The sequence below is a fragment of the Ruditapes philippinarum genome, unplaced genomic scaffold (genome assembly GCF_026571515.1).
Source record: "Ruditapes philippinarum isolate M1 unplaced genomic scaffold, ASM2657151v2 ctg6545_1_1_1_1, whole genome shotgun sequence".
Taxonomy (NCBI): domain Eukaryota; kingdom Metazoa; phylum Mollusca; class Bivalvia; order Venerida; family Veneridae; genus Ruditapes; species Ruditapes philippinarum.
In genome coordinates this window covers 1-72,089 of record NW_026861667.1, presented here as the reverse complement: position 1 = coordinate 72,089, position 72,089 = coordinate 1, and the positions used below count along the sequence as shown (strand labels likewise).

At 31.1% G+C, this 72,089-nt stretch overlaps 1 protein-coding gene and 1 long non-coding RNA gene across 2 annotated transcripts; both read right to left on the bottom strand.

Annotated features, from left to right (window-relative positions):
• Positions 1–27,908: 27,908 nt before the first annotated feature.
• LOC132716466 (uncharacterized) lies at positions 27,909–70,440 on the bottom strand. The gene is made up of 3 exons (XR_009623809.1): positions 70,389–70,440; positions 68,072–68,137; positions 27,909–28,000 (listed from the first exon to the last, which is right to left on the bottom strand). It is a non-coding gene; the product is annotated as an uncharacterized LOC132716466 (long non-coding RNA).
• Positions 66,692–67,482, bottom strand: LOC132716465 (uncharacterized). Its single transcript, XM_060699749.1, has 2 exons — positions 67,088–67,482; positions 66,692–66,819 (listed from the first exon to the last, which is right to left on the bottom strand). The coding sequence occupies exons 1-2, from the start codon at positions 67,425–67,427 to the stop codon at positions 66,698–66,700; spliced, it is 462 nt and encodes a 153-aa protein (XP_060555732.1). The 5' UTR covers positions 67,428–67,482; the 3' UTR covers positions 66,692–66,697.
• Positions 70,441–72,089: the final 1,649 nt, after the last annotated feature.

The window sequence follows — 72,089 nt, the reverse complement described above, 5'->3', positions numbered from 1 at the left end:
ACACGCGCACACACACACCATCACGCACACACACACGCACATGCGCACACACACACAAGCAAATATATATATAATATAGAGTTATATTTACTTCATCCAAAATTGAAACTAATAATTACTTGCAATCAGATTAATTAACATTCAGTTAAATGCTAAGGAAATTGAAAATGTTGCACTGGCTTAAACAGAATTCAACATTTAAACATGAAAATTCTGATATTTTGAATTAAGAAACATCCGTAGATGTGTTCATACGGCGGTTATTACCTTCAAAATCTCGCTTGAATGAATGTATTGGGCGACTTTTAATGGCCTCCACATGGCACAAACAACGCTGATGTGGCGATAAATAGAGAAAATAGATGTTCCTACAAATCTTGGGGTATTTATATTCCTTTCAAAGGCAAAACGGTCTGCGTGTTCAGTAATGAAAGATTCAGTCACAATCAAAATCAATTTGTGTTTTATATATACATTCAAATTCAAAAGGGTTATCATTTTACCTTACACTAAAATATATATTATTGAACTAACTGTACGAAATATATTTTCTCCCCGTGTATCTTAAATGTGTTTATATTTTAATCGTTTCTATATTTATTAAAGTCACCAGATCTTTATTCTTCAAGTAAAAGGTTTGTGAACGTCGACATTCAAATGCTTATGAAATGTCTTTATCTGTTTCGTCTGTTTGCTTTTGCCACCAAGGAAATAAACCACATGTTTTAAACATTTGTCATATCTAGCTAAAATTTAAATTTAATTAATCAAATCTTATGATGGTGTAATTGAATATATCAGAGAGGAGATGTGTGAAAACATTTTCATCTCAAAATATTTCATTTTCTGACTATGTTAAGACGTCTATTAATTCAATAAAATTCAAAGTTTATTGTAGTTTTCTTTCCGGCAAACCATTGCCTTTGGCAACATCTACAAAACATACATAAATCACTTGAAATATCACACGCACGCACACACACACGCGCGCACACACACACACACACACACACGAGCGCGAGCGCACGCACGCACTCACACGCGCACGTACACACATATTTAATGTATTCGAATGCATGAGATTATTAATTGAAAAGCTAGACGTTTGTTATGAATCATTTTACTTTAATGAAAACATTATTATCAAAATCAAATTATTACATGTGTGCAATTTATTTGAAATCATTTTATTTGTAAATAGATAAAATTAAAAATTTCATGATTCCTTATTGATGAAGAATATTTCTTGCTAAAATAAATTGAAAGAAAACATTTCTACTCACTTACCGTGTTGCTCAATGAATGAAGTGCAAGAACAACAAAAACAACAACATTTTATTTCGTAAATAAAGGTCCCCGGCCCAAAATACACAATATAACCCAAACAGATATACATATTTATCTGTGTCTAAAATAAACATTGTTATATATAACATGCTTTCCTATTGATATTAATTATCAACAATTTTTACAATTTCAGGAACAAAATAAAGCAATATTCTTTATTTCTTCTTCATTTTAGTTTTAATCAAATTACAAAAATTACGGAGTGTGTAATCATGACTGTTCTATGGAGATATATGACGTTGTCTTTGTTGGAAAAATCTGTTACAAATAAAAATTATATGATCTATTCATCTTCGATTAACGAATTGTTTTAATTTTGCAAACAGTGTTGGCAAATTCGCTCATACCTTGGTATACCAAAATGTCGTCCAGTTTCTATATATAATCTATGACTAGAACATCTAAATCTCGATAATGATCTTTTTACATAAAATGGCATATCAATAGATAAATACTTTTCTGATTTAACATAGATTTGAAACAATTTATAGGTGTCACATCGGGGTGAATTCTGAATTTCTTCCATCCAATTTTGTGTTTTACAATCAATAATCCTTTGTTTGAATTGACAAATAAATAGATTTATATCCCAAATTTTTTGACTTAGCCATACAAGGCGACCAATAAGTACACAATAAGTTTTTTACTGAAGTAGCCCAATTTTTCTTTCTAACATTATCTTGTCTAGTTAACATCAAATAACAATGTATAGGATATCTATGTTCTGGCATACAAAGAAGTTTACACCAATATTTGATAACTTATACATGATGATCAATACATAAAGGCATCCTTCCACATTCTCCCAGTGCAATATTATCATTAACAGAATAATTTACACCTAGAAAATCTTTACAATATTGTGTTTGAACTTGTTCAAGAATTTCGGAGATTTCGCTTCCATAAATTGCGGCACCATAGGTAAGTTAAGGTTTTACCATAGAGTCAAATGATTTAAAATAATCAGAGTGTAAAAACTTTCCAAATTTTTTTTGATATGATTTAATAGCATAAATAGATTTCCTAGCTTGTGCAGCAAGCTTAGTTTTTGCTTTTGTCAAAAAAAATTAAGGTGTAAATAAAAGACCCATATATTTGTACTTTGAGGTGACATTTACTGAACTGTCGTTGTATACCCATTTTTCATATGATCTGAGCGGTCCCCCATTTCTAAATACAATAATTTCAGTTTTATTCTCATTTATAGACATACCGGTATTATTACAAAATTCTGAAATTGAATTTAATTGAGACTGAAGTTCGATCGCAGTATCGGCGCAATTTGCAACATCATCAGCGAAAATAATGCATAATTATAATATCGGGAATTCGATCCGTAATGAATATACCGCGATGTCCCTTATTACGCAGAAAGGGAGATAACGCATTTATATACAGGTTAAACATAATCGTACTTGTTACGTCCCCTTGTCTTGTACCGATATTACAAAATGTACATTTAAATTTTGGTAGTACTAACTTGTAAACATCCACGCAGTTTAAAAGAATACGAATTAAATTCCCCCTAACGCCACATCTGTTTATGGTATTGAATAAATTAAAATGTTTAAGTCCATCAAATGCTTTTTTAAAATCTACATAAAGAGCATAAAATTGTCCGCCCGCTTTACTAATATATTTCTGTACCATAATTTGTAATATAAAATTATTATCAATTGTAGAGTACCCGGCTCGAAATCCGGGTTAGGATTCATCTATTTTATCAAATTTCTCAGCCCAATGATATAACCTATCAAATATAATATTAGAAAATATCTTATACATAACATTGATTAAGGAAATTCCTCTATAATAAGAAGGGTCATCCTGAGGCCCAGACTTGTACACAGGTACTATAATACTATCCCTCCAAATGTCTGGGAAAAACCCAGTACTAAATATCTTATTAAATAATTAACAAAGGACAGGTGCGATTAATGACGTAGTATTTTTTTATAGAATTCTGCTCCGAACGTATAACTTCCCTGTGATTTTCCACATTTCAATTTATTTATACTTTTGATGACTTCATCAGAGGAAATTTCAGAATTTAAATACAGATTTTCCTCATCAGTATTAACTCTTAATTCCCATTTATTTTCATATATATTAGATTGGTTACTTTTTTAATAATAACTCATGAAAATAATCAAACTAAGCTCCCGTATCCATAAATGAAAAGTGTTCATTTATATTACTATTTCTAGATTTAAACAGTTTCCAAAAGGCTTTGGAATTTGATCGTTACGTAATTAGTTGATCGCGCTTAGACTATTGGTAAAGGTACTTTTTTATATAGCTGATGAAGATGCATATGGATATGGAGTATGAAGTCGACACAAAGAAAAATGAGATTGTTTTATCTATCAAAAACAGCGTAACACTTTGATGTCACTATGAAATTTACACGGTAAACAAAGGATTATAGATAACCTTGTGAAAAAGGAGACCGTTACAATCGAGTTTTCCTATCTCTATTTCTTTTTGCTTAATGATATTATTCTTTTTCAAAAGAATGTATGCACTTTTCAGATGAATGATGACGTTTGGCCTACTTATCTTCTGCTTGAAACTGATGTTTCGTCAGTTTAGTAGATAGTATTTTACGATAAATAAAACATGCGAACATATTTGAATTGAAATTGTTTTGAATTCCACAATTTCCATTTATAGACGGAACGTAAATTGTAATTTATTATAAACAGGCAAATAAAGAATATGTTAATAATTGTTAGAAACTGTACTAAACTGACGAGATATTTTTGAAAGTATTCTTTATTCTTTTTAACAGATCTCAATTCTTATATATCTTTTCATTGCTCATTGTCCTTATTTGAGATAAATTACAGATTAAAGTCAATGCATAAACATTTATCAATACAAATAAAAACGATTTTAAATTCACTCCAATCTCTTGCAACAACAACAGATGATACATTTGGACGGATGCTCTGGAACCGTTTAATCTTATTAGACACCATAATAATTGTGTGGAAATCAACAGATTAAAATAAAGACTATTGCTTTAAATAAAGATCTGTTGCTCATGAGGTAAGTGCATCCATTTTGACTTTTTTTGTTCAGCCATATGTATTTTTAGTTCAAAAATCTGACGTCAGATAAATTCTTCTTACAGACATAAATTTTGATTAATCAGAGTACTTTTATTTGTCAATATTACATGTAATAGATATAATCATCTAAATGTATATTCTGAAATAGTTCTATAGATCTGCGTCGACCGATATTGTTAAATATAAAACGGCGGTAACGATAAAAAGAATGTATGCATGTTTAAGATGAATGATGATGTTTAGTGTTTGAAACTGATAGTTGCTTCGTCAGTTTGATAGTTATAATTGTACGATAAATTAACACATTTGAATTTGTATTGAATTCCACAATTTCAATTTATTGCTGCAGTGATTTATTATAAACAGGCATTTAAAATGTCTTTAAGTTGTCTTATTAATTGTTATTCAGTTTTAAATAAGATAATTTGAGATTCACTGCTAGGTAGACTGGTCGGATGGCGGTTCATATTGAAATACCTGTATAATATTAAGTACAGAAACTGCTTTAATCTATCATAGGAAAATCTTGACAGTAGAGTACAATGAGTTCCTGAAAGCGTACATTTACTCTTGTGGCAAATACAATAATCATGACTGTATAAACTTCGTTAAAATGGCGATTTATATTTTTCAAGAAGCTTTAACATCTTTCCTTTAAACCTTGCTTTGGGCCAATTAACTAATGAAAGGTATCACCAGAACCCACGGGCGCAATTCCATTAAATTTACACTTATCAGCCGTCAATAGAATCGGCTTAAAAAGTTTCGCAATTCTTGAAAAGCAATGACATAATGTCCTACTCAATGATGTCAAGTGTAAAGAAGAAAAAAAAACAGCTAAATTCTAAGTATTTTGAAAATGGCAATGACAATACTTATACAGTTTGTTAAACACGTTTAAGCTACATACAAGGTCCCTAGTAACATACGTGTTTGTTCTCTCTATTAAAGAAAACAAAAAAGTATGTCCTGTTAAAATATTTTATTGTCTCTACGTCGATACCGTTAAAATAGCATGAGTTTCTCTAATGAAGACTGTTATTTTCAATTTAAGGACGAACACGATTGTAACAGTAATATGATTTCATCGTATCAATTTTTTGTGACAAAATAATTTCCAAGGACTGCAAATGAAGTGGACGTAACAGGCGTCCCTTGGTTACAAAGGATGATTAGAATATACTTCTTTTAATGTTACTTTTCTTTCCTGCATTACTTTTTAGTTGAAATATATTTTTTAAGGTGACAACGGAGTCAGTTATCACTAAAAATACCCAAAATGAGATTTTTAGCACAATATATGTATTTACCTTTTCGGATCACATTCGTGATTTAATTTTTGAAGGAATTAGTCCAGAAACTATGTTTTTAAACGAGTTTAAATGGTACCTATACAAATTTCATCTGCTATGAAGGTAACCTGTCAATTCTCGATAACGTTCCGCCCCCTGTTGAGGCATCAATAAGGGAAATCGGTAGGTCCATATATCTGTGAATTACGCGTTTTTTTTGCTTTTAGTCGGTACTACTCGTAATAAAAGTATCATATAGAAAACTGTACATCTTTTATGAATATTTTAACACTATATTGTCTACCTTTTATTAAGCATTTTTTATAAAGAAATTTTATAAAAAATTGTTTGCCAAGATGTTACATAAATACTTAAGCATAGCGGCAAATCGTACGACCACGGGAATGGTGTAAAATGTAGTTGCTAAAATATCAATAATGTGTGAAATAATTATTTGTTTGTCCCGTAATCTGAAAGACGTTACATTGAGTTTATGGAGTTGTGTACGGATTCAAGTTGTTTTGCATTCAATCTCGTTTTCTAATGTTCAATGTAAAAAACAGACAACATTTTTTATGTGAACGCTTATATGACTGATGGTAATTAAGGTGTCCCTGACACATTTCTTAACTATTTTAACGATTGTCTAAGGATGATTATCTATGAATCAATAAAAAGATATGAAAATATATTATCAGTGAATGCTTTGAATAAATTGTTTGCCAGTTAATCGGACACAGTACGACAAAGTATGAAATTTATAGTGTATCTCAGTAGAAACTGGATCTCTATGCCGTGCATAGAAGAATATTAATCATAATAGAAGTCAAGACGGTCAGATCATAATGATCGAGTAATACTTTTTATTTCTAAAAAAATATGTGAAGCATTTATATGAATTTGGTGGGAAATCATAAAATCAAATCATACCGCGTCTACAATTTTCATGTTATTTTGTTAGAAATGCTTCAAAGGGATCACACTTTGTCCAAATATTACGACTTCACAACAGCAGGTGTCAAGTGCTGTATTGAAACTGTTAAAATGATGTCGTACTTCTTTCAGTCTTGTAATACATGCATTTGTCTAGTATTTTCAGTTTTGAAAATTGAGTACCGCTTCACCCGGTGCTAGGTTCTTTCGGGCGTTGCTTTTTTTATTTTGCTTTTTTCCAGATTTAATCTGAGTCTGCAATGTTCATGTAATTTGGTTGTAATTAATGCTTACGAGGGGTCACACTTCGTCAAGAGTTTTACATTTAACAACAGCAGATGTAAAGTGATGTGTGGCAGCTGTAAAAGCGGTCTAGATATTTACTTATGTCGGTAACTTTTTATAGACTTTTCTCAACGGTGATTGTAACAGTACGTGTGGCTTTTGTCTTGTTGTCAAGGGGCGTCAGCCATTCTTGAAGAAAGGAAACAAACAAAAATAAGAGTATGACCGGAATTAATCAAGATTGCAGTTTTTTATTTACTTTGTCAGTATTAAAAGTGCATAGTGAATTATAAGTTTTCAAAAAAAAAAATAATTAAATGATTTTTATATACTTGTTTAATAATGACCGATTAATAAATATATTTAAGATAAGTTTGCAAGAGGCGAGGGATGATTGAGAATACCCGAAATTCGTTTTTAAGTCTGATTATATTTCATGATGTCTTATTTGAAAAAAACTATAGCGATAATCCAACAGCTTAAGCAATATCAAAAATCGTATACCTGCCATCACTTTCAATTTCACTTTTACAGTCATGCGTCTGTCGGATTTAAAATCATATTTGACGGACACTGTGCAAATCAGTATTTTAAATTATATATTAGTGTTCAGTTTTCATTTTTTGAATATTCTCTCAAGGCTCGTGTGTATTTCATTCGAAAATTATTGAATAAATCTTTTCAAGGGTAAAATTTCACGACATTGTGCAAAGGGTTATCGGGATGTAGTTTAATAGACATTACATATCGAACAAGGTTTGTAATATAGTGTTTGTTAAATTATATTTGTTCATACAGTTTAAAATAATACGTTATTTCAAGAATTTTTGGATCATCTGTAGTAAATTTGAGTATCTGTATTCCAAGGTTTCGTACCGGTATACTTTTAGAAGATAGTATGCAAAAAACAACATATTTGTATGTTCATAGAATACATAATATTCTTATGTTAATAAACATTTTTAGCTACACGTAAGCTACTTCTTCTGCTTTACATTCTACAACTTTCGAAATTTCCAACTATATATACTAACCGCAGCTTCTTCTATTATTTAATTATATCAATCCATAGTTTAAATGGTAATATACCGGAAGTGGAGACAAAACTCTATTCACACTTTTAATACGACAGGAAAAGATGAAACTGTTAACTTGTGCCGGACGTTAACCTTTATTTACATGATTTAGCCTATTCTAAAGAGAAAAAGCAGACATTTAAAAATATCTAAAAAAGAGAAATGACAAATATGTGCTTAAGCGATCGCATGTTATCAGTCTCCAAAAGATAGTTTAAAGATTTAATACAGCTTATCATTACTTTGTCCCTTCAAAATGCAGACTGTTTAAAAAGCGTTTAAAACTTATCTCATTTAGTAGATAACCTTGTGTAAATGGAGTGGCTACGGCGAAGTCTTTTATCTGTATTTCGTCTGAATGGAAAATAAATATATATAAATTTCTATCACTTAGATCGGTACCCTGAAATAGTTATATCGTCTAGTATATAGAGTTAGGAAAATCTCACTTCTAACTGTAATTAATAAACTTAAATTATTGGGTGCATGTAGCTTTTCAACAGAAATTGTTCAAAATGAAACGAAGAAATCAACTTATTTTTGAAAAATGATTCAATTTTATTATCCATTAAGTTTGACAAGAAGTTATTTTTGTTAAAAAGCAGATTCTTACCGATACTTCAAACACTGATTATCAACAAAATAACACTATATATTTTTGATGTCCCAAAATAATTTAAAGTGAAATATGCATGCAAACAACTACTTTAAAATGTGTTCAAATACCATTTGATGGACAGAAATAGAAATATATCGACCAGTCAAGTCGCGTTTTGCATTCTCAAAATTATTATAACATGCTTAATCTGAAACGTATTATTCACGTCTTGATTGAATGTCATCATCTTTTTTATTTCAAGATATGGCCTAATCGAATATTCTGGTCCTTTTACAAATTTAAATGAAACATATTATAGAATGAAAAATATGCAATGTAAGTTACTAATTTTGTCATCAATAAAGAAATATTCGAGTTATTCATTTGCCGAAAGGTTTCCAATTTTCAATAAACAACGATATGTCAAGTTCGGGCACTCAACAGGAGGACATGATAATTATTAGAGTTAAGTGGTCAATCGGGGAAATCTATATCATTAGCTCCACAAATTGTAAATGATTTTGTCAGTTGCGGCTCCGGTACAGAATTAGATTATGTTTTAATTGACGAAACAGCACAGGATATTAAGATAGTAAACCTTTATACCTCCGCTTTCAAGAATATTCAAATAGGCAAGACTTACTGTAAAGTGCATTGAAACTGAGGGGCATGGGTTCAAACCCCAGAAATGCAACTTTTTTTTCTTCTTTTATTTCTTTTTAACATTATTTATGTATCTCTAAGATCCCTTATGAAAGAAGAAAATGTTTGATTTTAACTATATAATAATTGTAGATATTTATTGACTAAAAATGCTATTTAATTGCAAATATAGTACCAGATATTTTCAAAGCCCAATAAAATAAAAATGACAAGGTGAAAGTATATTTTTTGATTTGCAAAATCAACCGATATACTTTTAAAAAAGGCAAACTTTGAAACAATCCCTCATTGTATTAGATTCAAGGGATATTTTGAATAAGGCTTTTAAATAAAGAAATAGTTAAATATGTGTTTAAAGTGGTAGGGTAACATTTTCAAATATATCAAAAACAATTTGTGCAGAAAAAATAACTGTTCGTGTGATTTATTACCACAATTCTATTGTTTGTTTCTTAACAATTGTCAAAAGGAATCATTTCTGGAAAAGAGCCTTATGTTGTCAATTTAACAGTTCCTATTAGTGCCCGTAAGGGGTGTGGTAAATCGGGGACTTCAATTTATGAAAGAATAAAAATTGTAAATAATTTAATCAGTTAGCTCCGTTACAAAAAAAAGACTATTTTCTAATTATTATTTAGTTAAGGTTAATCATTATTCATATCAGTACAGATATACATGAACTAATTGCATTACAATTGAAAGACGTGATTTAAAAAGAAGAGTTTTGTATTCCCATCCTGTTTTCAATTTCTTATGTCAACTCTTGATTCCTTAATTTAAAGGAAGTGTAACTTTATTGTTTCATTCATTTCAAAAATCTATTTCAACTGTTCTTTCGATGTCTTTGAAATTTGTTCTTTGTGTTCTTCGTGCATGTTGTAAGTCTATTATTTAGACTTTATACATGTTATACCTCTAATTCAGTTTAGGTCTTTAAAAGGTAACGAATCAAAGCGAATTATGTGTAGTTCCTGTTTTGCTTGTGAAACAAGAAAGGATATCAAACATCTACAACCGTTTTTAAATATATTAATGTCAAACAAAATCATTAAAACGAGAACATTTTAAGTAAGATGTGGCTTTAACGTACACAAACAAGGGCAATATTGTCGCAAAGTACGCCCGTCACAAAAGCTTTTGACAGAGGTGTGGGTATTTTAGATATGCATATAGTAGATATGCTTTGGGCAATATCTTGACAATATCGGAATATTTAATCATCGCTAGTGACCTTGACCATACAAATAACAAACTAAAATTACATATGTCACACTTGTAGTAATAATAATTATCATTTGTGTTACAAACCCTCAATAAATGATGACTAAATGGTCCCTGTATACAGCTTCTGTTTTATGGAAACTTTGACCTATGTGACATTGACATTGGTAGCATTATGCGTGCAATACTTAGCCTCACAATGGTGAACATTTATGCCAAGTTACATTAAAATCCCCCGATGAGTGTAGAAGTTTTGCTCCGAGCAAGCATTTTTCAATGATCTCTAAGTCAGACCTTAACCTTTAACCTAGACACTTGGTTCATGCACATACCACTGCTTCTCATAGTGGTAAACATTTCTATAACAGTTTAATTAAAATTCCTATATTCTATCATCTTAAGTGACCCTGACTGAAAATGACAAGTTATGTTTCAATCTCTCAATAAATGATGGCTTAATGGTCAGAATACACATTTTGATATAATATTTTATTTGAACTTTGAACCCTATGTGTGACATTGACTTTGGCCACAGGGACCTCAATATTGCATACAACACTTTGCCTTACAATGTTGGTCATTTTTGCCAAGTTATATTGAAATCCCTTTACGCATGTAGAAGTTTTGCTTCTGACAAGCGTTTTTCAATGACCTCTAAGTGTGAACAGGTTTTCATAGTGGTGAACATTTCTATGAAGTTTCAGTACATGTATGAGATATGCTCCGGACAGAATTGGACGCTGCCCGATTGTCCGCCCGTCAGAAGGGATTTTAAACGGGCGTATAAGATAATCTGGAGAACGCGTAACCCCTCGAAAGCATAAATCACAACAAAATTACATGACATTACATACCGGTTTGATTGAGTGTGTCCAAAAGGGATAATGATAAACTGCAACATCCCTCACGCCCCCTAGCACCGGCTTGAGAGGTACTCAATTTCCAACTAACTGTAAGCTTTAATTTATATCGCAATTAATTGGTTTAAACTACAGCTTTTGATGTTATCTAAGATTAAACTACGTAAAAAGGCGTAAAGTGAGTTTTGCATAAACATATAAGTGTGTCTTATAGGACTAGTTGTATTAAGAACATCCAAAAAATGAACTGTCTGCATAATACTCTTTGGGCAAGTCAATATCTTGTATTTTAATAAAGGATCAAGATATACCCTTTGAAAAGGCCGGTTCTATGAATATACAGCAATGTGACAAAAATGGAAACACTTTATAGCATTTAGACATGAATTCATTGTTTATTTAACAGCATATTTATCATGTTCAAGAAGTGAAAAATGTTACCTTGTAAGAACGTCCAAAACAACAAAATTGAAAATGTTGTAGGCTAAGTCTGATTGAGCCAGTTCGGAAACGGCACTGGAAAATACAAGCAAACGTCCACGATAACTTATTTCGACTTTAAGCAGACAAACATCCACGTATCTATATCTTAAAAATATACTTATCATAACTTTGAATTTTAAAATATTCAAAGTGCTTTCTAATGTACTTCACGAGTAATAAAACAAAAACAATGAGGACTTTTAGGAGATTTGATAACGAATGTCATTAACTTTAATTCAACCGGCACCCGAAATCAATTAGAAAAAGTAAGTCTAAAATTGAAAATAACACAAAATTTACCTTTGAATTTACTAGACGAGAGTTTCCAGTTAAATCAGCACAACCCTTTTGCCGATCGACACATACTTATCAGAGCATAACTTAAAATATATAGATGTATGTGTGCAATATTTGTAACTGGCTCCAGTTTTACTTTTCATATTTTTTCTACGTGAAAAATAATCAATTTATTAAACGTATTTCCTAAATCACAATCATTTTATATATAACTTGTACTTCTCTATCTTCCTGATAAATAAGATCTTACTTCTTCCCCTACACTTCCCACTTGTATCTCAACTTTATATTATATTACCTGTTTGAATTAAATGAGGTGTACTTTAAAGTAATCATCACGATATCAAGTCATAATAAAGAAATTACTTTTATACAAAATTGCATCTAAAATTGCAAACTTCTATCTCCGCTTTAATTTTTTTTTTGGCAAATTTGAGAACACCTAATAAATTGTGAGACGGGTTTGTATACAACCGTCAATAAACTTTAAGATTCGTAAGATGATACGGATGTTTACCAACCTTCAACAACGTTTTTGCAATATATATTTATACATCCATGATAACATTGATACTGTATATTAGTAATAAATCCTTGAAATATAGACTTCATTTAGTGATTTAAAAGGACGAGAAAATAAATATATTGTTGGACCGTAAACGAATTTTGCCATGTTAATTTCCTCACCCAGTACTGTTTGCGAGGAACGCTTTTTGGAAAAATAAATATAACTGCAATGCATTGTAAAAATATGATTTTTCACTATTCAAAAGGTTTTTTTTTTTCAACATATTTTACACTCGATTTTAACGCATTAAAACCTTTTTAGTTTGATTACAGTAGCACAGAATAACCAATAATATGTGATTTAAATGTATTAATATTACTTCTGCCAGAAAGTAAATTGTCTGAATAATAATGATAATAATAACATTATAAACTCATCTTTAAGTAATCACTATCCTAGCGCTTGAGTTAGGTTACATGTACTTACCTCGATTTGAGTTTGATACGTTTGGATACCTAAACAAATCTGAGAAATATTATAAAATGTACAAGTCAAAATGTTTTTTGTTTTTAATTTCTTTATTCTATTCTAATCTATACATATGAATACAACACAACATAGATACAAAGACCATACCACACAATATATAGATTTATTTTTACATTTTCGAGATGAGATGTATTTTTAGGTTTAAAATATTAGTATATTCTGTAAGTAAAGCCTATACAAACATGTACATTATCTACTTTTTTTCAATATTGAAATAAAAAACGTAAATCCTACTGTCTAACATCAAAACTGCGCACACGGGTACATGAATACATTAAGGAAGAAGAATGCATACATAAAGCGAATTTTATAACGCGTTGACTATGATCCATTAGCCAGCAGTCAATTGCTTCTCTATCATGTATTATGACATTTAAATTATTTTAATGTTTGAAATACATGTAGTTAAAAAATATTGTTTGCTTGCATTAGATCAAATATAGATAAAGATAAGTGTCCATATAACTAAACCACTTTTGACCAATACATGTTTGTAAATGCTTTCCACCGAACTCTTTGAATTATTCTTTTTTATTGTTTCCCGTACTATGCCTCTTATGATCGATACTGTTATCCTTAGGTTGCAGAGTTTCTTAGGTAGAACCGAACCAACCGAAACCCAACCTGACCTTTATTTGGTTCGCATAAAAATGTGGTGTTTTTGTAAGATGAGATGGGGAAGAAATAATTACATTTTGAATACATTACAAAACTTAATATGTTAATACTCTTGGTTTGTTAACTTCACCGTCCAGACAAACCGAGTCATGTAACCAGTAGTAGGAAATCATACCCTCTGTTTCGAATCAAATATAATCTTGCTAAAATGTCTGAACAGGTGTTTTTCAAACAATTAGTTTCCAATGCATGAATTCCTTATAGAACGTTTACTACAAAAAGTTATTTTTTTATTTTACTTAAAATTGGAATAAATAGTAGTATATTTTATACACATCAGTAACAGAGTAATTGCTATACCAACTAAACAACAACATAACATTTCTTTTTAATTGGATATCCTGTTAAAGTTAAATACCAAACATTTTTACAAATAAATAAGACAATTTTTTTATTTTGAAAAAAAAATTATAACCTCCTTCGAAAATATTAGCAATAGTATTAAAATTTATTCAGAATCATTCCTATTGATAAATATGAATGGCTTCAAAGTAAACAAGAAACCTGCTATCTGCCATACCTATCATAATTTTACTGGACAACAAGGGTGTCATCATAAAAGTGATTTGCTTGTCACAGCTTTGTCAGAGAAAGGCGATAAATCTCATGCCGAGACTCAAGTGGTGAACAGCTCTACTCATAACAGAAACATATCTTACCTTTATCTCAAACTAATTCTGAAGTACGTTTAAATTAGTTTTTTCAAATTATAACATCTGTTTGGTGTTTTTAATTAGCATTCAAAAACACGACAATAAAACAAAATTGAGTTTACCAGAACAAAGTTAGCCACAACATTCGTCAAGCAGTTGACTATTACTAGTACTAATAACTTCTGTATGTGTCTGAACCCAACGCAGAGCTACAAGGCGATTGGCTGTGGAACGAGTTTCATGATCGATCCCTGCATCGTCTTCAAATCAAACAAGTGTAGGAAGGAATACACGATGGTTCCTCTAAAGGTGATTATTAATTAATTTCAGTTTTTTTTCATAATGACAAAGGGGCTATACGAATGAAAAGGGGATGGTTTAGTTTGCTACAATTCATGCGAAGTAAGACATGAAAATAATGTGCTATTCGTGATCCGGAGTAAAAGATAAATAGACTTACAGTCGCAGTCTGGCTTATTTCTACTCATAAAAGCTTCTAAATTAGGTGTATTTCTTACGTCGTCTGTTGATAAGTTTTAAATCACGATCTGTCACGGGTAAGAAAGAGTTGTAGTATTTGTTTGGTCGAGAATGCACGGGTCGAAATGGACTGAATTTCGAATATTGTACGAAAATTTTGATTCAATAATTTTGGAAAACGAGACATATATTAATGTATTCTTGTGCAAGACCATTTATAAACATTTTCAGCCTGTGAATGTGTCGTTTCTCTTCTACAGATGGCAAACTCACCTCCTGTTGCAGATTATGGAGAAAGACCAGCTTGGTTGGTCCTGAGCACATTCGTTCCGAGTATTGCCTAGCATGTCCTTTTCAGATAAAATGAAATTAATCCAAATTGTATCATAGTTTGGGGACCTCTCTGCTGAAAATGTGTGAAAGTAAAATCGTATACATATACAAGCACAGTGCATTAACTAGAGTGCAGGTATTATTGACCCGCAGGTATCATTTACTGTTTTATAGTAAATATTATCAAACCAAAAATCATTTGAATTAGTGATACCTAGATGTTTTGACGTTCTTCTTCCGTCATATTTTGACCATGCATATTTTGATATGGATGGATTTGCTGGTTAGCAATAGGCATTCGGACCACCAACTAAATAGAAAAAATAAGAATCCCTAAAGAAAGTCCAAAACAACAAAATTGAAAATATTGCAGGCTCGGTTTGATTGAGTCTGTTCAGTGACAGTTATGTCAAGTAGTTTACCTTGCACGTCTTTAGCACCGGCTTGTGTAGAATGCAATATTTAAACATTTTGAATTTAGAAACATCCGCAGATGTGTTCATACGGCGGTAGTCATGAAAAGCCTTTAAGGCGACACTTGAGTGGCATTCAATGAAAATCGGCAAATGTTTAAAGGAGATCAGATGTTTTGGTACCCGAATTTAATTATTGTAAATGAGTTTTAAGAATCGATCATTTGACGAATATTAGCTTTTTATTTGAATGATTGATTGCATTTGCGCACGTCTATGTATTGTAAATGCGACTGGCTTCTCGAGGAGAATAATTGAATTGTTAAAGTTACAAATAAAATCAAGATTGAGACTTCGATAAACTTAACTAGATATTTTGTTTCTGCACATCGAGATATTTCTGATACAACTGTTTTGCTCTTATCAGAAAACTAACAGAGCGATCCATATTCATTCAAAGGTAGCGCAGTATGAGGTTTAAATTTTTACATGCTTGATAACTTGACGGTAGAAAATTTACTCATTTCTATCAAACAAAAAGTATGCATTGATAAGTTCAAAATTTTAACTTTTACATCATTCAGGCTTATAAAACATTTGACTTTAAAATAGAATATCATTTTTCTCTTTTTAAAACGTGACCTCATTACGGTTATATGTATCATGTTATTTTGATCTAAAATCATATTAGTTGTAATCTAGCATTGTTCGAGGTTGATCATATGGCATTTCAACTTAACATTGGTAATGTAATGATTTATTTCAATTATCCTAACATATGCTTTCCAAAATGCTCAATTTCATATTGAAATTTATCTTTTTTAAACTGAAAGATGTCCTTATTAAAAACAATCATTTAATTAAAGCTCAGAGAAAAACCCTCACGAATTGATACAAAAGATAGTTGTTCTTTGTACACAATTTCATTTATCCTGAGTTTTTGCAAGGTTTTACTATCTTTATCAAATGTTATAAAACGAAAAAAAAACAAAAAAAAAAAAAAACAATGAGAGATATCTGTTTTTCTAAATATACGTCGAGTTATCAATAAAACGAAATAGTTATTGAAATATTGAAACGTTATAGAGATAACACAATTTAAATCGAAAACTTAACAATATATTATGTATGTTCAAATTTGATATTTAGAAATACTGACGCGAAATGTAATAATTTTCTTTCAAATGTAGAATAGACATCTTTTAAGTACACACAGGGAAGATTCTCTTCAGATTTTAGGTAAACACAGTGTAAGCACATAGTGTCATCAAGAGAAACTGACAAGTGTTTTAAGAAAGATCAAGTTATTTAAACCAGCACTAGAGAATGCAATTTCCTAAACCAAAAATTGTGCATTCATTATAGTATTCAGATTGGACATATTTAGTCAGAATTCCAAGATTTCAATTAAAAGAATTTCTGAAATAACCAAGCATGAGAATACTATTATATTTTTAAGTAATACCAAAATATTATTAAGTATTTAATCAAAATTGCCGTATTTACGTTTGAAGGGAGAACAAAATAGGTCAAAGTAGTAATTTGTAACAAATTTTATGCAATATGGCTAAAAGAGTTATCCGCCTAAACAGTGTGTATACACTTATCGCTTATAGTATATTTATTATAACTACCATCAACAAAAACTGTGTGGATGGTTTAAATTTTCTCATAAATCCGAAATAAAAGAATATATTGAAACGATTTAACAAGAAATTAAATATAATAAACTTGTATATTATTAAACTAAAAATAAATTTTGACAACAAAAATGAATATAGAACATTTTGGAGATAAACCTGAAACATTAGTCCATGTTAGAATTTGGAAATCTAATTTGGAAAACAGATATTAAAAAACTAGAAATGAGAAACAACTGCACGTACAAGTTTTTCGTAATACTGTGTCTTTTTTAAATTAACTTTTACGATGTTTGATATTTAAAGTGACATTTTTGATGCAAGCAATTTACAAGTTTCTTTCAGTAACATATTTGTTATATTTACATGCATTTTTTAGAAATATATAAACAACTACTTATGCCGCGCTTCTCAATACACATGATCTGTCCCACTGGGAGTTTCTATCCGGTTTCTTTTTCATAATTTGATGGTTTTCTTAAAGTCTTGTTGAAATCAATCTAGAAGTTGCAAATGAATAGAATATATTTCTTGAAATACAGACGGCAGTTGTTGATAAATAGCACGGAAACGATTATTGCTCTATATGCATACTGCATTGGAATTCAACAAAGATCTCACAGGTTACTGAAGTTCTTTACTAAAATAAAGTTTTAATGTAGAATACTTGCTTGAATCACGAACGAATGCTATCTTCTATATTCTTGAAAAAGTAAAGAAGCATTCCTTAACATTTTATACCTTCTTGTCGGGTTGGACAGGTGTTGGAAGTCAGCTGTTACTAGATACATATCTCATGGTTTATTGAAGTATCTGAATCACAAATGACAATCCAGATTTATTTAAGCCTCTACTTTACTTACGTATTCAGAAAATAATAGGTTGTTCCCGGCCATTTGGCAATGTGACAAGTCTTACAATTAGAGAACTATATCAATTAAAACCAGTTACGGACTCCTGGATCTTTTTTTCAGAAGGACACTTCGCCACAAATTACCTGTCTAGTTCTATATCTTGTAGTATAACGATATTGTATAAAGAAAATATTCCAATGGTTTGAAAACCTGTTTTAGAAACTAAACGTATGATCGCATTCTTTACTTCGAAACATACTTTGTTTCCCTTGTGTTTGACATCTGCAAAAACAAAACACAATGAAAGAATCTGTGCTGCATTTTGACAAAAAATGAAGTGTTTGGGTTACAAGTATTTGAAATTTTGGAAAACCAACTTGGAATTGAAACTTTTGAGAACCAGTTTTGACCATATATCGTAGAAGTTGAATATTTGTAATGAAAACGAACTATGAAATAAAATATTAAGTTACAATGACTTGCTTGAAATAATTTAAATCTCTGTGAATATGAATAGTATTGTAACTGAATAAAACTTAACTCGGAACATGACAGCATAGAAGTATTTTATTAATAAGTACTTAAATGTTTCAATTTCATCAAAGCATATCAGTAGGCGTGAGTAATTGAAGCTATGTGTATAAGCTCACTCTGTATAGTGCTACACATTTAAAGTTAGTTATAAAGCTCTCACTGATTTTTCTGGGATAGAGAGGAAATAATATACACATAACAAAAGAAATAAGAAATTGAAAATGTTTACAAGATTTTCAAATAAGTATTTTATTCACTGAAACTAATTTTTCAATAGCTTTCAATTTATTAAATTAAATATGTAAAATAACAGATAGCACATGTCAAATTTGAAACGTCACTTGGAAAGGAAACGAATCAGTTATTAGAAATATATAATGATATGTTTGTTTGAAGAACATGGCCTTGAGTATCAGTGCTTTTTGTTTATCGTAATTAAAACGTTTTGCACAACTTAAAGTAGACCATGGATAATGGGAAGCGGATCAATTTTAAGAGTGCATAATAAAATCACAAAATAGTGAGTAGCTAAGACGCTCGGCATGGTTAAAAATGCAAGTATAAGTTGCTACTTTACAGCGAAAAGCAGAATTCTCAGTAACAAAACATTTACTTAAATTTTTCCCATGCAGACGTCAAAACGCACGTGCACCACATGATTGCAGAGTCTAGTGTCATTACGTTTAACTCTACCTTTGCTTCACGATCAGTCGTATACAAATCTGAATTCTTTAAGAAAAAAACGTTTAAAAACGTTGTTTTCGGATGTCGCCCTGGCATGACGTTGAACAATAGGCTTATAGCCATCGATATGCTCAACGATGACTCAACCATTAACCATGTCACACACCATTTTCAAGTGCATGAGTGGAAAATTTACGTCTCCAGTCCAAGTACAGACAAAACACAGTGTTAAAGAACCGCGTTCTGGAATACCAAAGAAAACAACGCAACGTTAATACAGGTACCTGGTGACGTCTTCGCGACGCTATAGTTTTTTGACGAGCACTGAACTGTTAAGCCGCTTACATACTTCAACAGGAGTTTCGTTCGGCACCGTTAGTAGCCGTCTCATAGATGAAATATTACGGCCCATACGTCGGTTGGTTTGGGTGCCGTTTACGCAACGTCATCACCGTGCGTGTTTGAACTGAGCCGACATACATTGCTTGGACAAAACAGCAATAGGCAAGGGTGGTGTTCATTGTGCTAGTGGTTTTTGCCACTCACATCAACGTCCTGCAGCATAATAACGTCATGCCATACACTGCTCAGGTTACATGGGACTTCCTGAGGTAGAATAAAGACCGGGTGTTCGACTGGCTGGCAAAGATCCCCGGACTTATCTCCAATAGAGCACCTCTGGGACCATCTTGGCTACAAGGTACGTCAACATAATGATTTCAACAATCTGAGGTATCTGGAAAGATCGTAACATGTCATGAGGAATGATTTAAAATTCAACTCCAAGTCATTAAACGGCTGACGAACAGCATGGGGAGGCGCTGTTGGGCAGTCATATACAAAGCAGGAGAACATACCTACTACCGACACTTTTCAGAATTTCACTTTTCACCCTAGATGACAATAATTACTTTTATCTTCTAACAATTGATTTAGTTTTGTTGTAATATGGATAGAATTAAAGGAGAGAAAGAATCGTAAATGAAATGCGAAGTGTAAATGTTAAATATAAACCATTTTTTGAATTAACCTTTACGTCTTATATTGAAAATTATCATATAATGATAGACAAAACTATATCATTTTTACTTTATGTATATTATTATTGAATAACTATAATTCTACATATCATTTACATTGTTAAATATAATTTTCGAAATACGTTAAGTCAAAAACATGAATTTTGTTTTTATTTTTAAATTACAACCGATTAGTCATTGATCGATTGCTATTTATGTGCCTGTTTCAAAATGAACATTCCATAACAATGAAATAATCGCAATTTAGAACTACATACTAGTCAATTCAATATATAACATCAATTAAGTAGAAATGTTCAAATATTTAATCATCGCAAATATATTATAACTGTTGCATAACAAAACATTAAATGATTAAAAAAGCAATGTTAACTTATTATACCTTTTTCAATATTTTGTCGGATCTTGTAAAGAAAATATTATAAATATTTGCAATCCGCTTTAACTCATTTCTCAAAGTATCTTACTGGCCTTCTTACGTACAAAAGTTGATATACATGTATGGTTCGAAATGTCTTGCTCACTAGGGATCGTAAAGTTATGTAAAAAAGGGTCTATGAGTTAAGGGGTCTAGAACTCATCTTGATACCATAAGGGGTCGAAAAGTCAAGGGGTCAAAGTGCCTTGCGTATTATTTCATAATGATTTACCTTATTAGTAAATACCTTGTAAAATTATATTCTCAGTTATATTTTAAAAACCCATTTTATAGAATGCAGATTAAATTAATATTCATCTGGTATCATGACTTTTTTCTTTCCAACCGGGTGTCATGAATTATAATTTATCCGTTGTAGTATATAAAAAAATGTATTTTTACATCAGGCTATGAAATACAAATATAAGTAACATCTCAAGCATTAGTTTGCCTAGGAAAAGGAAATTCTCTTTTACTCCAGATAAATAAAGGACTGATAAACTGAACGCAAATTTTCAACAAATATGCGCTAAAACGTGTCGCAGTGTACTACCCATTCTGTTGCAATACCTAATCTTCAAATATTTTTTACCGTGGCGGAACTTTGTCAATAGCTGTTGATTAAAAAATATTGATACAAATTTGATTATATGTTTCGTGTATGCCTCGACATCCGCAAAATGATGTATATTTGATAGAATAAGTGTAACAAAAAAATTATGTATCTAGGAAAAAAATTTAATAAGAATTAAATTTGAATGCCTCAAAACAGATAAAGTTACAATACAAATTTTGAGCGACGTTAATGAAATTGAACCTCACTACATATCATATCAACGTCACGCTTTTTACGGAATGCTGATGTTCTCAGTGCCTTCAGTTTTGGTTTGCTTTCTTAGCGAAAGTTGTCACCTATTCAAACGATTATAAGCACAATGTCCATTTAAATGTTTTACTTGCCTGAAAATTAGATAAACCTTAAATATACAGCAATTTGAAGTAGGAGGAGGGTCTGGTTATCATTAATTAAAGCAAAATTTTATTAGAAAAAAATGCTACCTTCGACATTTTTATCCCAAAAGTACGGTACAACTTCTTAAATAGGTGTTTAAATAAATTATGGATATTGAGTCAGTCAATGGGCCCAATATAAATCTGTTTTTGGATATTTAATTTTTTAGCGATTGAATTGTATATTATTTTAATACAAAAGAAAGAATAACAAATTAGCTTTCATGAGTTATTTAAGGTTCGGCCAAATTTTGCCAAAGGCTAGTGAAAAAGAAATAGCGATATGAATTTAAATATATATATTTCATTTTATGTTTGCCCCAAGACTGGCCACATAATATTATGATAAAATATGCCAAAAGGTTCAGAATGAAGCAAACCGGAGAGAATGATCCTTCCACCAAAAAAGTGTTCTATCATTATATCCTACCATGGACAAGTTTCCACCGTCTGTCGAATATCCGTTTATCACCGTAGTTAACATATAGATATGTCTAAATAATTTAAGATAAAGAGTAAACTATTTAATTGGTTTTTCCGGCCGAATGATACAGATAACTTGATTGAATCAATAGTATTACACGTAACTATCTCAGATTATGAATTAAGTAGAATTTAATATCGATACAAAGTCAAACCAATTAAGCATAGTCAAGCCCTAGGCCCTACATATTGAAATCCACTTGTATTCCGAAATGTTTTAAATCCATTACATCAGTATTTAGATATCTAAATGCTTAATATCAAAGCTAGATTGTGGTCCCAAATTTTCACATTCTGTTTTACAAAACATGCCTTTTTGTTAAGTTACAAAACAACAAAAACACAAAAGTTAAAGGAAAGAAGGGACCTATCCTGCTCAGCGCCATATTACGCCCTGGTTCGTTTAAAATGAACATTTATTAACAATGTGTATGTTTATCAAAGCATCGGCCTCAGATAATGTCATCTGAAATCATTCGTTATATTGGAATATGTAACGGCGCCGATTCTTTCTATAATGCAACTTCTTATTCTTATTCTGGACCTTTCAATAAGCGCATGCCAAATTATTGGCATTTTCCCTACAGAAAAGAGTCTCCGAAAGTGATGACTGTAAATAACAAAAATGCCTTTGTTTCCTGGGTTATCTAAACTATGGTTTTAGTCATGTATAACTGTCTCCAATGTTTTATTAGCATATTTTGAGAAGGGTCACTCATAGTGGATGAACCAATGACCTGAAACATCATTGATAAGTAAATGATTGAAAATGAAATTGTTACAAGCGAAGTGGCGGGACTGTTCCAATTGTGGCAAAATATGAGAAAATTAAGGGTAATACTAGTAATACTAGTAGTAGCAGGCTACACTGCAGTTAAGTATTTGTTCTGTTTTGTTCGTTGTCAATTTAAGATTTTTCGTTATTTTGAGCTTAACTCTTACCTGTGCATCGACCCAATACCGTGCTCTATACGATAACTCTATGTAAATAAGAGCAAACATCGAATCGCCGGACCATACTTGGCAATGGCAAATCGGTATTTTTAAATTCAAAACTAAAGGTTATTTAGAAGTTGCTATTCTGTTTTGTTGGTTACTACTTTAAGATTGATCACTATACTAACCAACCCTTTTCATTGAAAGACGAGCTAAAATTGAGGGTAAACCTTACGCCTACCATCGCATCGCACCCGTTTTAGGGCTTTACAAAAACCTAATGTGAGCTGATACCCGATTCATAGTTGATAATGGTAAATCTTTAACATCTTTAAAAGAATAAAATGATAATTCCGATACATGTATAGTATTGTATGTGTTACATATGCATTCTCATAAACACAAAAAGTAACCATTGACAATCAATCAATTCATGGTTATGTACAATGTTGAACAGTGCTATGAACTAGCACAATGCATGTTCTAAAAGACTTCAAAATTTTATTAAAATCTTTAGATAGACAATAGCATGAGCAAGAAAATAATCGTATTACATTAAAATTTCCTTGATTTACGGTGAAATAAATCAGTATTTAAAAGAACATTATACATTAGATTCTTTTTTAGAACAGTCATATGTAGGTTTCAAAATAATAATTTGAATCATAATTTTTGTTTCTGATTGCACATTGTCAAGTAAAGCGAATATAAATATTTCAGATTTAATACTAGGAATTTTATTTAATTTCAAATCAACATATAATTTCTTCACTTTTCAGGAAAGCATTTAATCAACATTACATAAAAATTGCAGACAGAATCGGTTCATCCTTTACCCACTGAGAAGTATTGAAATAGTCAAATAAGACTTTGTTTAATCATGCAGTCTTTAACGATGAATGTTTCTGTTGTATAGTTTTCCGTTGATAAATTGTAATAAAGTTTTGTTTTTCTTATGAGCAATAAATGATCAATTATTCATTTTTTTCCTTAAAACTGTTTCTAAGATATGACAAAATGTAAACGCTCAATTAGCAATTTGTCGGAATGTTAGTTACAATGGCTATATGTTGGATAAATCAATCATCAGTTCATTCGTAAGTCTTTTAAACAAGATTGACTTGTTGTTCATGTTGTTAAATAGTCTCGATTTGGATTTAAAAGAAAGTTTCAAACGTGTAACTATTAAACCTTTATTACGAAAAATTTATGTAATATATAAATGTAATTACAAAAACATTCAAGATAAATAAGCGCGACGTCATAATATTAAGCAATGACTCGACGAAGAAATAAGCAAACATACACACTTATAAATTTAAATAAACAAAAGTAGATGAGCCATGCATTTTTCATTTTGTTCTTGGTTTACCAAAACAATTTTGTTAACTAACTTGGTAAAAATTCGCATTTGTAAACATGTATCTTGTCTTCAACTCCGCCAACAATAAGTCTACATCTTTCTCTGTCGAAACACATAGAATGCACAACTAAAATATTTAATAGCATGTTATGTACAGTCCGATTCTTTTCTCCATTAAAATCCAGCTGATGAAGGTTGTTTGTTTCATCTAATACAAGAACAATACCTTCACCAGCAATACATATATCACGTATGTTACAATCATCAAATTGTGAACTGATATGATTTCCCTTGGCATCTATTGCCGTTAGCCCTCTATTTGTACTGAAGTAGATTCGCTCACCATTGTCACTTATAGCAATAGGATTTATGTTAAACTTGGTCCGAGTTTCACAAAAATAATAGATAACTTGCTTTTGTGTACAGTTTTTGTCATATTTGTAAATTGCGTCGCAACTGCTAACATAGAGTGTGTCACCGTGACAAGCTAGTTCGAAACATTCATGATCTAGCTTCATTAATTTTGTGAGGTTTATATCAACTGACATATTAACGTACTGCATGGAATTGCCTCTTAAACTAGCAACAGCTGTATTGTTGCCTATATAACATACAGAAAAAGGATCTTCAGGTACATCACAATGACTAATTACCTTGTACGAACTATCCAATTTCTTCAGTCTTTTATTCTTGAAATCAACAAAGAGAGCTCCATTATTAGGAAGCATACACATAGTAGTGATAAAACACACATGTTTATCATTGTTGTCTCTTTTAATCGAAGTATTATCTATTATCCTAACGTTATAAGTTCCTTTTAGACTTTTGATGTCAATGCAAGACCTTTCAGATGTCACTTGTTTTATTCCAAGACATGCGCTTTATAAATAGAAAAAACAATTATATTTTTGACAAAATGTTCATTATGATAATAAATACAAAAATATAGTGGTTTCGACAAACACTAGCCACACAATCATCTAGCATTTAGCAAAAACTTCTATTGTCTTTTACACTCGTTTAAATAGTATGACTTTAATTATAGATATTTAATAACACGGCTCATATTTCAGTATGACGTTTTGTATATATGTTGTGTATATGTTGTGTATCTGTATAATGATTATACATTGTAATTGTGTATTTTAGCTGTGTCACGCTTTGAATATCGGGAAACCGAATGTGTAAGCCTCGTTAAATAAAGGCGATTCTTACTTACTTACTTTCTTACCTACCTACCTACCTACCTACCTACCTACCTACCTACCTACTTACTTACTTACACACTAATTCTTATATTTACTTACTTACTTACTCACTTACTTACTTACTTACTTACTTACTTACTTACTTACTTACTTAATACTAACTTATACTTACTTACGTACTTGTTGTTTCCCGATTAAGTAATTTATATCTAATTATTATAATAGGTGGCTCATTGTTCCCGTTTACAATGATTTCTCCCGCTTGATTGGCATCGATTTCTATGTAAGTATTAGTCCGCTAGATCGAGCGTAAATCGATTCATAATTATAATGTTTCCGTCATTAATGGAAAGAATATGTGTAATCTGTTCCATAAACATTTAGAGAGTAAAGAATTCTTGAAAGTACATTTAAAAACATGTACTCGAGATAAACAAACATTAACAGTACATATACCCAAGTTTGATAGAAAGAAAACGGTTATTGCAATTCTATTTCACGTAAATATAAAAGTATGTACGAAAAAAGCTTGCGCTCTTACTTATATTTCCTGGTTTATGCATACATATTCTCTCGATTTATATATCATGTTATAAATTATTATATATATTTATATATGCAAGTACAAACACGGACTGTACGTTTACATTATATCATTATAATTGTATGTAGGTTTTTTTGGGGGAAAAGCTAGTTCCACCCTTAATTCGGATTAATTTCTGGTATCGATTCATTTTTAAAGCACGCAGAGATATGGGTTGAATTTGCCAAAAAGAAAAAAACCGGCGTGGAGAAAAGAACCAGGAGCTATTATAAACGAATGTACGAACAAACTGTTTGTACATATCACTCTGTAAGTTTCGTATTAATATGTAAGCATATGTTTAAAAGGTCTGTAAACTTCATTGCTATCATTTGCCAGCTTGTAAAACTGAATGACAGATATATTTGTTTATATTGATATCTGTTTGTTTCTTAGAAATGGCGACAACCAAGATAAGCGTCGAAATTTAAACGTGGATATTTTTTACTTGGTTGCTGTCCGCCATTTTGTCATCAATCAAGTTTTACCGGATAATTAGATATTCCTCATCAATCAGAGCTACACTCATACTTATTGGCAGCTGTTACTATAACCAAAAGCTATTTTTATTTGTGACAAACTTGTTTTACTAGTTTGTTTACAAGTTACTTTTGTGAAATAATATTTAAATGTTTCTGATTGATTATTTGTCATTGTCGCACTCTTTTAAATTCGTTTGATTAGTGTGTTCTGTTCCATATTTACCACTATAAACAACTGATTAAGAAATGTATAATTACCCATGTTTTGATTCCTTGCATGCTGTACAGAAGACAGTGTCATGGTCAGGACAATACAGAGTACATTGTGTATTTTGATGATTGGCACAAATCATATTCCTGGTTACGTCAGTTAAGTCTGAAGATAAAAATTCGACGCTTTCACTATTTTGGACATGTCTTTGAGTTTATAGAATCAAATATAAAATATCAACGTAAAAAGTTCTTTTATTAATTAATCATTAGACATCTAAACGATAATGACCAAAAGAAAAGTATTTAAATTGTACAGCCAAAAATTGTAAATGCTCTGACTAAAGTAGAAACCATTTTTACACTTAAGAATTGTTTAACTTACGCAGGAGCTGTTTTGCTTCCTCTATGCCATTTGATGAGCAGTTAGCTATTATGTCATGCGATTCAATATCATATCGTACATGTAGCCATTGTCTAAGATCAACCAGTATCTGATGAAATTGGTAACAGTTGATAGACTTAAGAAAATATGCCATGGCCTTCAAACTAGAGCACTTGATTTGTATGTCTGTTGACGATTGATCAGTGGGAGAAATATCATCGATACAGCATTTCTCTATGGCATTGATGAAAACTACGAAGTTATAGACTGGTGTATCAGTTGATCTTTCATCAAAACGCAAACCCGTCATATCATCTTTATCTTTAATATAGTGTCTAATTACTTCATAAACTCGTTGATTTCCTTCAACACTTTTTTCACCATTTTTAGCAATAACTTTTAACTGTAGATCAAGCAAGAAGTGCTCTGGAAAAAAAACATATTAGTGAATTAATGCACGGTCTAACGTGCATCAAAATATACAGATGTTAATGCATACGCAAATTGCATGTGTATAAGCATTCTCAAACAAGTTACATTTACGTTTCGTTATTTTTTTTCCATATAAATGTAACACATGCTTTCCCGTTTATATCCGTTACACATGGCGCCCTGAGTCATGCATATTAAAAACAAAGTGCATGCTTGCGTAATTATATCTGTAAAAGCATGTTTCCGTCTTCGTTTATATACACCTACGTGCGTAGTTTTTATGCAAGAATAACAAGGAAAGTTAGAGAAGTGGCAATTTGAATATGAATTATTCATATATTTATTTCAAATATAGCTGGTTCAACTCACTTTAGTTACATTCTAATTTTAGTCGTCAAAAGTAAATGTATAAAAAAACAATAGTGGTTTTAATCAGTTCCTTTTTGTATTTTTTCAATGTTAACAAATTTTTATTGATAATAGTTCTGAATTCAAAAGTGTTTAAGTATTTTTTTTGCATTAGGTACCTTTATGACTCTTTTGTTTTTCAACGGGTCTAAGATTTAGCATAAGCCGAAGCTCATTTTCTTTATCTGAAAATAAAAACACAACTCGAGCAATGACAGAAATTTATGGAAATACAAATGATATGCAATAATACTAAACATAGTTTATGCGTGTCCTCATTTTAAGTAATTCGACTTGTTACAGTAATTGAATGAGAAAAATACACATTTAGACCAAATATTTTGCAAGATATTTTCGACAGATCAACACCTGTGTGTTTGTAACTTTAAAACAACAAAAACAACAACACTGATTTCGTTCATAGTTATCAGCTTACTTAAAAAGTATAAGTCTGCATACTCTTGAATATTTTTTTATTATAAATATAATGACTATAAATATTTATTGATTATTCTTTTACAAGCAATACTTTTTCTTAAGGAAATAACTCTTGCATGACCCCATTTATATAAACTGTGTTAAATCCTCAAACACCTGTGTTCTAAAATATGTCTATTAAACCATCATTTATATTTCAAAACCTTATTCTCTTTGTAGCTGCAATTTATTTTTTAAATTATTCTTCTCTTTGTTGCTATGTATACATTTTGTACGAGTATATTAGTATAACATATGTTAAAACCCGTATGTCAGTTACGTATGATATTCCTGTTTTGTCAAATACAACCGTTCCATCTTTAAAAGAAAACAATTCATGAATTTTTGCAATTTAAAAGAATACATATTATTCTTTTCAAACGGATACAGGATTTTTAACTACACTGTTACATGTATCACGATAAATCTTAGTTTTAAATTCATATCAATAACGACCTAGTAGAATTTTCGTATAGGATAAGCTTTTACTTGTTTAAATTAAAATGCAAGGACAAACCTTTTATCTGTTGCTTAATTAGTTGAAGTTTCAGTTCATGCTGAAAAAAAAGTTTAAAGTATAACATTATATGCTTATCGTGCATAAACATGACGAAGAAGAAACTTCATTTTAATTATATTCTTTACAATTACTCACGAATGTATTGTTCGCCTCAGTGTATTCTTTAAGTTTAAGAAATCTAAACGAGGCTATATAATCAAGCGTGCATGATGGCTAACAGAAAGACAAGTGTTAACATCTCTTTCTCAGTAATGATTCGTTTACAATACTAAGACTAACATCTTAAGAATCGCATTATTTTTAAAAGACCTTTTGAACTTATTATCCATTGTATGAGACTTGAAAAACAATATTGCCTTACTTTATCGGTCGTAAAAGCATGTTCTAACAATACTCAAATGCATTAGCTATAACACTTGCCTGTTTTTGTGCTGTTTCGTATTTCTCTTCTAATCTAGACATCCCATGCTCTCTCAGCTCTCTCATCTCATGTTCAAGGTTAATCTCAATCTGATTTTGTTGCACCTGTAAGAATTTATGATAGGACTCCGGTCCGTAAACTCATTTGGAGAATGATGTCATAACAAAAATGACAGAATGCATATCGGGCCCTTGAAAGCAAAGAAGTAATACATGGGAAGGTCTAAATGAACTTAAGATTTATCAGGTATAATCTTTTTACAACATACTGCCGAATTGTTAACTTGTAATAAGCTTTGTTGATTATTTTTCCATCCTGTATTGTTGCAATCATGTTAATAATCAAATAATTGTCTGTGTATATGTGTGAAAAGCCAAAAAGTAACGGGCTTACGTTTGCAAGAGGATACAGAGTGAATCATTAGAATAAATAAAAAGATTGTACTTACTATTATAGTCTATAATGTACTTACTATTATAGTCAATAATGTACTTAATATTATAGTCAATAATGTATTTACTACTTTAGACAATAATGTGCTTACTATTATAGTCAATAATGTATTTACTACTTTAGACAATAATGTACTTACTAACATACGCAATAAAATGTTTTAACACTTATGGAAAAGGACCTGAACGTACTATTTTATTTATATCATACATCTGTTACAAAATAACAAGTAGTAAACATTAAGAAGTTGCTAAAGTATAATGTGCAACAAATATTACAAATTTGATCAATATATTCTTAATTTAGAGAGAAATACGATTTCATCCACACGAAGTCTAATAAAGAAACAATAAAATGTATCCCAAATCGGCTAATCTTGTCTTTATAATTACTGCATTACTCTTATAGGTTAATTACCATATCTAGTGAATGTAATGCGTGTGCAACACCGGGTTTCTCCTTCATGGATGTATTGCCATTTCTGTTTTTGATTTCTAGTACTTTCTTAAACGTTATACTATATAATTCCAATAGAAGTATTACCATATCTAGTAAACGTAATGCTTCTTCTACGCCTGGCTCCCCTTTCAGAGGTGTATTACCATGTTTGTCCTTGATTTCTAGTACTTCTTTGAACATTGTGGTAAACGTGTTTAGTTGATTTTCAGAAAGTTCATTGTTTGGACTGTGAAGAATATCATTCCTTGCTTCCCTTGCCTGCAAAAGAAACACTTCAGTATCTAAAGTCTCATTTTTTTTTTGTTGCTAAAATACTTCACTTATAAATTAATCTATTTTAAATCTAATTTGAAAAGACTGTTCTAGACTTGCAAAATAAAGGCTAAATATAAACATGTATATACAATGTGCAATTGAAATTACATACAACAATAAGTGATGACTGTGGTGAAGATGTGTACCTTTGCAAACGCATCTATTTTCCCATCGATGGTAACTCCTCCAAGCATTATTTCTATATCAATGTTGTTTATACACATACTAAGTAAACCGGAGCAGTCGACCTCTTTAGCTGATTGCTTGCATTTGTAGCCAGTAGTATTAACAAAGCATGTAGCAACACTCCACGCATCACTGCTCCATTTTTGGATATCTGTATTTGTGAATAATGGATCTTGAAAGCGATGTTTATAAACTATTTGATTATAAACGTTGCCACAAAATCCCCCGTTTGGACACATGTGTCTTGACTTCTGTTTCTGATCTTTAGTACATAAACATTGATGTTTTCTTTGTCGTGGGCATTGATCTTGTTTATGTGGGAGAAGACTTTCATCTGTACAAGTGTTGCAATAGTTTCCAAGTTTTTTCATTAGATCATTATGTTGTTTGTGAACAGCCTTGTCGGAAAAACCCTCTAAACCTATTTTTAGATATTTTAACGCTAGAGCTCCTCTCATCCAATTTCTGAACAATTCTTGTGTTATCTGTTTTCTGTGGATAAGGTCTGTTTCCACTGAAATTAATTTGAATAAAATTGCTCGAATGATTTTCTGGTATCTGGTAAATCAGTATGAAATTAAATGCATTGTTTGCTTCTTAGATTTACCAGCTTTGACCCGAACCATTTAAATAAAATTAACGACTTTTATGTAAAGGACCTGATAGATATATAAATAGTGTAAAATAAAACGAAGATAGCATTCATATATGTTGACCTTGTATTTGAACTGTTGTTTTAGATGAGACATTCCCAAAGTCAACTGTATATTCACCCTCGTCGTGTAGGGTTACATTCATGATCATCAATTTGTGGGTAGTACCATTTGCTCGTATTATCTTTCTACCAGATGATTGTAGAATTTCCCCTTTGTATCGCCAAACAGGTTTACTCGTAAGTAGGTTCACCTGACACTCTATTTCAATGTTTCCATTCTCGGTAACCCTAATTTTGGCAGGCAAATCAACGACCACCCTTAATGCTTCATCTGTCAAATGAATTAGATAATGATAATTGAACGAATCACACTTTATTTGTAATTGCTACGATCATTCGACATTGAATCATATATTGCAATTTATAAAAAATACACACACAGTTGTATTGAAAACAAAGCATACATTAATATGATGTATTGTATGATGCAAACGTTTTTGTTCGCAATGATGTACTCAAAGAAACCAAAAATAAATGTTGTCACCACAAAGTTTTCCTAGCAGGTTGTTTTTCACGAAGGTACAAATATTTACGCTTCCAAGTCCTTGTAATCAAAGTACCATTATTATTTCGTTATGGAATAAACTGTTACTAATAGACATTTCTATCTTAAACGTGCGTCGTAAACGTACTCCTTAATACGGAATAATTTTGGGTTTTCTCAAAACATAAATGCCTGGAAATAAATTAAAATGAGCAGTACGCTAAAACTGTGATGGAACGATTTCAACATATCAACCAATTTAACATGGAGACAATATAACCATAATTAATATAAAGATAAAATAAAAACAACAGCAACAATACAAGCAAGCTACTTAGTGCTAATTCAACCAAAGACCATCATGCCATCAAGTTTTGAGTGTTTGAAAGCAAGGCTAAAGTCATTACTGCTGTGACTGCTGACGCAAAGTTCACAGTGTAGTTTTGGATATTTTTTGTAGGGGGTGGGGGAGGTCCTGTAGAGAGTCTGATTTTTTCATATTTGATTAACAAGGGAGCGCCTATTACTCCCGCGATAAGCCGATCGATTACGTTGACCTGCTGCAACTTTAGAAACAGCCGGCACTGGGTGCTTAATTTGGTCTTAAACTGCTTTTTCTTTCATCGTTATTGTTATCAACCTGTAATTCTTTCTGACGTAGACTATCTGCGGGCTGCGGAACTCTATTACCAACCCACCCCCTCCTCCGAAACATCATCGTCGTATGAATATTGGTATAAATATATGTTACTAAAGTATGTATAAAATGTAGTAACACTTCAGTGTGAAATTGCACGAAGCGTTAGAATTATACATTTTTATGTACAATTTCTATAATCTAACTTGTAAAGCATCAGACCTATTAATATATTTGTTACATATCATACACTTAAAAATTACAGCCGCCACAAACTGTCTCCAGTAAATATAATTCTATTGTTTCTGATATGGATACGTTGTTACCCAACCCTTAATTGTAACACTTGCTACCTTATTCGATGTGTGCATCGCGTATGTACAAGTTGAAATTCGCACATTTATACGTGCATTCTATATAACATTTGAGAATAACATCACTTGGCCAACCATAGATCAATGGTTTAGTAAACGGGTCGGCTGGGAGAAACTGTCCCGCAGTTGGTGCAATAGATGGAACATCACACGAAATATTACGACACATGGATAAGCCACAAGAACAATTATATTCTGATACTGTCACTTCCACACTATCAACACATAAGTTATTGGAATGCAGATGGCTACCTGTGTATAATTCATTTTTTTTATTCTTACACTCGAGATTTCGTGCGATGCCCACTGAAGCGTTAATTCATATTACACATATGATGACATGTTTCAACACCATGTACCAACACATACAAGTTTATCTTGAAAACATCGCTTCTTGGTCATTGGTTGAAAAAATATCACTACAATAGAGTATGAAAATGAATGTTCGTTTGTTTGTTTTTATTTATTGGTCTTTATATAAATTATGGTTATATTGTCTCCATCTAAATATGTTTATGGTTGATAGAAATACAATAACTAGCATATACATGACTGTAAAAAACCGATGTATTACAATTTTATTGATTTTTTATCATATATGTTTTGAGAAAATCCCAAGTTTATTCCGTATTTTGAAGTCCGTTTTACGAGGTCCGTTTAAGACAGAAAGGTCTAATTTTCGCCCATGTTATACATTTCAATTAATCAATTACTATTTTGATTATTCCTATTCCGATTTTAACTGTTCAGTTACAAATTATATTTAAAAATGTTAGATTGCCAATCAAACTAAAGTTAAAGCCTAATCAAAGATCTCAATGTTATAATTATAATTTTTGCTTACTAGGTATAAAAACTTGAAAGTTATAAATAGTAAATGCCATGGTAAGGTATAATTATTTCTTTATCTATTTCTAAGCATTGAAACAGAACACAGGCATTGTTGATATAATTCGATTAAAGAGTACCTATAACAGTAAGATCAGCTGTAGTTGAAATATGGCCACATACACACGAATATTGACCCGTATCTTCCAATGATGCACGGGAAATCGCTAACCAATGATTGCCATTCTTGCTCATGACCATTAGATTGTTTGAAATTTCAACCGGCTTGTAATCTTTCCTCCACTCAACATTTTCATCTGTTGGAAGGTTGAGTTTACATGTCAAAATAGCCGAATCATTGATGTAGACATATTTGTTCTGAAGTTCTTCAGTGAACACTTGGCCTGAAATATATTGTATTTTGTTGATAAGATTATAATTCAGCTATATCAAGTTATTGTTTATTATTACCCCTCACTTTTTTCGAAATATTAATTACCCATTAGTCACTGGGAGTTATTCATAAAGTCAATGCAACTGAACTACGTAAATAATAATATTGTACTGTTACATAGGAAATATTACTTTTTTCATAGTATAAAATCGGGTCCCTTGGTTTATTTTCTAAAACAATTATGACAGTCATTCGTTTTTCTCTATTCAATCTCTTATTTTTCGATTTTCACCACGAAGTTAACCTATTGAAAGGCAAAAATTTTAGTTGTTTGCATCTTGAAAGTATTTCGCGTCTTAATTGTCTTTTGGTTCAATTATTGAATAGTAAGAAATAAAAATTCGTTTTCTTAGGAAGTTATTGTATAGGGTTAACTATGTGTCAAAATGGAACAAGCAGACGATTAAAGCTGAAAAAACAAATTTTAAATTTCATAAAACATAAAGTTGGGGTAACAAAAAATTGTGGATCCATAAAAGGGAAAATGTAACACAGCTTTTTTGTAGTTTATAACGGGAAAAAATCCTTAAAAGAATAAAAAAAAATAATTTTTAATCATTTTTAAAAATTTTTTAAAGGCAGGGAAATTGGGATTTTTTTTAATTTGTTAAATTTTGGTTTTACAATAGATTAGTTGAATTTTTTTCAATCATTGCAGTATTCCTTTGGGGGGAAATTTAAAAATAATGACAAATTTTTTGGAAAAAACAGAAACAAAAAATCACCCCTCGTAAAAATATTTTCCCCGATGCGTTATACTGCTCTTTTCTTTAAATCAATTGAGGGAAACCCCTCAAAATTTTTTTGTTTATATTTTTCATATAGAATTAGTAAATTTGTAAAATTTTTTGATTGACCATGCATTTTTTTCATTTTAAACTTATTTGAATAAAAATTTTAGAATATAAAAAAATGAATGCCCCCCCCAAATTTTTTGTTTGATCCTGGTTTATCAAATTCAATTATATGGGTTTTAAAAAATGTACAAAAATTTTAAAAATTTGCATAAAAAATTTCATGAAGTATGATTTGGAAAAGGGAAAACCCAACCAAAATTGAAACAATTTTTTTTCAAAAAAGGGGAAAACAAAAAACTTCCCATTGCCCGGGAGCTTTTGGGGGTTTTCTTTCGCCAAGATATAAATTTTTCTTTACAAACCATTAAAAATCAATTGCTTTTTTAAAAATGATTTTTGTTCATTTTTTCCTTGTTTTTATTTTTGTCTATCTGTTTTGTTAAATTTCATTTTTTTTGTTTCAAATGAAAACATAAAATACTTTAAATCAAGATTAGCTTTGTCATCTATGAACGTTATCAACTTGAGTAATTGATCGTGCAATAAATGTTTTTTTCTCGTTGTAGTTATTGAATGTTAAAGAGGCACACTCGGTGTATTGTTCAATATCTTGCCTCTGATCATATATACATTGAATGGCTTTAACTTCTGGGTTCAGTTAGATCAGATTTAAACAAAACTAATGTCACAGCACATAATTGAAGAGTGTCCCACGTATCAATGTCATCAGTGGCATTATCTTCTTGAAATAATTGAAGATACTCTGTTTTGTAATGGGTCTTAATTTTATGTCTATTCTCATTTAGCAAAATACCAATATTTTTCCACATTTCATCTCTTCTTTTTTATAACGGCCTTCAATGCAATTGGAGAAGCTTGTTCCAATAACAATATATGCAACAGGTAGTGTTCATATCCTCTTGCTATATCACAGCTCTGATGTAGCGTTAATTGAAATATATTTTTCTATTAATGAACTTCAAATTTATATTTTTAAATTCGTGCGACTTTCGTCGCTTATTGACTTTGTTTTACTCCATTTACTTTTATTTTAAGAAAATATATTAAAAATTACTGAAATGATAAATGATTGCTGTGATACTTTTGAAATTTGACACAAATTACAAAATAGTATTAAGATATGACAATGGTTTTCAATCAATTATGAAATGATTATACATAAAGAAATGTCTAACAATAATTAAAGAAATGTCCCTACGATATTCTATATAATCTGAGAACTAGAACAAATAAAGACAAAATATCAACAGATAATAAAGTTTATACCGATGATTGCAGCTCCATTTAGCTTTCTTTATTTTTTGTCCACCGGGATGTTTTTCGTTCTACATCCTATTGTCCGGCATACAAATATCTTGTCCAGAAAGAAAAGATCATAATTCATAGGTGCATCATACCATATTTTATATAACAAAAACTTTATTAATACTTTTGGCCCGTTACCGTGTAAGCTAGCTAATTTATATCAAAACATAATAATCAGAGCATAACTAAAAATATAAAGATGTATGTGAGCAATTTTGTAAAGTAATACCCATTTGTTTGTTTTAAAACTATTATTTGTACCGCTCATAAAGTTTGAAGGAAGTTGATAGGATACAGGTTTAAACAGTAGGCCTGTGTAAGCTTACTTAAAGTGACCTATGGATGGGTCATTTTTTATTTTGGGTACATGATATTTTTTTTTATTTTCCTGTAGAATTACAACATAGACAGTTTTAAATATCTTATTCATCTAAAGTAAGGAATATTAAACATTTCATTTTAAAACAATTGTAAGAAATACTTTATGGTAATCTTAAGTTATTTATTCAATTAGTTTACAGTCTTGCACACAATTAGGTCCAATTAGCATTGTCCTTTGTTTTATTGTTCTCATAGGCTTGAATTCTTAGAGTGTATTGACCAATTTAAAAGCATTGAATAATAAAATAATGCCGCCTGTTGACAAACTGCATTTGAGGTCACTTACTGTACATCGCAAGTTTTCGACCCTTACCGTTAATCTTCAGATAATGACACCAAAGTGTCCAAGGTACGGATACGGTATAAACATGCAAACAAATTTTTGTATTGTTTGGCAATACTGACCTGGCACTGATTTATCTTCGGGAAATTTTTGTTGGTTTACGTAATTCATTATGATTTATCAAGTACTTTTAGTGATAGTAAAGTTTTCGATACTTTCATTTGCAGTATTACGACCAGTTGGCCTGATGGAAAACAGCATAGAATTGTTATCGCGAAGATACAGACTTGAATCCTTAATAAACTATCTTTTTAATAGTTTCACAAATTTTTTTTTAATCATATTCAGTATTTTTGGAAAAAATCATTTGACTTTTTCCCTGTGTTTTTTTTTAAATCTCATAACTTTAAATCATTCTTAGTTTCGAACTTATAATATATTCAGATTGAAACTGAAAGTCTTTAATCATTGTCACTGAGGCTATTAAGGCAAGTGTTGTGATATGAACTTTAGGGATATGAACTATGTTTAACATCATGCTATACTGTAAAAGCTGTACGATTTATTTCCGGGTCCGATTAAAAGCGACAAAATCAAATGTCTCAGGTCAATATTGCCACACTATAAATATTGGGAGTTGTTTAAGTATTTACTTATACATATCCTTATGAGTTTAGATACCGCAAGTACAAATAATTACCTGAGGAAAATTGTTACCGATTTTCAGATATTTTTTACAGTCTCTTTTTTCATACCTGGCATATTTGTCACTGGCTCCACATTTACTTTTCATATTTTTGACTACATGAAAAAATAATCAATTTATTAAACGTATTTTCTAAATCACAATCATTTCATAAATAACTTGTACTTCTCTATCTTCCTGATAAATAAGATCTTACTTTTTCTCCTACCCTTCCCACTTGTATCTCAACCTTTTTTTATATTTAACTGTTTGAATTAAATGAGATGTACATTTAAGTAATCATCACGATATCAAAAGTCATAATAAAGAAATTACTTTGATACAAAATTTCATCTAAAATCGCAAACTTCTATTTCCGCTTTAATTTTTTTTTTGCAAAATTGAGAACACCTAATAAATGGTATGACGGGTTTGTATACAACCTTCAGTAAACTTTAAGATTCGTAAGATGATACGGATTTTTAACAACCTTCAATAACGTTTTAGCAGTATATAATTATACATCCATGATAACATTGATACTGTATATTAGTAATAAATCCTTGAAATATAGACTTATTTTAGTGATTTTAAAGGACGACGAGAAAATAAATACATTGTTGGACCCTAAACGAATTTTTGCCATGTTAATTTCCTTACCCAGTACTGTTTGCGAGGAAAGCTTTTTGGCAAATAAATGTAACTGCAATGCATTGTCAAAATATGATTATTCAAAATTCAAAAGTTTTTTTTTCCAACATTTTTTACACTCGATTATAACGCATTTAAACCTTTTTAGCTTGATTACAGTAGCACAGAATGACAAATAATATATGATTTCAATGTATCAATATAACTTCTGGCAGAAAGTTTTTATTTGTTTGTTTTATTTTACGCCTTTTCCCAACAATATTTCAGTCATATAGGCGGGAAGTTTCCTAACCATCGTTCCTGGAGAGTTACACCAGTACTGGCAGAAAGTAAATGGGCTGAAGTGAAATGAAAAATTCAGAATGGTTACGCGTATTTTTATGTTATTGATTACATTTTGAATTTTAACTGCTATGTCTGTGAATTGCGTCCAGCTACATGATTTCAATTTAATATAACAACAACAACAACAACAACATCAATAATAATAATAATAATAATATTGAGTTTGATACGTTTTGATACCTAAAACAAATTTGAGATATATTATATAAACTATCCAAGTAAAAATGTTTGTTAATTTCTTTATTCTAGTCTCATCTATACATATTGGTACACTAAAACATAGATACAAAGACCATATCAAACAATATATAGATTTTCTTTTTACATTATCGAGATGTTTTTTTGAATTAAGAAGAATTATAGTATATTTTTTTAGTAAAGCCAATACATCTAAATTTTCTGATATTGAAATAAAAAACGTAACTCTTGAAGTCTCATTCTACTGTCTAACATAAAAAACTGCGCACATGTCTACATTAAGGGAAAGGAAAGCATGCATTTAGTAAATCTAATTACGCGTTGACTGTGATCCATTAGCCAGCAGTTAAGACCCTACATCAATAGCTTCTCGACCAAGTATTAACATATGAATTATTTTAATGTTTGAAATAGTTAAATATACTTAATGCATTAGATTAAATATAGATAAGTGTCCATAAGTAAACCACTTTTGACCAATATATGTGTGTAAATGCTTTCTATCGAACTCTTTGAATTATTCTTATTATTGTTCCCCGTTCTAAGCCTCTTATGATTGGTACTATAAACCTTAGGTTGCATGATTTCTTAGGTAGAGCCGATCCAGCCGAAACATAATCTGACCTTCATTTGATTCGCATAAAATGTGGTGTTTTTGTAAGATGAGATTACGGAGAGATGATTACATTTTGAATACATTTCAAAAGTAAAATATATTTATACTTTTAGTTTGTTACTTATAAAATGTTAATATCTTTTGTACTTAACCTTAACATAAATTATTGTATATTTTATACACATCAGTAACAGAGAAATTGTATATCCACTAAATAACAACATAACATTTTTTTTATTTTGATGCCCTGTAAAAGTTAAATACCAACATGGTTACATTTAAATCGTTTGAAAAAAAAAGATGATTACCACCTTCAAAATTAATATCAATACTATTAAAATTTATTCAGGGTCATTCCTTATAATGAATTTGAATGACTACGAAGTAAACAGGAATTATGCAGCACCTGCAATATCTATCATTACTTCCCCGGACAACTGTAATTTATCCCAGAGGTTTGGTTTCTTAATGGTAAATGAAATAATTGAATACAATAGTGTATTGCTGTGTTCACGTTATATTTCATTTAAATTTCTCTTACATTCAGTACTTGATATTACTTTTATAACTTTGTTTTCTCAAAATGAACCATAACACGTCCCTGTGTAGGTCTTTGTTTTAGTGATGTTATTCGAGAGGGAAGAGTTAAGTTATTTTTCAAGTCAGCTTGGAAACATTAGCATGTTCAATCTTTTAATAAAGGGAAAACATGAGAGAAATTAAATAAGTAATTGCCTTGGACACGTCGGACTAATTATGTAAGGAAATGTAAAAAAAAACACAAAAAAAAAACACAAAAATATATGCATTGCTTAATCATATGATGTAATGGCTGGAGATAGCTTATGCGGCAAGGCACATATAAACACAATATATTGACAATAGCTGGACTTTTTTAAACAGTAATCCACGTTTGCAATATTCCAGAAGTATCAAATGTCATTGACGAAGCACACACACATATGTAGAAGAAGCAACTGTAAGTGTCTTTCAACAAACAACTGAAACTGACTGTCGTTCAGGGCAAAATGTTCTCGTAGGTATTAAAGAAGACTAAGAAGAAGACCAGCATTGTACAGACTCCTCTTGATATATCGAAACTTTCGTTCCAATGAAAAATGAAGAATTGACACAAAGCGTTTGTTACTTAAGCAATAGATATCAATTTTAGTACATTGATGTAAAATAATGTACGGTTTGAGTGAAAATGTACAGGAATAGACTCACAAAGGCCGATAGGCCTGAGTGATAAATTACAAATTATTTGAACGATAAAAAATGAGAACAAAAAATTAACAAGGGAAGCGCCCGTCACAATGTAGCCACCGTGCATTATTTTACTTAAAATATCGGATGAAGCAGTTTGCACTTCCTGCAATTAAATAAATATGAAAACAACTGATAACACATATTCACCATGTAAAAACAAAAAGGGTAAGTATAGGATTTCTGACCTTGGTTTATGTGACTTTATGCAAAATAACGTTCCCTTTTCAACCATTTTCTCTGTAAAAACCTAAGAACAGCTACAAATTGTTTAGACCTTTACATAAATAATGTTCTCAATGTGGGCATTTTATTTTTAGTTGACAAATTGCAATGTCATGATTCCAATTAATCGAAACAAAGAAGTGAGAACAGGTCACTGACAGGTTCATTGCAAGACAAGAGTCATAATACACATGTTTTACCGGTTAAGGTAGACCATGGGTAATGCATTACCTTCACTTTGAAGAGTATTCAAATAGGCTAGAATCGCTTGCAAACTACACTGAAATTGAGGGGCGTGGGTTCAAGCCCCAGGAGGGGCAACTTTTTTCCTTTCTTTTTTTTCTTTTTAACATTTTTATGTATCTCTCTGATCCCTTAAGGAAGAAAAAAGGGTTTGATTTAAATTATATAATTATTGTAGGTATTTATTTGCTAAATAATGCCAAAATTTATAGTAAATATGATACCAGATATGTTCAAAGTTTAATAAAGTAAAAACTACACGGTAAAAGTATTTAATATTTCGCATTATCAACCAATATACCTTTAAGAAAATTTAGGCAAACTTTGAAAACAGCCCCTCATTATGGTAAATTTTAGGAATATTTTGAATAAGGCATTTAAGATAGGGAAATGGTAAAATAAGTGTTTAAAGGGGGTGGGGTAGGGTAACATTTTTATACATATTAAGAACATTTTGTTTAGAAACAAACATTTTGCTTGTGTAATTTGTTACCTGAATGTTATTATTTGTTTCTTAACAATGGGCAATAGAAAAACATTTTTCATAATGATGATATTAAAGATTATTAAGAGTTTCTTCATTTCTGAAAATAAGCCCTTCTAATGGCAAAGTCTTAGTTTAGAAATATATCCATAACTCGTAAACCACACGGTAAATTTTATTAAAAGTTTGCATACAGGTGACCTTGAAGACATATAACTGTCCTATGTTGTCAATTTAACAGTTCCTTATGGTGCCCATTACTCATGGTCTACCTTAATACGATTTAAACTATGAAACTCTAAATGTTTAATATGTAAATGTTGAAACTTTTACAAAGAGTGTATTAAAATTTTAATATTTTGATGCCATTTTTACAGAAAACATTATAATAATTTAATTAAATTCATACCTACATATTATAAACATTAGCATTTTTGCCGGTTTGCTTTAAAGTCCAAAAATCTTCCCAACTATGAAACTCTAAATGATTAATATCTAGATGTTTAAAACGTTTACGAAGAGAAGAAAAAATTCACATTTTGATAGTTATATGCTAGTTTAGAGAAAAAATATAATTAATTTAAATTCTTACATACATAATATACACAAAAGTATTCTTTTGTTATTTATGGTCCAAATATCCTCACACAGCAGAACAATGACACTGAGAAAAATATGGAACGGTCTGAAAAACCGTAGACTTTTAGTGTCGAATTAATTTCTACAAAAATAGTTTTTGTTATGTCAAACGTGTTAAGGTAGCACTCCACAGTAAATTCCAAGTTCCTGCCGTCAATGCCGTACAAGCAGTATGTCTGATAATTATGATCCCAAACTACACAACCTGTAAAAAAACATGTATTGTTGAGAACATATACATGTATGTCATAACATTGCAAGTTTATTATGAAATTTTCCCATGTGCAACAGTCACTCATATAAAAAAATGCAATTCAGTCCGTTGAAGCCCAACATCTACTCTGATCCGAGACCCAAAACAACGCATTTCGTCCCTCTGGCAAAAAAATACCTACAAATAGACGGACTACATAAACTGCTGTATCTGCTTTAGCAACTCCATATACATGCAAAATATCACAAAGAAACAGGTTCCTTACCTTGTTGATTTTTTGCTTATGCTTAAAGTTTGTACCTTCTGTAAAATGACTAGTTTTTACCGAACAACTTGTTTAAAAGCAATGTTTACAAAATATCGCGGCTTTGGCATCTATAATCAACAGCATGTGATTTCTGGTCATGTTTTCGAATTTGCAATTGATCATGTTTGATGTCACGAAACAAAGTTCTTGCTGTAAATGCATATCAAAGACAACCAGTCATTTAAATCCAGAATAGTCAATGTATCCAAGAAATCCTCCCTGGTCATTCGCATATGAGGCTTCAATTACTCTGGTGTGCTACCTAAAAAGATCCATTTTACAGTTTTGATTAAATAAAACATAAGAACGCAGCGATGACTTATAAGTTGATATGTTTGAAACAATCATAGACTAGAATTATTGATTTTTCCGAATGAACAACGTAAATCTTCTCTTAGATATGATATACATTTTTAAGGTTCTTTAAATACTTAACTCAATATTGGTTTGTATATATGTGAAGTCTTTAAGCTAATATTTTGAATAAAATAATCTGTAATTGTTTTATAATATTATTGTACTTCTAAGGAGATTTGAAATTAATATTCTGGGGACCAAAACCTAGATAGTGGGATCGTATATCAGTGCTAATAAATATTTCTATTACCCCGTGAGCTCATTATTTCAGCAGCTAACCGGGTGTTACTCTTATATACCTAAATGGTATTAAACAATTATTGATAATTATCAATAAAATAATTTTTACTTTTGTTATTTACCGCTAAATTCATTCAAAGTGCTTTAATTTGTACACAATCCAGCGGCGTACCTACCGATAAGCCAATACGCACGGGCGTATAAAAAGAACAGAGTAAAAAAATAAATAAAAAATGAAATCAATTATTTGGGAATATATAAATCTAGATATTTGTAGCTGCTAATTGATTCTCTAGGTATGCGTAGGATGTTACCTTATTCGAATATGTGTTACCTATTTGGATAATGTGTATACACAAACAATCAATCAAAGGTTATGAGAAAAGGGAGTAAGCACATATGAGAAAATAAATACAGGGCTTGGTATATCAATGGGATGCAGTTTTAGAGAGAATAATTCTATCGTTGTTTCGGTCTGGAATCCGAGTAATCAAAGATTTTAAGAAGGTATGATTTAAAAAATGTAAACTCAAAAACAAAATGTTCGGTCTTTCTACAGAGCCACGGGGTGACGTTCACAATATAAATTTATGATAATTATAAACTTTTTCTTTGGAATTCTCTCTTTTTTCAGATAGAGTTATGCTTTAAATAATCAATGTCATAATGCTAATAAACCTCGTCAAAACCCAAATAGATAAAAAAATGTCCAAGTTTTTATAATCATCTTCCCAGCAGAACCAAAATCAGTGAATACAAATATCTTTTTAACATTTATATACAAAATTAAGTCTTGTCTTCAATGTAGCTCAATGGAAGGGAGCTGATCATATGGAATTCCTATTTATATTTAACCTTGAACTTCAGTATAGTATTACTATTATTTCTAAGTTGGCAACCAACATTCATTCATCTAAAATTTATTTCAAATTGTGCAGAATTATTTGGGCACTATGAATCAGATTTTCGCAGCGAACCATTACCCACATCTATCATCACAAACCGTACTCAACTTTATAGTTTACAGGACCGTTAAAAGAATATGTACAAAATTACTACTGTCTAATTTTATAGAGTATAGAAATAAATTGCATACATCTGCAAACAATGACATATACATGTTTTCTCTATTATACAAATACCCACCTATACATATAAAACATAGATAAATATACAACAAAAAAAAAATGTAACTTTTTTTGTTATTTTCGCCGCCTTTAGATATAATGAGTTGGCCAGTGTTTCTTGTATGTGCGTGACAATGAACAAACTTAAATATTTCGAATGAAAATTGAAAGAGTAGAGTTGAGACGAAAAACTGAAAGACAATTATTATTTTCTTTAACATTGACATAAAACGCATTCAAAAAATATTTTTCAGGGACCTAATTGATCGCGAGATACTAGATAACTTATCGTTACACAAAAAATATTTAAGCTAATGTTTTTGTACTATCGTCCGACAGATCATTTTGAAGCGATATTTTCCTTGATTATATCTCAGTTTCAGTGATGATGAAACAAAAGAACAATAACAATGTTAAAAGCTTGTTAGAGGAAGGAAAAGAAATCCATCTTGATTACAATATAGACACCAGGCTATTTTTTTGTTTTTCTTATAGTAAATATATTTTGAATTATTTAACACAGTGTACACGTTAGACGTCGTGACTTTGTGCAATTTCTCTTACATTCAATACATGTACGTGATGCTATTTTCATAACTTTAGATAAAGACAATAGAAGTAGAATTAAATGTCAGATACACCCCAAACACAGAGCTACATTCAACATAAGACTCTGGCGATCCTAAAGACCTGAGCTCGGCATATACTAAAAAGGCAAGGTACGCCCCTGCAATCCAGAAAAGAATTGTGATTTTTTAGTTACTTCCTAGTGTATGTCCGCCATTATATTCATTCTACATCACCGATGATTACGTATTATCTGACGATATTGTCATATGAAAACATTGTTATTTTCGGGGGGAATAACATTGATGGGAGTATTTCGGGTGAATTCGCTTACCAACAACAAAAACAACAATTTTATTGGTAAACCATAACCATTTGCCTCATAAATTGTCAATTTTTAAAGACGGATTAGGTTGATTATGTTTAATTTAGCATACTTAATGCCTCATTTTTGTGTCGACTGTTACTAAGTAGCGGCGACAAAAAGGGATCAATTCTTCGTCCGTCTATGCGTCCGTTCGTCCGCCACAAAATTTGTCCTAAACTACTTTCGGCATTTTCCGGTTAAATGTTTTTTGTCATAGTTACGGCCCTTCAATGATATTTATGTTTAAAGTATGACCGTACTTCAACTCTTATACCACTGATTCAATTTCAATGAAATGTTCATGACTCGGTAGCTCATGTCATTGTGCATAATACACGGGTTATCAGCTTGAATCATTTTAGATAAGTTATGGTCCTTGAGTAAAAATGCATTTTGGCCTATTATTGATTTTTGTATTACCATTATTTTAAACATAGGTACGCTATAGATATTGAAATGAATATATGTGTTTGGTTTGTTTGTTTGTTTTTTTTTTTTTTGTTTTTTTTTTTTTGTTTTTTTTTTGTTGTTTTTTTTTTTTTTTTTTTTTTTTTTTTTTTTTTTTTGCTTTCTTTTCGTTGTTATTGTTTTATTATTCTATAGAGACGAAAATTTTAAAGTAGTCTAAGAACGCTTGAATGCACTTAAAAATAAAAATCTTTGTCAACATAACAGCAAGTTCACTGAAGCCCGCGTTTAGATCCGTTCATTTGATAAACATAAACAATTATAAATCTTTTGGATAGATCTTGTTTCAAAATATCCTTTCATCATTAGACATCATTCGATATGTTAAAGTGATAACGTGGCTTAGAGAGAGGACATTTTAAGCATGACCTTTGACATTTGATTGTATGATAAATTTACCAAATGTCGGAAATTGGTACGTCAATATTTTTATCATTAGACGGCGCGTGCAATTAGACGGCGCGTGCACGCGCCGTCTAGTAGATATGCATGTGTCCGTATAGCAATGGGGAAAATATTAGACTTGATTTTGTGCATTTTGTTTTGTTTTAACAAAATCAAATTGTTTTTCAAATTTTCTAATAAAAATAGCTTTCCTGATGTACAACATGTCACAGAGCTTTAAAGGATTAATATAAACGATTAACTGAAGTGATAGTGTCATGTTTTGAATATAAATTCTTTTTATAATTATCTTATTTAATCGACCTAATAAATAACGTGGCAATGAGCCGTAGTCTATAGTCGATCGTTCTAAAACCGTTGATACACGTCTATAATCTAATCAATTTAATCATAACTATTATTTGATATAACAGACATATTTTCGCTATTTGCAAAATAACAGATAATTTGTCCTCAAAATCATTCGATCATTATGCAATTCGCACCAATATTTAAATGGACATATTCTCGGCACATGTTGTCTTGAATTTATTTTAAGTTTACCAATAATTTCAATTCTACTTGTTATCCAATTTATTTTGCTTTGACCAGACGTTTCAATCTTTGTCGCAACAAACAAACATTTCAGAATTTCAGACACATACCAAGAACATGGAGAAAAAGTTAATATGTGCTTCGGATATTCAACTGTAATTGAGATCGATTTTCAACTCTGATTTTGTACATTACCTGTGACTGTTCACATCATTTGGCGGCGTCTTTGATGTGTAGCATCAACATTTAACTTGTACACTGCTTAAGTGAAGACATTTTGTTATCTGTAATATGACATTTGCAAAAAACAATATTATCTATGTTAAGCACTAATGCACCAACAAAAGTCAGGGTTTGTAGATTTTAAAGGTTATAAACATGTTATTAAATTGTGTTGTGAAAGATTGATATAGAGAACATACTTGTTAACAATGTAGAAATCTAGAAGAAAGATGTTTTGAAAATCAATATCTTGTAAGATTTTAATTTGAAAAAAAAATCATTCTTGAAGTTTAGTTACATAGGCCAAAAAATTAGGCACCTATGTATACCAAGTTGCTGAGTAATTGTTTGCAAGTGTAGCTGAAGACATGAAAGGAATCATAAAATATAACTTGTCTAGGTCATTAGTTTACCAATTTACATAAAGACTTGTAACTGCAACTGGTGCGGCATGACTCTTAAGAAGAAATGTATATGGTTGAAAAATGTGAATTATAATACATTCTAACACGACCCGCATTTTTCAATTTTGAATAAAAAAGAACCGAAAGTGTGTGTTATTATGCAATAGAGTCACAGTTGACTTTCTATATTTAGATATGTGACGTAATCATTATATATGTTACGTAACCACTAAAAGAATCCGACGCGCTTTAAATAAGTACGGAAACAAATCAGGCGCAATTTTGCTTAATACCAGGAACGGCAGCATTAATTTGTTGATGTCGTGTTAGAATAGAAATTATATATCCAAAATCGGTGATTTTATCGCTTGATAACATCACTGTTTGTTGTTCGGATGCAATCATTATATCACTCGGGCTACGCCCTCGTGATATAATTCTTCGCATCCGAACTCCAAACAGTGATGTAATTGAGCGATAAAATCACTGTTTGGGATATATTACTTCTTAATTAATGAGGACATAAATTGTTTACATATCTTATCCTAGAATGCGTTCAACCCATTTATTATTTACAGTCCACCAGACACAAACGTAAAACTATCTACATTTAATTATTGTAAACGAGTTTAAGAATCGATAATTTGACGAATGTTAGCTTTTCATTTGAATTATTGCATTTGTGCACGGTATGTATTCTAGGTGCGACGACTGGCTTCTCGGGGAGAATAATCAAATATTAAAAGCTACATATAAATTCAAGATTGAGACTTCGATTAACTTAACTACATTTTGTTTCTGCACATCGAGCTATTCCTGATACAACTCTTTTGTTCTTTATATAAAACTAACAGAGCGATACATATGCATGCAAAGGTCGCGCAGTATGAGGTTTAAATGATAACTTGACGGTTTACTTAATCAAAATACTGAAACGCCGTTTTTACGTTTAAAGAGAGAACAAAATATGTCAAAGTAGTAATTTGTAACAAATTTTATGCAATATGGCTGAAAGAGTTATCCGCCTAAACAGTATGTAGAAACTTAGCGCTTATAATATATTTATTATCACTACCATCACCAAAAACTGTGTGGATGGTTTAAATTTTCTCAAAAATCCTAAATAATAGAATATATGGAAACGATTTAACAAGAAATTAAATATAGTAAACTTGTATAAACTAAAAATAAATCTTAACAACAAAAATGAATCTTGAACATATTGAAGATAAACCTGAAACATTAGTCCATGTTAGAATTTGGAAATCTAATTTGGAAAACAGATATTACAAAATAGAAATGAGAAACAATTGCACGTACAAGTTTTTCGTAATACTGTGTCTTTTTTTAATTTACTTTTACGATGTTTGATGTTTAAAGTGACACTTTTGATGCAAGTAATTTACAAGTTTCTTTCAGTAACATATTTGTTATATTTACATGAATTTATTAGACATATATTAACAACTACTTATGCCGCGCTCCTCAATACACATGATCTGTTCCACTGGGAGTTTCTATCCGGTTTCTTTTTTTATAATGATGGTTCCCATAAAGTTTTCTCGAAGTCAATCTAGAAGTTGCAAATAAATAGCAATATTTCTTGAAATACAGACAGCAGTTTTTGATAAAAAGCACGGAAACGATTATTATTTATATGCATACTGCATTGGAATTCAACAAGGATCACAGGTTACTGAAGTTTTTTACTAAAATAAAATTGAAAATGTAGTATACCTGCTTGAATCACGAACGAATGCGATTTTTCTACTATATTCTTAAAAAAGTAAAGAAGCATTCCTTCCCATTTTATACCTTCTTGTCGGGTTGGGCAGGTGTTGGGAGTCAGTTGTTACTAGATACATATATCATGGTTTAATGAAGTATCTTAATCACAAAATACAATCCAGATTCATTTAAACCTCTACTTTACTTACGTATTCAGGAAATAATAGATTGTTCCCGGCCATTTGGCAATGTGACAATTCTTGCAGTTAGAGAACTATATCAATTAAAACCAGTTACAGACTCCCGGATCTTTTCTCAGAAGGACACTTCGCCACAAATTACCTGTCTAGCTCTTTATCTTTTAGTATAACGATTTGTACAAAGAAAATATTCCAATAGTTTGAAAACCTGTTTTAGAAACTAAACGTATGATCGCATTTCTTTACTTCGAAACATACTTTGTTTCCCTTGTGTTTGACAGCTGCAAAAACAAAACATACTGAATGCATCTGTGCTGCATTTTGACAAAAAAAAGAAGGGTTTAGGTTAGTAATACAAGTATTTGAAATCTTGGAAAACCAACTTGGAATTCAAACTTTTGAGAACCAGTTTTGAAACGATATCGTAGAAATTGAATATTGGTAATGAAACGAACTATGAAATAAAATATTAAGTAACAATGCCTTTGTTGAAATAATTTAAATCTCTGTGAACATGAATATAGTAAACTAAAAAAAAGCTTAACTTGGAACATGACAGCTTAGAAGTATTTTATTAATAAATGAATTTCATCAAAACATATCAGTAGGCGTAATTAAGTAATGGAAGTTATGTGTAAAGCTCATTGTGTTTAATGCTACAAGTTTAAAGTTAGAAGAAAAGCTCTGATTTTTCTGAATTCAGGTTTGTATACGACAGAACGTGAAGCAAAGGTAGAGTTAAACTTAATGACACTGGACTGTGCAATCATGTAGAGTAAATAATATACATATAACAAAAGAAAGTAGGAAATTGAAAATGTTTTTAGATTTTCAAATAAGTATTTTTATTCACTTTACATGAATCTGTAGAACTTTCTTTCAATTTCTTAAATTAAATATGTAAAATAAAGATAACAGATAGCACATGTCAAGTTTGAAACGTCACTTATATAGGAAACGGATCAGTTATTAGAAATACATTATGTTATGTTAGTTTGAAGAACTTGAACATCAGTGCCTTTTTTATCATAAATAAAATATTTTGCACAACTTAAGGTAGACCATGGGTAATGGGAAGCGGTTCAATTTCAAGAGTGCAGAATTAAAACACCAAGTAGTGAATAGCTCAGACGCTCGGCATGATTAAAATTGCAAGTATAATTTGCTGCTTTTCAGCGAAAAGCATTTATCGCAATAACAAAATATTGACTTAAACGATGTCTTTGGACGTTGCCCTGGCATGACGTTGAACAAAAGGCTTGTAGCCAACGGTATGCTCAACGATGGGTCAAAAATTAACCACGTCATACATCAAGTGCATGTGTGGACAATTTACGTCTCCAGTCCAGGTACAGACAAAAAACAGTGTTCAAGAACCTCGTTCTGGAATACCAAAGAAAACAAAGCAACGTTAAGACAGGTACCTGGTGACGTCTAAGCGACGTTATAGTTTTTTGACGAGCACTGAACTGTTTAGCCGCTTACATACTACAACAGGAGTTTCGTTCGGCACCGTTATTAGCCGTCTCAAAGATGAAGGATTACGGTCCAGACGTCCGTTGGTTAGGGTGCCGTTTACGTAACGTCATCACCATGCGTGTTTAAGCTGAGCCCGACATACATCGCTTGGACAAGACAGCACTTGGTAAAGGTGGTGTTTATTGGGCCAGTGGTTTTGCCACTCACCTCATTATCTACCTCAGGGCATCGTCCTGCAGCATATATTGTCAAGCCACACACTGCTCAGGTAACACGGGACTTCCTGAGGTAGAACAAAGACCGGGTGCTTGACTGGCCGACAAAGATCCCCGGATTTATCTCCAATAGAGCACCTCTGGGACCATCTTTGCCACAAAGTACGTCAACAAAATGATTTCAACAACCTGAGGGATCTGGAAAGATCGTTTCAAGTCATGAGGAATGATTTAAAATCCCACTCCAAGTCATTAAACAGCTGATCAACAGCATGAGAAGGCGCAGTTGGGCAGTCATTTACAAAGCAGGAGAACACACCCACTACTGACACTCTTCTGAATTTCACTTTTCACCCTAGATGACAACAATTAATATTATCTTCTAACAATTGATTTAATTTTGTTGTAATATGTATGAAATAAACGGAAATATTTTACTTATTTTGAAAAATGTTTTTTTGTCTTCTTTATTTCAGATTTTATCAACAAGTACTATCATCTTTGCCTACTGACTGAAAATACATGTATTGTATTGTTATACACGAAATAAAAACTATTTTCAAGATATCAGGAACTGAATTTCTTACATCACAATTGTATACACAATAGCCCATTTTTATAGTAACACTATCATAAATTGGTGTTAGCACAAATAGCAATATTTACAGCGATACAGAGTGTCAACAAATGAACATACATTTTAAATAACTTGTAATATTAATTGACTGTTGATAAAAATGACCTGTCTCAGAAATGGAGTTCTAATGAATAAATGAATAATGAAATAAAAAAAGAAACATTTCTTTTATGAGTCGGACATATACATGATAGATTGATCTATGTGACCTTTAATATAGATATATATTTATTAATGTAGAGGCAACACAAAATTCAAATTATGAGAGAAAAAATCGTAAATGAAATGCGAGATGTGAACGTTATAAATAAAACATTTTGTGAATTAACGTTCACTTCTTATATTGAAAATTAACATTTAATGATAGACAAAACTATATCATTTATTTACTTTATATATATATTATTATTGTATAACTATAATTCTACATATCATATACATTGTTAAATATAATTCTCGAAATACGTTAAGTCAAAAACATGAAATTTGTTTTTATTTTCAAATAACAACCAATATGTCATTGATCGATTGGTATTTATGTGTCTGTTTTTAAATGAACATTCAATAACAATGACATAATCGCAATTCAGAACTACATACTAGTCAATTCAATATATAACATCAATTAAGTAGAAATGTATAAATATTCAATCATCGCAAATGTATTATAACTGCTGTGTAACAAAACATTAAAATTAATGAACAAAAAGAAAACATAGTTAACTTATTTTGCCTTTTTCAAGGTTTTGTCCGATCTTGTAAAGAAAATATTATAAATATTTGCCAACCGCTATAACTCATTTCTCAAAGTATCTTACATGCCTGCTTACGTACAAAAATTGATATACATGTATGGGTCGAAATGTCTTGCCCACTAGGGATCGTAGAGTCATGCAAAAACGGGTCTATGAGATAAGGGATCGAGAAGTCAATGGATCAAAGTGTCTAACTTGCTTATTAATTCATAATGATTTACCTAATTAGTAAATACCTTGTAAAATTATATTCTCAGCTATATTTTTAAAACCCATTTGATAAAATGCAGATTTTCTTAATATTCATCTGATATCATGGCTCCTTTCTTTCCAACCGGATGCCATGCATTGTGGTAATTTATCCGTTGTATTATATCAAAAAAGTGTATTCTTACATCAGGTTATGAAATACAAATATAAGTAACATCTTAAGCATTGGTATGCCTAGGAACACGTAATTCTCTTTTACTATAGATTAATGAAAGGAGTGATCAAATGAACGCAAATTCTCAACAAATATGCGCTAAAACATGACATAATGTACTACCTATCCTGTTTGCAAAACCTAATCACCAGACATCTTTTACCGTGGCGAACATTAGTAATAGCTTTTGATAAAAAAAATATCGATACGAATTTGATTATATGTTTCGTGTATGCCTCGACATCGCCAAATGATGTATATTTGATAGAATTGTGTAACGAAAAAAATATATATCTAGGACAAATTAAATAAAAATTAAATTTTGAATGCCTCCAAACAGATAAAATTATAATACAAATTTTTGAGCGAAGTGAATATAAGTGAACCTCAATATTTATCATATCAACGTAAGCGCTTTTTACGGAATGCTGATGTTTTCAGTGCCTTCAGTTTTGGTCTGCTTACTACAAAAGTTGTCACCAAATCCAATCAAAACATATTGTACTAGCCTGAAAGTTAGATAAACCTTCATTAGACAACAATTTGTAGTAGGAGGAGGGTCTGGTTATCATTGAGTAAAGATAGATTAAATAGAATAATCTAAAAATTCACATGCTACCTTCGACAATTTTATCCCCAAAAAAAACCGCTACCACTCCGCTTAACTTCTTAAATAGGCGTTAAAATAACTTGTAGAGCCAGTCAATGGGCCAAATATAAATCTGTTTTTGAATATTTCAATCTTTAGCGATTGAACTGTATATTATTTTAATACAAAGACAAGAACAACAAATTAACTTTCATGATTTATCTAAGGTTTAACCAAATTTGCAAAAGGCTGTTGAAAAGAAATATCGATACAAATTTAAATATATATTTCATTTCATGTATGCCCCGAACTGGCCACATAATTTTATGATAGACTATGCCAAAAAGGTGCAGAATGAAGCAAACCGGAGAGAATGAACCTTCCACCAAAAAAGTGTTCTATCATAATACCCTACTACGGATAAATTTCCTCCGTCAGTCGAATATCCGTTTAGCGCCGAAGTAAACATATAGATATGTCCAAATCATTTTAGGATAAAGAGTAAACTGTTTAATTGGTATTTCAGGCAAAATTATACAGATAACTTGATTGAAACAATAGTATTAACTATCTCAGATTGTGAATGAAGTAGAATTTAATATCGATACAAAGTCAAACCAATTAAGCATAGTCAAGCCCTAGGCCCTACATACTGAAATCCACTTGTATCCCGAAATATTTTAAATCCATTACATCAGTATTTAGATATCTAAATGCTTAATACCAAAGCTAGATTGTGGTCCCAAATTTTCACATTCCGTTTTACAAAACCTGCCTTTTTGTTAAGTTACAAAACAACAAAAACAGCAAAGTTAAAGGAATGAAGGGACCTATCCTGCTAAGCGCCATATCACGCCATGGTTCGTTTAAAATGAAAATTTTATTAACAATGTGTAAAAAAAAAAATGTGTATGTTTATCAAAGCATCGGCCTTGGATAATGTCATCTGAAATCGTTCGTACGTTATATCGGAAAATGTAACGGCGCGTAGCTGATTGTTTATATAATGCAACTTCTTGTTCTTATTTAAGACCTTTCAATAAACGCATTTTAAAATATTGGCTTTTTTCCTTCAGAGAAGAGAATCCGAAAGAGTTGACTGCAAAAAACAAAAATCCTTTGTTTCCTGTGTTATCTTAACTGTGGTTTTAGTCCTGTATAACTGTCTTCAATGTATTATTAGCATGTTTGGAGAAGGGTCACTCATAGTGGATAAATCAATTACCTGAAACAGCATTGATTAGTAAATGATTGAAAATGAAATTGTTAAAAGCAAACTGGCGAGACTGTTCCCATTGTGGCATGATCATCATGATTAATTAATAACAGACATTCAAATTTAAGACCAAGTTCGAAATTATTTTGACTTAACAATTAGAAATGTTTGTTTTTTATATTAATCTGTCCAAATGTTCATATTGTCACTCAGTTTACTGTTTTTCTTGCTCAAAGGTAATATTATCTTTTAAGTTTTAAAAAAAAATCAATGTCAATAAAATTGTTAATAGAGCTGCACCAGCTGTTGCATAATTACTATACTGAGATCGATTTATATATATTGACATTTTTTAACATCGTAAAAGGTCTATGTTATGTCATGTACTGATTAAATGATTATAGGATGCTACTTGAACTTAAAATTTAACTGTCTATTAATTATCTATGCAACAGTTGTACACTTTCAATCCAAATTTTAGATATAGATATTTCATATGAATAAGCAAGTCAAATTCGAATTTGGTCATGGTTCGATGAATTTTTTACCAAGTTATCCCTCTTGAATTTTGAAAATAATAAGAAATTTTCAGTTTCCGTTCATTATCTCCCAACAGTTGTACACATTTAACTCAAATTTGACATATGGATACGACAAAGGATTACGCATGTCAAGTTCGAATTTGCTTATAGTTCGATAATTTCTGAGTTATGCTTCTTTAACTTTGAAAAAAATCAGTTTCCATTCGTTATCACCTCAACAGTTACACTAGAATTCAATATAGGGATGTGTCATAGGAATACGCAGGTCAAGTTCAATTTCGTCATGTTTCGGTGATTTTGGACAAAGTTATCCCTCTATCCCTCTTGAACGTTGGAAACTTTTTTCCAGTTTCTGCACTCTTACTTTTGTAGAAAAGTATGTAGAAGCTTGAAATCGCATGTTTAGTTATTTAACCAGAAAAGTCCAGTTCGAATTGTTTTTTTGTCCGATGAGTTTTGACAGAGTTATCCTTCTTGAACCTGTAAACAATCTGAACTTTGCAGTTTCTGCTATAGCATTTGTAGGAATGTATGTCCGGGGTTGACAATGCATTTTCTGATATTCAAAAAAAATCATGTTTTTATTTGATCATGGTCAGATGTTTTTTTACAGTTATCCTCCTTGAACTTGGAAAAAACAATTCACAATTTCTGATGATTATCTCGGCTACATATATGCCATTTGCACAAAGATAACACTGAACAGTTTCAAGGTTTGAATTTACAGGCATGAGTATCGGACCTAGGAAGAAAAATTATGATCAGATTAATGAAAGAAATCTGAGTTCATCTTAAAAATGAACTCTTATCTTCAAGTATAATTTAAAGGGCTCATATTTCACAATCATATTTTTTTTTAGTTTTTGACACATTGAAGGTGAACACAGGTTTTTTTATCAATCTGGTCATACTTTTTCTTTCTAGGCCCGATACTCGTGCCTGTGACACGAATGTGGCCTTTCTCCACCAGTATAGCTGTGAAATCCCCAACTGACATATAAGGTGTCGTTGTGACTTTAACTAATAATAAACAACCTTGACATGAACAGAAGGTCATGATCTTTTAAAGTTGATCAAGTTACACAACTTTGTTAACTGTGTTTTTGATCCTGAAATGATTTCCCTTCTGAGCTGACATTAGACAGAAATCAGGTATGGAATGTGCAAAAGTAGCGCAGAATAAAGAAATGGATGAGTGTCTACGGTTGCTGAGATATGATTTTTAAACTTCTTAAAGCATAGTTCAAAGACATTGTAGTACGTAAGAATATTTTTTTATTATATAATAAATGAAATGGAAAACAATGTTTGTATTTTTAGTTCGACGTTTTCGGAGAAAAAGAGCTATTGCTACAGTCATATATTTGTTGTGTTGCCATTGCTGTTACTGTTGCCTTCCGAAAATGCTAAGGTTGTAAACATATTGTTACCTGCTGGCCTTCTGGGACACGGAGAATCAGGCTTACTCTTGTTCAGAGACTTCTGCTTTCACGTAAACATGTGGAAAACAGTAACGTATATATAGTTTGACCCCGCAGCAAAGACAAGTGGACTTATTATTATAAGGGAGTTATACGCTTTTTAAAAGAACTAAAATCTGATCGATAATAAACTAAGAAAAACGTTTCAACAAATTTTATTCCAGGTACATTTGTATTCAATTATGCACATTTATTCATCATCATATAAATGTTGTTATAATAAAACAGACATTCTTATCAACATTCCCTTTTTGTGAAAGATTAAAAGTATTCATCATAAAAAATGCGGAACAAATATGAGGTTGCGGTGGCTAAGCAATGTTTAAAAGAGAATTAGATCTATACAACAATCTACTTGTGAAATATTTTAAAAGCAATCTAAGTTATTATATTAACCAAAGTAAATCATCAACGTTTCTACAAACAATTTATTTAATAAATTCTGAGCGTTTGCTACTGAAACTTGCGTAAGTTCCGAAGTAAAACAAACATCCGTCTAAAGTATTTCTAAAAGATTATCTTACTTAAAATTAATCAAATAATTCAATGTAAGTATAAATCCATTAAATCGTTAAGTTAAAATACCTATTCTGGAATCAGATCAGAGTTAAAGCTTTAAGTTTTTCAAGCTGCGGAGTGACTTCAAACAGTAATACAGCGTCTTTTATACATGCGATTCAAACATTTACAACAATGTTTGTCAACAATTTAAACAATAATAAAAGGGGATCCATAAGGGGTTCGAACAGTTCCGACACCACAAACAGTTAATAAATAAATCAGCATATCAATGAATAAAAATGAAATTAATACGTACTTTTACCATACGTAATTATTCCAATATTCAAAATAAAATAATAAGGAGTGAGTAGTAGATGTTGCGCCTATTAATAATTAAATAAAACAAAACATTGATTCAAACACTTCCCGCCGAAAACCCCCAAAGAAAATCAAGCAGAGCTAAGATTTCACTATTTCTTCACTTTGGTGCATGTATGACGTAGTCTAAAAGAAGCATAATAATGGCGGACATAAATGACAATAGATGTGATTATTTTAGAAAAAGTAAGATAAGTTTAAAGCTAAATATGCAAGCGTGGATTAAAATTTAAAGGTATAAGGTGATTAAGACACTAATTTCGAAATCGAAAGTAGGGTGACAGATTTACCGCGCAACTCAATATCTTTTTGCAATTTCCAAACGGATAACTTTCATACTTGGACACAACAGCACTTTCAACAAGACGGTCAAGTTGACCATACTGAACTTGACCTTTTCTCATAAATGACATAAATATCAGATTAGATTGTACCTATTGTAATACTTTCATCCCCTTAGAGCTTGAAAAATCTTTTGGGTGGGGGCAAATTTGTTAGGTAGGTAGGGAAGGGGAAACAAATTAAAATCTACTTTAGGCCTTAGTAGAAATGACAATATGCGGGATAAATCAATCTCAATATCAATTCATTCGTTAGTTTTTCAACAAGATTGACTTGTTGTTTAATTATCTCGATTAGGATTTTAAAAAAGTTTCAAACTTGTAACTATTCAACCTATATAATGAAAAAGTTTTGTAACATATACATTCAAGATAAATAAGTGCGACGTCATAATAGTAAGCACTGACTCGATGAAGAAATAAACCATCATACAAACTTATAAATTTGATAAACAAAAGTAGATTAGCGATGCATTTTTCATATGGTTCTTGGTTTACCGAAACAATTTTTATTAACTAACTTGGCGAAATCTCGCATTCGTAAACATGTATCTTGTCTACACTACCACCAACAATAAGTCTACATCTTTCTCTGTCGAAACACATAGAACGCCAATATAAATTATCTAATGGGATGCTATCTACAGTCCGACGCTTTTTTCCATCATAATCCAGCTGATGAAGATTGTTTGTTACATCTAATGCAAGAACAATACCTTCACAAGCAATCAAAATATCACTTATGTCATACTCGTCAAAGTGTGAACTGGATTTAAGATTTCCTGTGGCATCTATTGTAGAAAGATCTGTATCATTCCTAAAGTATAGTCGATCACCATTGTCACTTATAGCAATTGAGGCTCTGTAGGACATGTCCAGATTTTTTTTGTAATTATAGAGAACGTGCTTTTTTTACAGTCTTTGTCATATTTGTTAATTGTATCTCCGCTGTTAACATAAAGTGTGTCACCGTGACAAGCTAGAGCGAGACAATCATGATCTAGCCTCACCTATTTCATTAGGTTTATATTACCTGACACATTCACGTACTGTATGGTATTGTTGCTTAAACCACCAACAGCTGTATCGTTGCCTATATAACATACAAAATAGGGATCTTCAGGTACACCACAGTGACTAATTACCTTGTACGAACTGTTCAATTTCTTCAGTCTGTGATTCCATTGATCAGCAAGGAGTACTTCACTATTAGTAAACATGCACATACTAGAGACAATACAACGATTTTTGTCTCTCTTCATCAATTTATTGTCGATCCTAACGTTATAGGTTCCTTTTATACTTTTGATGTCGAGACGACGTTTCCCTTCATCATGAGACATTTCAGACGTTACTTGTTTTATTCCAAGACATGTGCTTTATAATTAGAAAAAAATTTTTTGACACAATGTTCATTTATTAGTATGGAAACAAAAAATATATCACAAAGAAAAATATCGGCACATACTTCCTATACAATCATCTAGCATAGTGCAAAAAGTTCCATTAACTAACATTAGTTATGACTTAAATTATACACATTTAATTACATGGCTCACACTTCAATATGATGGCTGTGTATATACGTTGTGCATATAAGGTGTATATGTAAACTTTAAACTGTTTAAACATTGTAATTGTGTACTTCAGCTGTGGCCCACTTGGAAGATCAGAACACTGAATGTGCAAGCCTCGTTATATAAAGGCGTTACTAACTTACTTACAAACAACGGGTTAACTTCAAATTAAATTAACGGTAAACAATAACGATTCGTTTAAACGTATTAATACTATATGCATTTAAAGGGCGTGTACGTTAAGATTTGGACAAAGACAATAACTACGGAAGGGAAGATCCCCATATATATTTAATAAACCTTATGACATTACAACTGAAGTTTTCTAATGATAACCTTAAATCACTATTCGAATATCATTGTTGCTTCCTGGTTAAGTAATTTATATCTAATTATTATAAGAGGTCACTCATAATCGCCGTTTTCATTGATTTCTCCCGCCGCTTAAGCTGCATTGGTGTCTATGTAAGTATTTTACCGCTTTATCGAGTGTTAACCGGTTCATAACTATAACATGTCCGTCATTACTGGAAAGAATGAGTGCAATCTGTCCCATACAAGTACAAATGTTGGTGCAATGCAGCACAAGCCATGTTCTAATCATATTACGTACTATTGTACATTATTCCGAATGTTTTGTTAATCATTTTTGCATTATTATACTTCGTATGCACTGTCCATTAGAGAGGGGCCAGGTAACAATTTTAAAAAAATGCTTTAACTAATGCCCACACGGAAAGGAAAGTAATTTCATTGAATACAAACAAGGCTTAAAAGACTTGGAAATGTAATGTGACATGACAGTAGTGCAACAGTGTTGTGGTGGAGTATACTTTAATTATACTTTATTTTACTCCAATCACAAGAAAGACTTTAATAGAGAGCACAAACACTGAACTATAATTTCCAAACTTTTATTCTTCCAACACTATATAGTTTTAAAGCCGAAAGAACACAATATATATGAATTTTGAACCTAAACGTTAACATTATCCATAATAACTTGAAGTCCTGAGAAGCTCTAGTCTCGTGACGCTGAAATCTGGCTTATATACCAATGAAATAATTCCCGCCAAAACACAAATATCACGAGAAAGTCAAGAAACATGATTTATAACAAAATACTCCGCCGGAATAACAAAGTACTCCGCCGGAGAACATATCTACAATAATTTGTTAAGGTTATGCCGGAGCATAACATTAAGTAAAACAAAATTATGAGGTCACCGGAGAAAATTACACATTTTTGGAAACCATGTCATATAATTTCGCGATCCTCGCGACAAGTGTCACTACTGTAGTCAGTTATATACGAAAGTATCAAAGTATGTACATTTTCTTTTTCACCTATAATCCTAATCATTTTCTACAAATGTCATCAACTTATCATGGTAAGAAATATATAAATCCATCATATGTAAATAAGCCAAAACGAAAAAACAACATTCATGGACTTATCTTCTCAAAATGGCCTTTGCATTTTCCGTGGCAACTGGTATATCATGATACAAATGTATAACAAGAAAAACATTGATGCAAAGCATCAAAGGGCGTCAAAGCAAGAAATGAAGCACATGACAATGAACTAGTCGACATCTGATGACTAGATATTCTTATAAAGTTTTCTGAGGTTAATTGGATTTTACCAGAATTGTATATCATAGATAAATGGGAGGACACAAGACATTGTACATCATGAACTTTGGTAGGTTTGCTAGAGATTAGAATATTAAATGATTTTCTTTGGAACGTACAAACCAATAGTCAGTCAAAATTAACAAGATCTGTTGTTTCATTCATTATTATAATTGTAACAAATATATAAATAGTAGCAAAAGGGACTAATATAGTAATATTGCAACATAATTAAAAAAATGGTTTTTGTTAATACCTGGGATTAAGATTTCAAGTCCCAGATAAATACTGAAAGTAGAAAACACACTGAAATGAAAAAAGAAATTGGGATGAATTTCAAAACGACCAAATTCAGGAATAACACGTTATATGATGATACATTATTAATCAATATAATTGAAGACTGTAACCTGAATTTTAGACCAGTATGAGGAAATTCACTAACATCATGTTCGATATATAAAAGCTACTTGGCATTGGCGATACATAAAGAGCTATTGTTAATTGATTTATTGGGAGATGAATATACTATTTTGTTGAATTGCTAAAAAACCCTCTGTGTTTACATTCCTAATAAACATAATACCTCACGTTCAAACTGCAGAAGAAGCTTCTGTTGTTAGAATGTCACAGTATATTCAACTCAAAACAACCATATAACCGAGTGCCTTCAAGCAAAATAGAATCAACTTCTTACAAATAAGGGTCGATTTAAATATTCACAGTAAAAATGTCAGAAGAGCAATCAGGGCCGTTAAAAAGAAAGGAGCTATATAACGGAAAGAACCTACGGAAAAGAGAATTTCATTAGGAAAACTGGTCATGTATTTGTAAAGTTGAAACTATATTTTATTTGCTTTACCCTTAAAGAGACGATTCCAAAATGAGAACCATCCTAGTTTTAATCATAATAGATAATGGACACCGTCCAAGTTCGCCCGTTAGCGTGTATATGAGGGGTCGATTAACGAGATTTGGTTATTTTTCGTAGAAATTCATTATGAACATTTTAAATATATCTAAATTTTCAAATCCAAATTATTTCCTATCCATATGTCAAAATAGGTAAGGCAGTGTGATCACATACAAAAACAGCCTGCACTTTTATATCAAATCAATTTCGTATAAAATTTACATTTATTGGGGATAAACTAGTTCCACACTCAACTTCGATTAATTTTTGTGATGGATTCGTTTTTAAAGCGCGCAGAAATATGGGTTGAATTTGCCAAAAACTGGCGTCTAAAAATATGACAGCTATTATAATCGAATGTATGAATAAAATGTGTGTACCTATAGTTCTGTAAGTTTTGTGCTTATATATATATCTTATAGGTAAAGCTTTGAAAGCAATGAATGTTTTAATATGTAGTATTAACAAGTATGAAATATCCCCTTCTGTTTCCTTACAATTATTTGATGCTTTTGTCGGCTCTATCGTAAATTATGCTTGTCCAGTCTGGGGATTTAAAAAATCTAAAGATAAAGAGAGATTACACTTGAAATTTTGCAAGTTAATTCTTGGTGTGAAAATAAGCTCTTGTAATGCAGTAATTTATGGTGAGCTAGGAAGATATCCACTTTATGTTAATAGATATGTTCACATAATAAAATATTGGTTTAAAGTGATACATTCAAGCATTATCATAGTCAAATGTGTGTATATAAATACATTAAATCAGTGTAAAAAAGGAGTAAAAAAACTGGGCATATAAAGTAAAAGGAATTTTAGATGAATTTGGTTTGTCTGAGGTGTGGAATTGTCCTGAACTTTATAATCCAAAAGATTTTGTTAATATTTTTAAACAAAGAGTCATTGATGTTTTAAACAAAAATGGTTTTCAGATATTGTTAATAATAACGTTTTAAATACATTGTATAGACATATCAAGGATGATTTTTCTATGGAATGCTATTTAGATAAAATTAAGTGTATGAAATCAAGACAACAATTAACCCGTCTCAGAATATCTGCGCATAATTTAAGAATAGAATCTGGTAGAAACAGACTTGAAAGACATGAGCGCATATGTCAACTTTGTAATACACAAGATATTGAAGACGAATTTCATTTTATACTTGTTTGTAATTTGTACCAGGAAATACGCACTAAATTCATTAAAAAATATTATTATAAAAAACCTAGCATGTTTAAATTCATAGAACTACTTCAGTCATGTGAAAAGTCTATGTTATTTAATTTATGTAAATTTATCTATTTTGCAAATAGTAAAAGAAAAGATACGTTGATAAGCTTAGGTTATACATAAATGTAATGTTAAAATGTTGTTATTGTTTTCATAGATATTGTAAACGTTTAGATTTCGCCAGTAATTTTTATATTTAAATGAGATTATTCTGATATTAAAAATGAGATTATTCTGATATACATTTATTTTATACAAAATCTTTTTCGCAGCAATATATGTTTATTCTCCAATATACTGTAAATCTTTGAATTATATCATGTGTTTATCTATTTATAATATTTGATATGTGTAATGTAACAAGATACTGTATTGTATACGTTTCGAAATAAATTTCTGTTCTGTTCTATATAAGTATATGTTAAAAAGGGTCTGCATCCTTTCCTGCTATCATTTGCCAGTTTGTTAAACTGTTTGTTGCTATTGACAACAGTCTGTTTCTTAGAAATGACGCAACCAAGATAAGTGGCGATATTTAAAAGTAGATATTAACGACGTTTGTACTTGTTAACTGCTCGCCATTTCGCTATAAAATACACCATTGGTCTGCGGTCCTGATGACATTTTGAACATCACTAGGCCTTTATCGCACAATGGCGAGCAGCAACAATGTATTGGCCTTTAAACAATTCGTTAAAATAAACGACGTGCAAAATAGTCATTATGTTCAGGGAATGGTTGTTATTTTCATAAACTGTACGAGTTATCTGCCATGTTATAGAAGGGCCAATTTTGATTATTGAAAAAATATTACACATTTTGACGTGACGTCATTTGCAATGTATATAAACATAGCGTTAAAGCGCGCTAATTTTAGCGTTACTCTATTACGTCAATTAAAAATGACTTTTTTATTATTTTATTTATGAAACAAATAAAATATATTCGTGTAGATTCAGTACTAAAGCTATTTAACTCGTTGAATAAAACAGGCTTGCATAATATGATTTTATTCAACTCTTTCAATAAGTTTAATATTATAAGAATCTTACACTGGCAGCCGGTACAAACTGGAATATCTATTCCGAGGGTAACGGGTCTCTGCAGTTTCCGCTAAATAGTTACCCGAGAGCTAGATATTCCCACCTTACTGACGACCGGTGTGTGATTCTTTTTCTTGCATAATACGTATCAATTATTTTTAAAACAGACATTACACAAACTGATATTCTCATTACGTACTTTTTTTCTTAAAGTAACGTATGAACTTCATTCACAACGGTAAAATGACGTCATCCTAAGAACGCAACTTATTCATAAAAGGCGCGAGGAAATGACGTCATTTAAAGCACGCGACTTGTCTTACATGGAGGAGGTGGGTGTAAGACAGGTTTTTCTAGCACCGGTGTATAAGGCAGATTAATAATATTTGTCATATGTTGCGGTTCAGATCGGAATATCGGTCCCGAGCGAGGGGACTCGCCCATTGGGCGGTAACGAGGTTTGCCAAAGTACCGCCCATGGGCGGTTACCCGAGGGACGGATATTCCGATCTGAACCGCAAACATATGTCAGATATTTTTCTTGCATATTCTGTCATATTCTTTCATATTTGAAAAGGTTAACGTTAATAAGATATTTGTTCATCGAAATGCAGGTCATTTCATCCATAACTATTTTCTTACAATGGCGTATGAATTTACAACTTTAATAACAACGGCGAAATGACGTCATCCTGAGCAGATAGTTTCCTTCTAAAATGCACCGAAATGACGTCATTTTTACGCAATTTATTCATAAATTGCGATAAAATGACGTTGTTATTTGCATGCGACTAATCTGGCACCCACCATGCCAGACGAAATTTTCGGCATGGCTAAAACTCACGTTAACGCCAGTATCCTATGCAATAACCATCATATCTGTCATATGTTGCGATTCGGACCGGAATATCCGTCCCGAGGGGACCCGCCTATTGGGCGGTAACGAGGCTTGCCGAGTTAGCGCCCATGGGCGGGTTCCTGGGGGGACAGATATTCCGATCTGAACCACAAACATATGTAAGATATTTTTTGGCATATTCTGCCCTTTTATTTCATATTTAAAATGGTTTACCTCAATATAATATATGTTCATGGCAATTAAAGTCATTTTATCCATATTTTCTTACATTTAGCACATGAACTTACAACCTCAATAACAACAACGAAATGACGTTATCTTAAGCACACATTTCCCTTCTAAAATGACGTCATTTAAACGCAGTTCATTCATAATGGCGCTTAAATGACGTTGTTGTATGGCACGTGACTCATCTGGCATCCGCATGCCAGATGAAATTTACGGCATGGGTAAAACTCACGGAAAAGCCAGTCTGCTACGCAAAAATAAAAGTGTCGGGTCAATAAATGTGGTTTTGTTGTAAAAAAGAGACTATTGCTGACATTTTCGTTTTCATTAATTATAGTTTACCAAACAACCGTATAATTACATATATCTCAAGTATAAATCTATTTCAAAGATACACAGATCCTTTATGGCAGCTATAAATATTTCAAATAAAAGGTATCAAATAATTATTTTTTAGTCAAACCATACTTTTTCTAAAAAACTGCTTTAAGTAATTTAAGAAAACTCAAACTTAAATGTTTCTGACAGATAAGTTGTCAGTCATTGTCGCGTGCTTTTAAACTTCGTTTATTTAATTTGATACCTTTAAAACTTTATTAACCACTAAAGATTACTGATTGTAAGAAATGTATAATTACCTATGTCTTGATTCCCTGCATGCTGTACATATAAACGTGTCATGGTCAGGACAATAGAGAGTACATTGTGTATTTTGATGCTCGGCACAAGTCATACTTCTGGTTACGTCAGCAAAGTCTGAAGACAGTACATTCACGCTTTCAAATATCTGGTACATGTTTTTGTGTTTACAGAATAAATAAAAAAAATATAAACGTATTAACTTTCTTAGATAATCCTTTGATATCTTAACGTTATAGAGCAAAAGATTATTTTAAACTAATTTTGATTTAATTAGTCAATAAATACTTTATATTTGCACTGATAACAAATGCACCGACTGGAGCAGAATACACTGTTAAATGTAAAATATATCAAATATCATTATTATCCATATTTAACTTACGCAGACGTTGTTTTGCTTTATCTATGCCATTTGATGAGCAATTAGCAATTATGTCATGTGATTCAATGTCATATTTTACTTGTAGCCATCGTCTAAGCTCAAACAGTTCTTGTTGAAATTCGTTACTGATGATAGCCTTAAGAAAATCTTCTATGGCCTTCGAACTTGGGAAGTTGATATGTATATCTGTTGACGATTGGTCAGTGGAAGAAATATCAACGATACGGCATTTCTTTATGGCCTTGATGAACTCTACGATGTGATAGATTGGTGTATCAGTTGATCTTTCACCAAAAGGCGAACCAATCAAATAATCATTATCTTTAATATAGTCTTTCATTACTTCATAAACACGTTGATTCCCTTCGACACTTTTTTCACCATTTGTAGCAATAACTTTTATCTGTAGATCAAGCGAGAAGTGCTCTGAAAAAAACATAGATTTAAATTAAAGACTGAATTAATGCACAGTTTAACGAGCATCAAAATATGCAGCTGTTAATGCACGCACAGATTGCATGTGTATTAGCGCTATTCTCAAATAACTTACATATGCGTTTCGTTATTTTTTTTATATGAATGTAACACAGGTTTTGTAATGCTTTCCCGTTTAAATCCGTTAGACATGGCGCCCTGAGTCATGAATATTAAAAAAAGCATGCTTGCGTTATAATATCTGTAAAAACATGTTTCCGTCTTCGTTAATATACACCTACTTGCGCAGTGTGTATGCAATAACAACAAGGAAAAGTTAGAGAAGTGGTATTTTGACTATGAATTATTGATATATGTATTTCAAATATAGCTAGTTCAACTCACTTAAGTTACATTCTCATTTTAGTCCTCAAACAAGTGAATGTATAAAATAACAATAATGTTCTTAATGTGTTTTCCTTTTGACTTCTTTTCAATGTTTACAAAAATCTTTATCGATAACAGTTGTGAATTCACACTTGTTTAAAGTTTTTTTTCAATATTAAGTACCTTTAAGATTCTTTTGTTTTCCCGCAAGTCTAAGATATAGCATAAGCTGAAGCTCATTTTCTTTATCTGTAAATAAAATCACAACTCGAGCAATTACAAAAATTTATGGAAATAATATTTAATAGTGCTAAACATAGTATGTGCATGTCCTATTTTAAGTAATTCGACTTGTATTTGAATGGGAGGAATACATAATAATAAATTATTTAGACCAAATATTGTGCAAGATAATTTCGAAAGACCAACACTTATGTGTTTGTAACATTAAAACAACAACAACACTAACTTTGTTCATAGTTACAAGCCCACTTAAAAATAAGTCTGCAAACTCTGGAATATTTTCTAATCTTAATATTATTACTTAAAATATGTATTGATTATTCTTTTACAAACAATAATTTTCTAGTAATCTGATGTTATTTTAATTGTTGCTTTTCTATAGAAATACCGATGTTTTTTCTAAGGAAATGTCTCTTGTATGACCTCATTTATATAAACTGTATCAACTCCTCAAACACCTATTTTCTGACATATTCAAACATAATTTTTATTTCAAAATCTGATTCTCTATGTAGCTGCAATTTATTTTTTAAATTCTTCTTCTCTTTGTTGCTATTTCTGCATTTTGTACGAGTATATTAATATAACATATGTTAACAAGAACCGGTTGAACCGGTGATGCTCCCCGAGAAGGTTTTGGACAAGGGAAAGTATAAAAAATGAACAAAGGGCAAAAACTCCAAAATAAGGCAAGACAGGGTTATGTTTTTTTGCACTGCAAACCTACTCAATAAGATATATCTCGTTATAAAGCAAAGATTCATGCTGATAACTCTTATAGTTATAGAGTAATGTCCCAGACAAAGTTCAAAGTGTAAAAATGAACAAAGGACAATAACTCCAAACTTAGGCAAGACAGAGTTATGGTTCTTTAACAATGCACTTCTACTCAATAAGATTTATCTACCTACATAGTTTCAATTTTGATATCTCTTATACTATAAGAGTTATGTCCCGGAAAAAGTTCAAAGTGTAAAATTAAACAAAAGGCAATTATTCAAAAATAAGGCAAGGCAGAGTTACGGTTCTTATGCACTGCAAACCTATTTAATGAGATATATCTAGCTACAAAGTTTCATGTTGATAACTCTTATGATTTAAAAGTTATGTCCCGGACAAAGTTCAAAGTGTAAAAATAAACAAAGGGCAATAATTCAAAAATGGCATGGCAGAGTAACGGTTCTTTTGCACTGTAAACCTACTAAATGAGATCTATCTAGCTACAAAGTTTCATGTTGATAACTCTTATAGTTATAATGTCCCGGACAAAGTTCAAATATCAAAATGAACAAAGGACAATAACTCTAAACTTAGGCAAGACAGAGTTATGGTTCTTTAACAATGCACTACTACTCAATGCGATTTATCTACCTACATAGTTTCATGCTGATATCCCTTATACTTTTAGAGTTATGTCCCAGACAAGTTCAAAGAATAAAAATAAACAAAGGGCAATAATTGAAAAATAAGGCACGACAGAGTAACGTTTCTTATGCACTGCAAACCTACTTAATGAGATCTGTCTAGCTACAAACATTCATGTTGATACTCTTATAGTTTTAGAGTTATGTCCCGGACAAAAATCAAAGTGTAAAAAATAAACAGAGGGCAATAATTCAAAAAAGGCAAGGCAGAGTTACGTTTCGCATGCACAGCGCACGTCCTCAATGAGATCTATCTACCTACAAACTTTCATGTTGATACCTCTTGTTGTTTCAAAGTTATGTCCCGGACAAGAAAAGCGGATGGACGGACGAAGGGACGGACGGAAAAGCGACGACTATATGCTCACCCTTCGGGGAGCATAAAAACCGTATGTGAGTTATGCATACTGTTTTGTCAAATCTAACCTATTTATGAATTTCCATCAGTTTTACGTCACACAGTATAAGTCATTTGGCGACGTTCCAGCTTTACTGGTAAAGGAATACCTCCGGTGCCCTTCCGTGCATTATTTCAGGCACGAACGGGCACCTGAGTAGAACCACCGACGTTCCGTAAGCTAGCCGGATAGCTTCCTCACAAGAAATAATCCTAAGTCCCTGCCAGGATTCAAACCCACAGCGATGAGGGTCAATACGAATTTGTGCGATTCAAGGGAATAAATGTAATTCTTTTCAAACGAATACAGGATTTTTAACTACACATGTATTTCGATAATACTTAGTTTTGAATTCAAATCATGGTCTAATGACCTGGTAGAATTTTCGTATAAAGATAAGCTCTTATTTGTTCAAATTAAAACTTAAGGACAAACCTTTTATCTGTTGCTCTATCAGTTGAAGTTTCAATTCATGCTGAAGAAAGAAAAGTGTAACATTATATATATTATTTGAATCATGTGTTTATCGTGCATACACATGACGAAGAAGGAACTTCATTTTAATTATACTTATTGTGTTAATGTTCATTTAAATCCTTATACTCATTATAATACTAACGGAACACTGGATACCACCGTTCAAATACTACATTTAATTACCTTAAATAGAAGGTAAGAACTGTTGATGACGACAAAGTATATTTACGTAATAACACTTTCATGCCATTCAAAATATATTCTTTTTTTTAATTACTCACAAATGCACTGTTCGCCTCAGCGTATTGTTTTAGATAAAGAAATCTAAACGAGGCTATATAATCAAGCGTGCATGATAGCTAACAGAACGACAAATGTTAACATCTTTTTCTCACTAATGATTCGTATACAATAAAAAGATTATCACCTTAATAATCACAGTATTTTTCAAAGACCTTTTGAATTTATTATCCATTTTATGAGACTTGAAAATCAATATTGCCTTACTTTAAAATTGCCTTACTTTATCGGTGGTAAAAGCATTGTTATAACAATACTCAAATGCATTAGCTAAACAACTTGCCCTTTTTTGTGTTTTTGTATTTCTCTTCTAATCTAGACATCCCATCTCTCTCAGTTCTCTATCATCTCATGTTCAAGATTTATCTCAATCTGATTCTGTTGCACCTGTAAGAAATTTATGACAGGACTCCTTTGAAGAATTGTCTTTTTCATGTCACAATAAAATGGCAGAATGCATATTGGGTCAATTTTATAAGAATGGAAGTACCTTAAGTATCACTTGAAAGCAAAGAAGCAATACATGGTCTAAAAAGAACTAAAATTTTACCAGTTTAAATCTTTTTAAAAAACACTGCGAAATTGTTTACATGTAATAAGCTTTTTTGATCATTTTTTCATCCTGAATTGTTGCAATCTTGTTTATACTCAAATAATTGACTGAGTGTATGTGTGAAAAGCCAAGAGGTAACAAATTCAGATTTACAAAAGGATACAGAGTGATTCATTACAGTGTTAGAACAGATAAAGATGATTGTACTTACTTTTATAGTCAATAATGTATTAACTATAATGATGATAGTCAATATTGTACTTACTATCATAGACGATAAATGTGTTTCAACACTTATGCAAAACGACCTGAACGTATTATAACAAATCATATATCTTTTACAAAATAACAAATACGAGTAGTTAAGAATTTTGAAATTGCTTAACTATATTGTGCAACAAATATTACAAAATTGATCAATATATTCGTAATTGATACATTAAGAACGAAATACGATTAATTTCATAATGAACTAATAAAGTGTAATCCAGTTTGGCTAATTTTGTCTTTATAATTACTACATTACTCTTATAGGATATTTACCATATTTAGTAAATGTAATGCGTTTGCAACGCCTGGTTCCCCTTTCAGGGGTGTATTGCCATGTTTGTCCTTGGATTTCTAGTAACTTCTTTTGAAACATTTTTATAAAATTTGTTTAGTAGATTTTCAGAAAGTTCATAATTTGGACTGTGGGAAGAATATCATTCCCGCTTTACCCTTGCCTTATAAAAGTTTAAACTTCAATATATAAAAGTCTTCATTTTTTAATTTAGTGGTAAAAACCGCGTCACTTATAAAATTCC

What these genes read in the sequence shown, in the direction of transcription:
- LOC132716465 (XM_060699749.1), bottom strand. Translation starts at nt 67,427, where the DNA reads ATGAAAGACTATATTAAAGATAATGATTATTTGATTGGTTCGCCTTTT. An exon ending in TAAAGCAAAACAACGTCTGC is followed by an intron (nt 66,820 to 67,087) that starts GTAAGTTAAATA and finishes TACTGTCTTCAG; the next exon opens with ACTTTGCTGACGTAACCAGA.